Source organism: Canis lupus, chromosome 15, assembly GCF_048164855.1.
Source record: "Canis lupus baileyi chromosome 15, mCanLup2.hap1, whole genome shotgun sequence".
In the NCBI taxonomy this organism is placed as follows: domain Eukaryota; kingdom Metazoa; phylum Chordata; class Mammalia; order Carnivora; family Canidae; genus Canis; species Canis lupus.
The window spans coordinates 32,847,697-32,919,785 of record NC_132852.1 but is presented as its reverse complement, the minus strand read 5'-3'; the positions used below and the strand labels follow the sequence as shown (position 1 = coordinate 32,919,785).

The 72,089-nt window shown below is 38.1% G+C and overlaps 1 long non-coding RNA gene across 1 annotated transcript; it reads left to right on the top strand.

The window, feature by feature from the left end:
* Positions 1 to 35,794: 35,794 nt before the first annotated feature.
* Positions 35,795 to 41,355, top strand: LOC140605520 (uncharacterized). The gene is made up of 3 exons (XR_012008174.1): positions 35,795 to 36,067; positions 39,120 to 39,214; positions 41,133 to 41,355. It is a non-coding gene; the product is annotated as an uncharacterized lncRNA (long non-coding RNA).
* Positions 41,356 to 72,089: the final 30,734 nt, after the last annotated feature.

The following is a 72,089-nucleotide window of genomic DNA, read 5'->3' as shown; positions in this document are numbered from 1 at the left end:
GGAAATTGTTTTTAATGCATATGAATGGGCAGTCCTTGGAGCTACGAATCGGACTGCACATCACTGCCCTCAAATCAAGCCAAAAACGTGCCTTGGTAGAGCTTAACATGGTATGCAGCCTGCCTACCTCAACAATCTCACCTTCAGCCACTTTCCCATACAAATGCTGTTTTCAAATTTACGAGCCTCCATGCTCTTTGCCTTCCTGTGGTTGTTCATGACTCTGTCTTTGTGTTGTTCCCTTTTACAGGGATAAATGCTGCTTCTTCTCTACCCTCTGCAGGACTGACTGCTATTTGTCAGAGTTCAAGAATCGTCCCTCTGGGAAATTTCAATGATACCCCCTTCTGGAATAAGCACTCTGAGAGACATCTTCCCAGATTATTAGGGTGCTAGAGGGTAGAGTAGCTTTTGTAACACTTAATTTATTGGTATTTATCTCCCACTAGGCCATGCGATTCTTGAAGTTTAGACATGCGTGTTATTTTTATTTTCTGTGTTTGTCTATTGGTACTCACCCAGAAATAGTAAGAACATGGCATATTTTGCCCTCCTCTGTTTCTTCATACATTTCAGGCAGCAAAAGCCCACCACCACACAATTTCCTAGTCTGTTTTTTCTCAAAAATATTCTCATCCCAATTCTCCAGGCAGAGCCTGCCAATCACTCTGAGTTGGCACACAAATCCATGCAGTATTCTTGCCTTTACTAGGCTCTAAATCCTCATATGAATAATTAATTCATCAAAGATTGCCTCCTATTTTCATAATATCGTATCTGGAGCTTGAGTAATAGGTGCCTACTTTGTTTAAACCACCCTGCTTGGTTATTTATATACATTACCTGATATAATTCTTATGACAATGTTAATAATTTATTTTCCATATATGAGAAAACAGACACACAGGAGTTGAGACACTAGTCTAAGGCCATGCTAGTAAGCCTAGATTATAAAACACAGCTACAAAGTTTCTGTTTTGCCAGATGAATTGATCCTAGGGAGCTCCTGTACGGCGTAGCACCTATAGCTGATACAACTATCTTGTACACTTAAAATTTGCTAAGCGGGCAGATCTTACATTAAGTGTTCTTCTCACACATACACAAATAATGATAAAAAGAAGAAGAAGTAAAGAGGGCAGAGGAAAACTTTTGAAGGTGAAGAATACATTATGACATAGACTGTGGTGGTGGTTGCAAGGATATACTTAACTCCAAACGCATCAAGCTGCATACATCAAACAGACAGGGCTTCTTCTTGTGTATCAAGAATACCTTAATAAAGTGCATTAAAAAGTAAATAAGCCCAACTGCTATTTGACTTCCAAGTCTAGGCTTTTTCCATTGCCTGCGGTAAACTTGGACTTGTCCTTTTGTTTGGTACAATACCACCGCTTTAGCCACTCATACTCAAAGAACTCTGACTCAGGCAGCTGCAGGTGCTCCCTCCTCTCTTTTAACGGGCTGATCCTCTGTCCCCATTCTACAGTGAAGAGATAAGTAGATGGGCTCAGGGTTGGGGCGGTGAGGAGGACGGCACAGCTGACCACAATGAGAATGCGGGTGCAGGTTGACTGAATACAAACTCTAGGATCTTCATAACACCTTATGGAATCGATGTTTTCCTCACCTTTTTCCCAATCATGTTTTCTGCCCTGTTCCTTATAATTGCCCTGTGGAAGTCTGAAATAGCAGCTGCTTTTCTCACCACATACACTCTCTTCCTCTACACAGACCAATTTATATTTTCTAGTTTGTTCTTGGGTTCTGGACTCTTGTTGATGGCTGATTCTTTTTTTCTATCTTGGAAAAAGGAGCTGCAAGGCATTGCCTTTCAGAGACCAAAAAAGGGGCTAGGGAGAGGGGGAAACCACACACATCTGAAGGATTCCATGGACTTTGTAAATAGATGTTTCCAAAAGCTTTATTTTAATTCAATCAAATTTGGATTCAATTTAAGCCAATCTAATCCAAATTAGTCCAAATCAGCCTGAATGGTACCTCTGCCTATAAAGGAACTCAGCTAAAACCTTCCATCAGAAACACAACATTTTGCAACTTAACATGGACATGTCTTTAGATTTAGTCTCTGGGAGTAGAAAAGTATCATGACAAGTGGAAATGTATCTCTTTCTAGTTGCTCTTTCTTCTTTTATTCTCAGCACATGATCTCCTCTGCAGGGCTTGGGCTTTGAACAGACTTCAGTTCTGAATCATCTTGGTCATTTCTTTCATTTTTTCAAATGTGAGATTATGTGGACGTCCTAACTCCCCCAGTTTAAATCTCTCCCAAAATAACTCTGTAGAATTAACTGTGAAGTGAGGAACCAGAGCTCATAGTGCAGATAGGCGAAAATCTGTTTCCTCCCTCATTCTCCTCCACGAGAAGAGCTGATTGTCATCTGGGAGAGCACACTTCCTTTTAAAGTCAACCCTGATTAAACTGAGTCACTTATGAGGGTGCCTGGGTGACTCAGCCAGTTAGGTGTCTGACTTAAGCTCAGGTCGTGATCCCCAGATCCTGAGATTAAGTCCCCGTGTGGCATTGAGCTCCCTGCTCAGCAGGGAGACTGCTTCCCCTTCATCCCCTGTCTCTCCCCACTGCTGATGCCCGCTCACTCTCTCTCAAATAAATAAATAAAATCTTTTTTTAAAAAAAGTCAGTTACGAACTTATGCCTTGCTGCAGAAAATCAGGAAAACTCATTCTCTTCTCTTCAATTAATCCAGATGACTAAAAACCACTGAAAAAGCCTAACTTGCTTTTTTAAGAAGTATCTTTCATGCCCTGGAGTTCAAGCTGCTCCAGTGTGAAAGTAACATATTACCTTTTATCCTAAATAATGCTGAGTTCCATGCTACTTACCCTCAGGAGTCAATAATTTTTGAATGAATTAATAAGTCTGAACATGTATGGGACTAACTCTGAACATGTCCAAAAGGTTAACTCACTTTTAACTAGAGCATAATGCTAAAAGACAAAGATTTTATGTCAATCCTAGTTTGGACCCTTCTGTTTGTCCCTCCTGGAACCTAGGCCACTTACCGCCTTATGCACTCATGCTTTGGGTGTAGAGAAGCGCAAGGGTGTGTGGAATTAGCAGCGTTAGAACTCTGTCACTTCAGGGAAAGAAGTGGTCATAAAGACTTTTCTGATGGATAGTGTATCTTCTGTGTTATCTGAACATTTATGAAGGAAATAGGAGCAACATGCAAGAGTTTTGTTTTCTTTTCAATTATTCCTCTGGATATATTCAAGGCCATCATAGAAATTTTCATCCTACCATTCTTCAGGAAGTACATACTATAAGGAAATTTTATAGAGTCTTATGCTAGATTTTAGGGGCTGGCACTGGAGTTAAAATAATTTCGCATTTTTTGCCTAAGGGAGAGGATATAAGCAGGTGCAAAATAATTATTCCTTACTTTGCATTATGCTTTGCTGCTGAGCAAAAGCTTGTACATGAATGAATTATTGTATTTATCTTCATAATTCTTGGGGTGAAGGGACAGACATTATTACTCTATTTTAGAGATGAAGACAATATAGCTGGGAGTTTAACAGGAATTACCTGTGGTAAATTACATCATTGACTGAATTCCTCACCCCTCCCTCCATCCATAGCGTTTGCTAAGTGACTTCAACTTCCTCCACTAAAGGAGAGGAGAATATTTGCCACACCTTGATGCTGACTTTGCCTTTATCACTTGCATTGGCTAACAGAACAAGAGAGAAGCCTTGGTGTGTCCATTCTGAGGGTCAGCCTGAGGGATCTTGTGTGTTTACATTTACACTTGGACCCTCCACCAACGACACAAGAAGAACATGCCCAGGACAGCATGTGGATCTCAGAAGAAGAATGAGAGAAATGTGGAGCAGAGCCACCCTGGCTACACCTAGATCAGCTGGCCAACAGACTCCTGCAGAATAATAAACGATTGTTGTTTTAAGCCACTGAGTTTTGGCTGGGGTTAGTAGTAATAGCACACACAGCTGGTTAGGAGAAGACTCAGAGACCAGTCATTACTTTTGACTCCCAAACCACTGATATTTTGTTATGCCAGATGCCTACTGAATATATCATCTGAGGCCAGACAGCCTCAGTTTTGAGACTAAGAAACTTTCTTCTAGTAAACTGTACCTTACAAGTTAGTCTAACATACCCATCATTATCCCCTATCTCTCTGCTATAGATACACGGCTGTCCTTCCACCAGCTATTCAGACCTGTTCTATTTCTTTCTCCCCATACACAGTCCTAGTAGCCACTACCCCTTCTCTGTTCAACCAAATCTTCCAGTTGCGTAACACTTCACTTCCAATCCATCCATTCACGAGCTCTCCCCTATTCACCTGTTCTCTGCTTACCTGGCACTTAGCATTTATGTGTGGTCTCAACCCCGCACAGTTACACCTCTAATCCCTGCTCTCGATGACTATATGTCTTGCCTCCATAGTTCAGTTAAGCTCCCCAGAGGGACCAAGACCTCTGCTTCCCTGGCATACCTATACTACAGAGATGAGTGAATAAATAAATAATAATTAAATTCATAAGGTATAAACTATTCTAGAAGGAGGCTAAATTAGTGTAGCATCTTTTTGTACTGCTTGCATAATTGCTCCACATCTCCAGACTGCTAAAAAGCAAATACAAGGATTCTGTGACATTACCTTGATCTCTTATCATCTGAAATACTATCGGAAAAGAAGAAATAAAAATGCCTTACCAAGAGAGATGAATGCTTCCATTCTCCACCAGGTGTCTCCTCAGGTTCAGCCATTTTTAGCAGCATTCCCGTAAAAGATGAGGATGTGGCTAGGTCTAACAAGCAAGCACAAGCGCAGAGGAAGGCCACCTACTGCAAAGGACTGCAGGGCTGGTTACAGAGCAGAACAAAGCAGGCAGAGATACAACTTCAAAAAGTTGCTTCCCTGTGTGTGTGCGATGCGGGCACAACAGTTATTTCAAAGAACAGACCTTCTGAAAACATAGCTCATGGATCATTACTTATAAAAGATTACCAGCTCTTCTTTTAAAATGTAATTTCCACCTCAGGGAAAAACTTAATTTCCATGCATATCACACTCATTACTTTTGGTACATAGGTGGCTTATTAGCAGACTTTGGTATTCTTAAAGATCTGTCTGTTGGAACTTCTGCATTTGAAAGAAAACCAAATCAGTAATAGTAATGCAACATTTGCTCTGCTGTTCTTCCCAGATCACCGCACCCAGAGTTATAGGCATACATGAGCCTGGCTCCAAACTGTCAACTTAAAGAAGGACTGTCATAGCCACATGTAGGTACTTTGTGGGTCCGACAAACTGAAGGGTGTGCCAAGATGCTTCCAGGGCCAGATCATTAGAGCTATGTAGTCAGTGAAGTAGGAGATGAATCTGCCAGCTTGTATATAAAAAGACACAGGCTTTCAACTACAAAACTTATAGAACAACTAGGCCCTCCTGACAAAAAGCTTTTCTCTTGTATATAGCACGTGTGGCTTGTCACTATTTCTTTTCAGGGTGTGCCCTGGGTATTTATTTTAACAGATTCCTTAGATGTGTGTATATGTGTGTGTGTGTGTGTGTGTTACAGAGGTTATGCATGCCCATGAGTATGAGCTTGATCTATGGAAGAAATCAAGTACTGCTTTGTCCTACATCTTTTATGGATGTTCCTACCTGATGAGAGGGAAGAAGAAAGCATTGTTCACAGACCGATTAGCTGATTCCTGTTCCTACCGAAACCCGCGGGACCAAATCAGTTCACATTAATGTTCTGTCCATGACCTAACATCAGGTAGATCAGATCAGAATGAGGACAGAGACAAAGCGTGGTTGATATGTGGTGTCATGGGCTGACTTTTGCTTCCCACAAAATACATACGTTGGAGTTATAAGCCCAGTATCTCACAACATGACCTTATTTCAACATTACAGGTTTTTACAGAGGCAATGAAGTTAAAATAAGGTCATTAGGGTGGTCCTAACCCAATACAACAGGGTGTCTTTATAAATAGAGGAAATAAGGACATGGACATAGACACAGGGAAAATGCCACATGAAGATGAAGGCAGAGAATATGGCATTGCATTGACAAATGAAGGAATTCCAAAGACTGCCAGTAAAGCATCAGAAGCTAGGGAAGAGGCATGGAACAGATTCTCCCTCACATCCTCCCGAAAGAGCCAACCCTGCTGACACCTTATCTCAGACTTCTGGCTTCCAGAGCTGGTGGGGAGGGACAAAGTTTCTGTTGTTGAAGCCACCCAGTTGTGGTATTTTGTCCTGGTGATCCTAGTGTACCAATACAGATAGAGAAGGAAGAGATCCCATGCTTCTGACCCGATTGATGGAAGTAGCTTAAACCTTGCTGAGAACTTGTATTTAACTTTTGGTGGGGTGGGATGTGGTAAGGGTGCAAGGAAGTGAGCCAGAAAAGGCATTCCTGGTTAAGAGATGTACTTCCTTATTCATGTGGATTAATTAAGTAGGTGTTTGGACTCCACTGAAGTCAGGATAACCTCCATTCTCTCGTAAAGTACGTATAGTATAGTTTTCAGTAACTTACCAGTTATATGTTGAATCAGCTTCCTGAGAGACATTTAGTTCTGAACATAAATGCTTGACATTTCCTAATTGGATTGGATCATAGTCAAATCCATCACGATCCTTGGTACATCCTGTGTTTTAACGATGGGTCACTTGCTGCTCTACCCATCCTCACTTAGTCCCATTGAGTCATTACCTCCCAAGGAAATGTTTTGGTTAGGGTTGTCATTGTTATGTTAAGCAAAAATTCCACAAAAGCTCATGGTGAAATAATAACTTCTAGTGTCAATTTTTGTCCTGCCTTTTGTCTTGTACAATGCTTAGATACGAGGGCAATATTAAGTAGCTGTGGAGAATTATAATCAAATAGATATCATTGCATGGAATTTTCCTCGGCTCTGAAGCAGGCCTGGCATGTGATCCTGTGTTATAATAAGGACCTGGATACCAGTATTCCCATATTTTATTACTGATTTTTAGCTCTAATGTCAATATCTGTCTTGAAGCCACCCACATTTTTATTGTGGTAAGATACAGAGTGACATACAGTGATGGTACAGGCTACTCAAGAATCTGACCTTAAAGCTATATAATCTGGGCAGAGAGATTTAAATGTTGAAGGACATATGAGTGAACAACTCAATATGTTCAAGAACATCTAGAAAGAAATACTTATTATCAATTAGCCAGCTCTCCTTCCTAGGCAGGAATACTTCACAATGCACACAGCACCACTCAGGTCTTCATTCTTAATGAAATTAATTTAATTCAACATCTTTTATGTACCTGCCATGCACAGAATGCTGCACTGGTTTTTATGTAATATTACTCACATTTTCTTTTCTTTTCTTGCTTTCAAGAGAAAGAGTACGGCCAGATTGCCTCACCAGTCAGACTTCTTTCTTGTTTAAAAAAAATGGCTTGAAAAGTAATAGGGGAAACCAAACTCCTCTTTGATGAATGCATTCGTAAATGTCATTTTCCTGAAACCTGGGGCCCAGGAATTTGGAGCTGGTAACTACTGTTAATGCATGAGAATTTTAGGCTCCGGTTGCTGCACCAGAGCCAAGTGACAGACACCCTTGATTATGACAGTCTCTGAAGAAGAGAGTTTTGACTGACTACACAAGAAGGTACACAGCTGGAAACTGAGCTGTGATCAAAATAGAAGGTGGGCTCCCTGAGGGAGCCTCTCTGGTAGCAGGGAGAGTATCTTGGTCACCTTTATTTCCTAGCAACTGAATGATCCCGGGCCTCAAATGAATGTCATCATCATGTCCTGAATGAATAACAATGGAAATGCTTATGGCTGCACATTCCAATATTGGGCTGCATGCTCATATCTGGATATTGAGATTTTCCATCCTTAGGATCTATTGTCTGTGCTACTTTTTTCTACTCAATGCCAGAATGGAGTTGTTAAATCAATAAGCTTCAGATCCTGAATTGCTTTATTCTTGGTTCTATTGGTTTGTCCCAAGCTGGCATGGAGGAGCATGGGTGGTGGTATTATATTGGAGGGTACTAGGGAGTTTTCATGGACAGTAGGGGACCCTTTCTGAAGAAGTCCAACAGAGGCTGGCAGTTCCCCCATTCTTCCACCTCTATTCACACATCTCCCCCAGAGAGAACTGTGAAATAGTTCTCACATCACTGCGGGCAGCTCAGGGGAGGATGGGGTGCCGGGGAGTCATGGGCCAAGCCTTGAGGACTATAGCACCTGCTTGGGTAGAAAAAAGTCATTCCCAGGATAGACTGTGCACATAGGAAAAAACATTCAGACTTGAGCTTTCAGTCCTGTCTGGATCTATGTAATAGCCATTAGAAATGGCAGCAGCTGTACATACAGAAATAGCTGATGTGGTGCAAACTCCAAGCAATTGCAGAGACAGATTCCCTACAAATGGTAGAGAAGCCTCCATACAAGGGAATGATTCTTTCAGGGCAGGCTTGTTTAGGTCACAGAGGAGGATGAGCAGAAAGGCCAAGGCCGCAACTATGAAAACAAAGTAGGGTCAAAATAGTCCCAGGGTGGGAGGCCTGGGTGGCTCAGTGGTTGAGCCTCTGCCTTTGGCTCAGGTCGTGATCCTGGGGTCCTGGGACCAAGTCCTGCATTGGGCTCCCCACGAGGAGCCTGCTTCTCCCTCTGCCTCTGCGCCTCTCATTGAATAAATAAATAAAATCTTAAAAAAAAAAAAAAAAAAGTAACAGAGCATAAGTAACTGCCACTTCTCTGTTAGTGAGGCAGGATTTGACACTAACACTCGGCCCCCAAGCATAACATTTGCAGTTGTAAATATGAATGTATTCTTCAGTGCACTTCATAGTGAACCTATTAGGACCCATTCTCAAGCAATCCTGGGGTGTTGTTATGATCCAGATCCTTCCCAATTCGTTTACATTTTTTTCTTTCTTCTTGGTGGCCTCCAATTGACAACGGCAATCGGGACTCTAGCTCTTAGGTGGCTAAATAGGTAAAAATAAAACAAAACAAAACAAACACAACCCCACTTGGAGAATACTGGCTTACTAAAGGTGTGTACTTCTTGCTATATTGCCTCACAAATTCTAAAGCTGGCTGTGCTTTAATTGCTATTTGGATGGCTGGCAATGCAAAACTCCAAGAAAAACAGCATCTGCTTATGAAAACAAATTCCGGTTTTGAAGCTCTAGGTAACAGAACTAGCCACATAGTTAGTGGTAAAAGCAAGTTTATTTTCTTTTAAGTTGTGACAAATACTAAATGTATACTTTTTAGTCACTCTTCCCTTGGGAGAACCACGGCTGCAGGCTTCTTGCTGACAAAGCTTATCACTAATTCATTTGCCTCCTTTAACAATAAGAAACGTTTTCCATAAACGAAAGTGAATTTGCTACATTATAACTCAATCACCAACGAGGAGCATTTTCCTTCTGCATCGGTTGGAAACCATTTACATTTTTCTCCATTCTTGGTGGTGTAAGGATCTGTGTGTTTTCATGGTCCCATTTTTAACCCAGAAAAACTAGTTCCCTTCTTGAAATCCAGGGTCACCTAAATGCTTCATTCGATCAAAGCTTCACTTATCTTCATAAAGTTGGCCTAAGTTTCTTCTATCTGGAAAGGCATTGATGCTGAAGTTATTAAGTTTGTCCAAGTAAATAAATCAGAGAGAATCAGGAACTAGTTGGTAATCAAACTGAACTTCAGGCTTCTTGGGAAGGCTTCCCTTCAATTCTTTCTTTCTTTTCTTCTCATTTCTAAGTACTCACAACCTAGATTGGATGCATTTGTCTAAGGACATATTAGAAAATAATATGCTTTGTTTTGTAATAGCTAGGACACAAATGGGGCAATGGTTTTTCAAACATGCTGCATTCATGATGATTATTTAATTTAGAGGACAAAAATCGGCTGTTATGTAATTGAATACCAGTTGATTGTTGAAAGGTTATTTTGAGGCTATGGGCAACTAAACCTAGTTGTTATATGACTTTGAATTACACACGTATCAAACGTGTAATTAGGGTGGAAAATTGACGGTCTTTGTGCTGCAGTGATATAAAATGGTGATATGACTCTAATACCAAAGAAAGCTCCACACAAAAGAATGAGAACAAAACCCACCATACAACAAAATGCATTGTGGTGCTATAACACAAGAGCAGTGTCTACGCTATTGAATTGAATTCAAGTGTCATGCAGCACTCCTCATGATGTCCAGGTTCAGCCCCATTGGCATTCACGTCCCCAGAAATAACTCTGTGATAGGTGAAAACAGTCGTCTCCAAACTTTGCTGCACACTAGAATCACCTAAGCAGCTTTTAATGCTGACACCCAGGTCATACTCTAACTGAATTAAATCAGAATGTTCGAAGGTAGGAGTCAGACCAGTATTTTTCAAAGATCTCCATGTGATTCCAATGTACGATAAAGTTTGAGAATCATTAATTTACAGAAAATAAAGGTTAAAAGATCAAAATATCTCAAAAAAGTTGAAGCAAATAGCAGTCACATTTTGATGAGATGAGCTTAAATACAGGCTCTCCATTCCTTATCTGAAATCTTTGGGGATGGAAGTGTTTTATTATTCAGGAAGTTTCATATTTTAGAAGTTAAATAGTAATATACTTACATCATGTAACTCCTTGATCAGACTATGGGGATAGACTTTGTGGCCACCAAACTCATTCACGCTAAGTGAGGAAATCGAAACTATATATAAAATCACATCTGCTGAAGTTGGGTTTTGCCACCAAATGAATTTATCCATACTAATAAATCCAGTTTTGATTTTCAGAGCTTCTGGGGTTTCATAATTGTTGATAAGGCCATGTGGACCAATACTGACTCAGACTTTCAGCAAATCAAATCAAGACCTAAAGCAATAGACTCCACTCATAGTAATCAGTAGCAGTGAGATTGACAGTGATGACAGTGAGTAGACTACCCTGTAATCTCAGCCCCAATCTGGTTCCCTTATGCTGAGAACAATTCTCATACATGAGCTAATAACTTTTCTAAAAGCTGAATTCCTTGTTGTATGTTTCTACATACATCCATACATACATATTTATAAATATATGTATATACATCATGTCTGTCTGCATGTGTATTTGAAATGTCAACCCATTGGAACATATACCTTAAAGAATCAACCAGACACATTCCTAAGAGTAATCAATAACCATAGACTCCTCGGTGTGCACATCTCAAGGCTTTCAAACGCAAACTTCATAACCACTGGCACTACTGTGTCATTTAGTATCTGTAAACCCCAGCTGTGGTTCAACAGCTTATGGAGCCTAGCAGTCAATCTCATCACATCCAGAAGAGAGCATGCTGAGTTATTTATTGGAAACAGTCTATTGGCTTTCTGTCCTAGGGTGGAGTTGCTCACTGATATTAATCAGATGAAGAGGAAACTCATGGATTTTTACTGGGAAAAGATGTGTATGGTCAGTGAGAACAGACCAACCCAAAGATGAAAGCTTTTAGCCTAAAGGCACCTACAGAAAATATAGCTTCACAGAATAGAATAGAAAGTCGAAGGTGGTTATACAGCTCTGATGTTATTTAGCCAGTAGAGGACACCATACAGTTAGGCTCTAGAGGAATCTGGTAGGATAATTAGAGGACATCCAAGAATTACCTGAAGCTAGAAGAATCATCCTCGTGGACTAAGTTCCCAAGACTTCCTTTAGGGACTTGGTGAGAAATAATTAGCTTCACCTGATGCCCTGAGTGTCCTCCCCTCCACATACCCCCATCTTCCTTCTCCCAGGGGCACCAAACCCAAGAATCAGGATGGTAAAGCAGGCCCTCTCGCACTAGCATTGTTTTAATTGTAGTCAAGCACAGGGTTTATCATACAAAGAGAACCACCAAGGATAGGAACTATCAACTCCATTTGAAAACCACAGTTCAGTCTTCAGAAATGCTCAAATGACCTTCCACTTCTTGCTAGTCACCTGCCTCTAATGTCCCATAGCATCCCATAGCATCCGGGACAAATGTCAAAATAAGAGTATTCAGTACAAAAAAATAACTTTTGAAATCCTCTCCACCCACCCCTCTCTCAGGAAATGAACTTAGTTGAGTGAACAAAATGAGCCTATGATACATGAACCCCTCTCAGTTTCCTCCCCATCACCTACAAACCAATGAGCACCTTCTCCCACTTCCCCCGTTTCTCTGTCCTTCTCCAGTTCAGGCACCTCCAACCTGTCTCTTTCGTGTCCCCCTCCCAGATAGAGCTCTCCTCTGTGAACACGCTCACATCTTTCCCACTCAAAAACCCCAGCAAAAAGGGGACGTAACCTTAAGTTTGCCATAGCCTCACTTTCTGAGCTTTTAGAGCGTAGCTTCTGGAAGGGGGTGAATGGGAGGTGAGAAAAGAGAAACATTTACCTTGGCCCCTCCTCCCACTGTACACTGAAATTGTTCTTTCGAGTGTCAATTATCCTAGCAGCTAAATTCAGGAGGCATTTTTCAGAGCTGCCATGTCTCACTTCCTTGTGGCATCTTTCCTGCATCCTGAGTGGAATTGGCCTTTTGTGACACTCACTCCTGAATTTTTCTTGGGCATCTGGTAAGCCCTTCTCTCTCCATTTTCTTAATGATCCCTTCTTTCACCTGCCAATTAAATGACTTTGATCCCCTGGTTCTGTCAGTGATTTCAGCTGCATCCTTTACAACGCCCAAATCTACCCTGCACCACTGTTATTAACTTAATTTAAAACTTCATCTTTTGGATTTCAGCAATAGCCTCTTGTCTCTCCCACCATTCTCCTGGTTTTGCCTCACCTGCCATCAATTTGATGAGAGATATATGGCCCATTGTCTGCATCTCTCCATACTATGCCCTTGACAACCACAGTCATTTTTAGCAATGGAGAAAAATATTACTTTTGGATGCTGAATCTTATGTTGACTTATATTTCCATTAAGTCCGCAACATACCTTACCTTTCCTAGATAGGAGTGGTGAAGTCAGATGAATTTCTTTGGAAGTGATGCAAGTGGACAGGAGCCATGCCTTTTGGCAGTTGTGTTGGAATAGTAGCCATCCTTGAGGACGTAAGTATGGCCTTGTCCCAGGTTAGCCTGAGCATGGGATGCCTCAACATCCTTCTCAACACAGTTCCAATTAATGGGGGTTGAATGATGCTTGAAACTGTCATTCTTGCCTTGACTAGTCCTCACTCTGCTTCAATGTGGTCAGTGTCTTCTAAAACAGACACATGAAAATATGGAATGCTGTCTCCACTCTGCTGAAAATGTTTTAATTGTCCTTTGCCTATAGGATACAGCCTATGGTTTTGTTCTGACACAGAAGTTTTCACAAGGTCTGGTCCTGCCTATTTTATCAATCTTGCCTCCAGCACTCTCTGTCTTTCACAAACTACTTACTATTACCAAGAGCTCTAGTGCTCTTTTGTTTCTATAAGATTTTTAATAGTTGCATCTGGTGACTATGGTTAATGATACTGTATGTGTACTTGAAAAGTTGCTAAGATATTAGATTCGGAATATTCTTACCACAAAACCTCCAACCAAAAAGTGGTAATTATTTGAGGTGATGTATGTGGAAACTAACCTTGTTGTGGCAGTTGATTTGCAATATATTCAAGTATCAAATCATTACCTTGTACACCTTAAACTTATACAATGTTGTTTGTCAATTATATCTCAGTGAAGCTGGGGGGAGAAAGAATAGTCATCTATAGGGACAGATGATATCAACAAAGAAATGAGCATTCAAATAGGAGACAAAAGGCAGAAACCTACATTACAGGAATTAAAGAGAGGAGGAAGGTCGGCAAAAGAACAGGAAAGGAAAAGAGAATTATAAGCAAAATTAGTAGAGAAAAACGTCACAGAAATCAATGGGTGAGCAAAAGAAAAAACTACATGTGTGTGTTTGTTTTGTGTATATTTGCCGTGAAATGGAGGGGAGCAGTGATGAGTGAGGGAGGAAGTAGATCTGGGGCTAGGAAGGTGATCAGTAATTGCAAATATCATGGATGAAGGGAGGTAAATAAGATTCAGCAGAAGCTATTCAATGTGGTGACTACACTGACGTTTGCTTGAAATAGGTGTTTCAGCTGAATAGTGGGGAGAAAATCGATTGCAAAGGACTGTGGACTGAGTACGTAGTGAGGAGGTAAAATAAAGTAAAGGAAACATGGCTTTTTCCCCATTGGCCAATGAGCTTTTGGAAGGCAGACTAGCATCCAGTACAGGTCCTGTGCATAGCATTCTTGGATACATATGATTTTTAAAATACCCAGATCTGTAAAGCCTGCAACCCATAACCTGATCATTGCAATGAAGCTGAAAGCACAAGTGTCTTTGATTGACCTTTATTAAAGCTTGCCATGGGGACCAGGTGGACATCCTTTGCTCCAATGGATGCTCAGATTTCATATTGAAGCAATCAGACTTCAGAATCAATGGTCTTTCACTTGAAAGCAATTTAATACATTTGAATGATCTAAGAACAGACCATATAACCTCTATTGGTGGATTATGTGAATGAAAGAGCATTTAATCTAATTTTCCTCCCCATTTTTCTGGTTTTTTTCCTTTGTGCTACTCAATAAACAATATGGAACTTATCTCTTGACCTTCATCCCTCTAAAAGCTGCTCTATGCTGTCTTCACAATTTCAATTATCCCATGTCTTAATTTGTTCTTTCCTTTTTGTTCCCACTGTGCTACGTCATTCAGAACCTCTTTACTTTTCACCTCAATTGATTTAATAGCCTTTTTGAGGCTAACAGTGTCTTAATTTTTTCCCTATCTTCACATAGATTCTTTTCTTGCTAAAAAGCAAACAAAAGAATTAATTCCACAGGTTCTTTTAAATTATTCTCTATGACCTCCCCAAAAAACTTAGCCTGATTTTTAAGATTTGTGAATTGGGTACTTATTTTGAATTTTATCTCCAACTACTTCTTTTTATACTTTACCCCCACCGAAACAGTCTCTTTCCTACCAGGGTCTTCTGCTGTCTGACTTATTCACATAGTTTTCTCTCCTCTCCCATCTTTTGGCATCTGTCCAAATTCTTTGTGTTTATATTATGGATAAAACAATTCATTCCATGGAGTCATTCTCAGTCTTCCTAGACTGGCACTTTGAAACTTACTTTTTTTTCATATGTGAATGTCCACAGTCCTCTATGCCTTGTCGGAGAGATGTATCATATTTTGCCTGTATTGTAGTTGTTGCAGATGTCTCAGTTTCCTCTCTAGATCTTTACCCAGTTCTTAGCCTAGTGTCACCTGCACTGTAATTAATAAATATCAAATGAATGAAAGAAGAGGTGAAAATAAAGATTCATGAGTAAACTAGAATTAAAAATCAATCTTTGGAGATCTGCAAAGAAGTCCATTTCTTTAAAACCTGTGGACATATAAATTGGCTAAATTAGATAAACAAAATAGCATAGTGTGTCTTAAATTTTACATTCCATATTAGATCCATCTGGATAACCAAATCTCCTCTTCATATTTGACTCAACTAATATAGCAAGCAATTGTACCAAGTAACAAGGAGAGAGAATTGAAACATCTGCTTGAGGCCAAACTAATCTTTACTACACAGATTTATGTTTTAAATGTTTGTTTCTATATAGAGACCAGAGAATTACAACCCTAGGTTAGCAGTGTCTCTACAGACATTGGTAATGCAAATCTTTTTAAAGCAAGTTCTATAAATAGCTGCATTTGTTCTTAAAATATTTTTCCATAAAAGACCTAAATATATCCATCCACCAAGTCCTTAAAAAATACATTAGAAGTAACACTGAGAGTAGAAAGCAGTATGGAGCCAGCCTGGATTATGACCAGGTCAATCAATTAGCTGGAACATGATGTTAATGAGGTTGGGGTTACATATTCAATCCCCACACTGACCAGTTAGCTGGACTCCATTCAGGTTCCAAAGTCTAAACTTCAGTCCCCAATCAAGTGAGAGGAATGAAGCTGAATCAGCACAAATGTATCCTTATTCTTAGAAAACAAAGCAAAACTCTTCCTTTATGTAATGAGGGTCAGAATGGCCATCTGGTTCTAAAAAATACAGCTCATTAAATTGGGGTCAGGTTTGAAGATAGAGGAGTGGAGAAATCTGGGGAAAGGAAAAAGGACTTTGCTGCAGATGAACAGGGAGCTGCATACCTGTATCTCCAAAGGAAGTTTGAAGTTGAAGAACTGGGATGGGATGATTCAAAATAGCTTAGTAGAAGTAGCAGAGTATTTTGAGGCAGATCCATGGAAGACTGAATGGTGTTGGAAACTAGTGGAGAATTTTGTCAATCCTGCTCTGGATCCTTTCTCGCTTTTATATTTCACTGTCTGTTTGTCATAGTGGCTTACTGCATTTTTGAGGAGGAAATAGGAGTGGAAACATTCTCAAAGGGCTTACTCTTAAGATAGTTGTGCTATAGAGCAACAGCTGAGTGCCAAACATCATTACTTGTAGAATGCATTGGAGCACACCTTCCCCTTTTTTTCTTTTCTTTTTTTTTTCTTTTCTTTTCTTTTCTTTTCTTTTCTTTTCTTTTCTTTTCTTTTCTTTTCTTTTCTTTTCTTTTCTTTTCTTTTCTTTTTTCTTTCTTTTCTTTTCTTTTTTCTTTCTTTTCTTTTCTTTTCTTCTTTCCTTTTTTCTTTTCTTTCTTTTCTTTTCCCTTTTTTTTTTTTTTTTTTGAAATTTACCAGGGATTTTTCTCTCCAAGGCAAATGATGTAGGTAGCAGTTAACAATTAGAGATTGGGAGCTGGGCAAGCAGTCAGAAATGGAATTTGAACTGGAATTTGAACTTTCCCCAAGCAAGTAACCATGCCTGTCTATAAAACTGCTTCAAGTGAGAAAAAGAAAGAACATTGATTGAGGCAAAGAAATCCACTGTGAAATGTTCATGTCTCCTTGGTGTGCAGCAGTAGCAAAGTAACTAATGTTTCCAAATTACTTTATCTTGGGTATGTATCTACTTCCCCTCTCTCCCTGCACCATATTTGTTTATAATGACATATTGATTTCAAGTCCAGCTTGAAATGGAATGGAAGCCACCCCTCCACCAGAGAAGGGGGCATTTCTCCTGAGTCAGCTCGCCTTGCTCTCATTCTCAATGTACCATCTGTCTTCTGGGCGATTGGTCCTTGGACCACATGGGGAAATGAGTTTGAGGAAGAGGGACTGGGGGAGGGACAAGAAAGGAAATGGGGGCTTTCTCATTTCAGAGGTGAATTGAGTTCCAGGCTTGGGTTAGGAGTTGTCTGTCAAATTCTGTCCAAAGCCTTCCCAAAGTCAAACACATTAAATCTAACAACCTTGACAACTCAGGACACACATTTTAAACTGCAGAGCTCAGTTCAGCATTCTGTCAGCATTGGCAGCCACTGCCAGGATTATTATCCTGTCACAAGTCACATAGAAGCTCATGAAGGATATACTGACCAAGCAAACAGAAGACCTCAGAGTGTTTCCATTCTAATTTCAGAAAGCCTCCCCAGTTGTGAATAATCAGAAGGAAATGAAGTATACCCCAAATATGATGGCAATGAATCACATGAAATTTCACAGACAGTATCAGATACTTGAAGGCCTGAATAAAATGCATCCAGAAAGCAAGCCAGAATTATGGACGTTTAGAAAGCAAATACAGTCTTACAACTTTCAGCTACATACAGTAACTTTGATAGAAGGGTGTTTCCTGTTAGAGGGATGACTGGATCTGCTGTAATGAACAGATAAGATGAATTTGTCCCAGTAGCTGTCAGTTTTCATAGAAATAGAATGGCAGGTTTTTCAAAATGCATTTTGATTGAAAGTAAGGGAAGGAGTTAATAATCATGGGGTTATCACTAAATGCTGAGGCTTGTGTTGGATAATTTACATATGCTACCTCTTTTAATTGAACTTAATTTCATTTAATTAAATTTAAATTTAATCTAATTCTAAAGAGTATTTAATATCTCTTTTTAACAGATGAGAAAACTGAGGTTAGGGAAGGGTAAGTAAAATACTCAAGTTTGTACAATTAGTAAGCAAGAGAATTCAAATTGAAATTCAGTTTTGAGCTCTGAGTCCCATGGAGCAGATTACATGTGCCAAAGAACACATTTGTTTTGTTAAATAACAAAAATTCAACGGAGCTAATTTTTAAGATCTAATTGACTTTATTGAATCATTCATGAATCCAGCAGTCTCCCATCCAAGTGGAAGGAGCTTTGCTGAGTTGCAGAGAACAAGAGGTTTTTAAAGATGGAAAGGAAGCTGAGAAGGGAAATCATTGGCAAAGAATGCACTATGTCACCCTCCTAAGGGGCATGGAAGTGCCTGTGGGTCAGATTACCTCACTAGTGCTGACAGGTAATTCCAGGTCAATGAGTTAAAGGTTACATTCCCAGGGAGTTGAAAACTTCGATCAGGTTGGGCATTAAGTCTTGAGGTTGGGTTTGGTAAGGTTGGGTTTAGCACAAGAGACTCCACAGAGGGCTCGCTGTTTCCTTTTTAATAGTTTCTGTTACTGGGCAGCCCGGTGGCTCAGCGGTTTAGCGCCACCTTCATCCCAGGGCGTGATTCTGGAGATCTGGGATCGAGTCCCACGTAGGGCTCCTTGCATGGAGCCTGCTTCTCCCTCTGCCTGTGTCTCTGCCTCTCTCTCTCTCTCTGTCTCATAAATAAATACAAATCTCTCTAAAAAATAGTTTCTGTTATTAATATACATCACAGGGGGACGCCTGGGTGGCTCAGTGGTTGAGCCTCTCTGCCTTTGTGTCAGGGTGTGATCCCGGATGGAGTCCCACATCAGGCTTCCTACGAGGAGTCTGCTTCTCCCTCTGCCTGTCTCTGTGTATCTCTCATGAATAAATAAATAAAATCTTAAAAAAATACATCATAGGAGATGTGACTAAAAAATAGAGTTGCTTAGAAGCAGGTAAGTGAAATTAATGGTTCATTGTCCATGGGTACAAATGTTTTCCAGAAGTAAATTTGGGAAGTCTTAAGCTTATTCTATTCATGCCACCAATCCTTAACAATCTTAAGAAATATTTTTAGAATTCCTCTTTGGAATTGAGAATATGAAGCTATATTTAGGACCTATTTATTGAGCACCTTCTAAGTCCTAGTTACTAAGCTGGGAGAAAATAAAAATAGGTGAAAACTCCATAATGCAAGTCCTACTCTCTGGTAATTTGAAATCTGGTTGGAGAAATGAGATATTTACACATCTACCTCAATTCAAGGCAATACAGCAGTGCACAATTTGTGTACAATTTGTGGCAGATTTGTGTACATATTGCATGTGACAGAATTGACAGCTACTCTATAATTAAATTTGGCCAATTTAAGATTTTTGGCTTTAATGTATTCTAAATTTTTTACCTTGAAAATGTATTCCAATAATGTGCAGAATGAATCACTTACCTATATCTGGAAGAACAGGTACCAACCTACAAGTGGAAGAGGTCAAGGAAAGCTGATCTTTTCTTTCAACCCAACAACGAATAGATAGTGTGTGAGAGAGAGAGAGAGAGAGTGTGTGTGTGTGTGTGTGTGTGTGTGTGTGAAGAAAGCAAAAAACAATAAACTCTACATGACTGATCACAATGAGGGTATTTTAGCAGGATTAATGGATCATCTTGTTTTATCTATGCTATCCTGTCTAAAATAATGAGTCTCGGGGTGCCTGGATGGCTCAGTCGGTTCAGTGTCTGCCTTGGGCTCAGGTCATGGTCCCAGGGTCCTGGGATCAGGCTCTCTGCTTGGTGGGGAGCCTGCTCCTCCCTCTCCCTCTGGCCCTCATCCCCACTTGTGCTCTTTCTCTCTATCTCAAATGAATAAATAAAATCATTAAATTAAATTAATTTAATTTAATTTAATTTAATTTAATTTAATTTAAAAAGAGTCTCATTAGGTCATGGTAAATCTGGCCCAAAGTGGATTGAACTCCCACCTTAGTTATAAAATTTAGATTTCATCTTTTGAAGATAAGTTTTTTTTTTCCAGAAATGAGCAAATCATCCAGAGCTACCATAATAGAGAATTTTCAAAATATCCTGTTGGAAGCTCTGATGACAGTTAAAAAAAAAAAGGAATACAAAACATATGCCTATCCAATAACACATTTGGGGTTTATTTTGTGTTATTTTGTTTTGTTTGTTCTTCCATAATACATTTTGAGTGAATGACCAGGTGGCTTCCAAGGTGGTCCTGGGAAAGAAATAACGTGTCTTTGTCAGCATATCAGACACAACATGAAGTCCAGCCCTCACTCTGAAACAGCAAAATCTTCCAGTTGGTGCCGGCCAAACTACAGAGATTTTGTTTCTGCCATCAAGTTAAATCTTTTGTCAGGGTTTTCTCTACTATGCGATCAGCATAAGATTTTCTTTAGTTCAGAGACCTTGTAATTTGGCATTTGTATTATGTACAGTGCCTTTTGAGCAATTGTTTGCTTGGTATTCCCCTTTGCTTTTGTTAATCCAGTTCCATAAATGTATATACATTTATGGCCAAGAAAATAAGGACATTTAGTAATTATCTGGTTGCCGGTGGATGCAGAAATCCATTGAAAATAATTCAATAATTCAGGCACAGAAGTGGAGTTCTGGGCTTGAACTGTTCAATTGGACTATCATAAGCTATGTATAACCATGAGACTTTCTTTTTGCTTAGTGCTGTAAATCAGTCGCAAAATGAAAAGAGTTCCTAGGTATACTGTAGACGAAGGACACAAAAAGCAATTTTGCTGCTGTGTTTTCCCTCTCAAGACTTTAAAAATTCTGATTATTAATCTGCTGTGGGAAGTTTCTATCTGTGCTTCTTTCCAGTTATCTTGCAAGCAGGTATTCCAGGAGACTTGCTCTTTCTAAATCTAACCTTTCAATAGATAAATATTCTAGAGGCTGGGAAATCAACAAAAACCAAACAAAACCAAGCAAAACAAAACAAAACAAAACAAACAAAAAACAACCCCATACCATGTGCTTTCTTCCACTAGTCACCAGAAAACAAATATCGATAGCATATTACAGGAGAGTAATGGTTCAGGCACTGCTCTCCATGTTGTTGAGGCACCCATGCATACAATGCCCAGGGCAAGGAGAAAAAGCAACATTTTATTGCCGATTTCCATGGTGCATCGTAAAGATTTGCAGATATAGGTCAAGAATGCCAAGTTCATTGCTGGGTCCAGAGAGGAAGGAAAGATAACCTGTGGTGGGGTGGGAGGAATATTTGGAAAAATAATGTACTATCAGTGTTTCTACCTTTCAGGCCATTAGCTCAGACAAGATCTAAACCAAATATGAACTAAATCCCTCCTCTGTGTCTTTCGTTACCTTCCATACCCATCCCTCCTTCATCATTAAGCTCCTAGCAGCAGGATACCCCCTGTGCTTTCTCTCCTTTATCCAAATCCTTTATCTTCACAGTCTTCTTATGGATGTTGAGGCCACAGATATGGACACTAAGCAAGCTAGGCTCTCACCTTTCCTTTCTCTGGGCAGCCTGTTGGCAGAAGAAGGTGATGCTACTCATAAATCTAATTGATGAGGAGAAGAGGTATTCCCTGATAGAGGATAGACAATGAGCAATATGCACTTTACTAAGCTCCAAACTAAAACTTATTTTGGATAGCCATGGATTTGCAGTAATTTGACAATTTTTTACACTATTACTATACTTATTTATTTAAATATTTTATTTATTTATTTTAGAGAGAAAGAGTGTGTGCATATCCACACACATGAGAGTGGGGGAGGGCAAGAGAGGAAGGGAGAGAGAGAATCTAGAGCCTACTCCATGTTGAGTATGGGGCCTGACATGGGGCTGGATCCCACAACTCCGAGATCACGACCTGAGCCAAAACCAAGAGTCAGATGCTTAACCAACTGAGCCACCCAGGTGCCCCTACTATTACTATAATTATTTTACTCAAAATTTAAAAAAAAATCAGTCATTATCTCCAACTGATTGATTACCCCTTATGATATGAATTCATTTACAGACACATAAACACACACACACATAGACACACACCCAGAATAAGGCAAAGAATTGAATCTCTTGATTGTGGTTAATAGATATGAATATTGTTCAAGTAGCACCTGCTATTTAGGTGAAGCAAAAACAGTAGGCCATGTTCCTTAGGGTAACATCTTGAAATTTTGATATTTTGGCTTATTGGACTATGGGATGTTCCCATTATCTTCTAGAGACCACAGAGTTGTATAACCAAAGGATAATCTTGACCAACCACTCAACCAATGTGTGAGTTTTCCTTCACAATATCTTCCAGCTTCTGGTTGAAGTATCTAAAGGGATTTGGAACTAACTGCCGTTCATTGCATCTTGGGTGGCTCCAAACACTACAATCTCCTTCCTTCTAGGGACATGGAATTTCTTATTTGCATGTTCCATACTTTGGTCCCGTATTAGTCTTTGCCATCATGTAGTCTGATTCTTCCACAGGGAGAAATTTCGATGAATATTATAGATGGACAAAGTTACAGCTTATTTATATAATTCAGAAGAAGGAGATATTAAAAAGCAACCATTTGCAGCTTTATTTGCGGAGTTTTTTGGTGCTATTATATTCTGAAGTAATTTTCTATTATGGGTACAGCAAGGTGACATACATAGGTAAAGAATAGAGTTTCCCCAGAAGAAAGTGGGTAGTCAGACTGTCAAACATTCTTGAAATGTATCAGCACTTGGAAAAAGGATGTATAACACAGAAGAGAAGGAAAAAACTATTTTCTTTAGCCCCAGCCCCATGGAGACTATTCTAGAAATATAGAGAAGCTTAAGTGTACTTTTAGGTAGCAGGGAGCTCTGCAGCAAAGAACCACTCTAGTTGGGTAAGAGGTTGCTCTGTGGCCATCTAGAGAAGCCCTCTGTTCCAGACTCAGAGGGATGGGCTTCTGAGTCTTGAGAACAGCCCCATCTCATAGATGGTTGAAACCCTTTCCTGCATTAAAATCTTTTTTAATCTTCAAATGTCCTTACTCTCAATAAGTGTACAATCTGGGCTTAGCTGGACTGAAAGCTGGACTCCCAAGGCAGAAACCTTTAAAGCAGTAGTTCTTAGCCAGCACCAACCATTCTCACCCCTCCAGGGAGTGTTTGGTACTGTGTGAAGACATTGCTATTGTATAATCAGGGGTGCTACTACATCCAGTGGGTAAAGGCTGGTGATGATGCTAAACATACTGTGATACACATGGAAGCCCCTCAAAACAACGAATTTGCTGGCCACAAATATCATTAGAGCCGAGGCTCGGATATCCTGCTCTGAGGTATGCCTGCTGCCTCAGACCTGTGGGGGAGGTGCATATTCTGGCCCATGTGTGAAAACCAGGCTGGCCACCTGGAGCCAAGTCAAGCAAGTGGCAGAGACAGTGACAGGGACCATATCGGTGTGTGGCATTCACGGTGGACAGAGTGGGGTCCCCTTGAAGTGGAGGAGACAACTTGAAAGGGAAACTGAGGTATTTCTATCATTCTGGTGATCCCGAGAAACATTAGGTTTCACCAGTTAGCGTCTTCAGACAGTTAGATCCACTCTGATTCCATGAGTCCTTGAGCACTCTGAGGCAGGCAGTCTTGATTTGGATGTGATTGCCTTAGACCTTGATCAGCTGCAGCTTTTAAGGCAAAAAGTCAGTATCTCATCATTCAGAGCCTCACTGTTGTCTTTGGGCTGAGCATGTGAAATACCAAAACTTTTGCCATGCTTTAGCATAGGGCCTTATGGTCTTTAACAGGAGAATGTTTCAGCCTCTCCTTCCCCAGCCTTATCTGGCTATTAGTTTAGCGTTTGTTTGGGGTTTTTAATCCTTTCATCTGAAATATCCCATTCTTAGGCTGATTTTTAACTTCCATTTTGCTGAGTCTGTGATTCCAACTCAGTATATATGTCTATATATTTTCTGTTATCTTGGCACAAGAGATATTTGCTTGGATACACTCACAATGACAATAACTTTCTTTTGCATTCTAAGATTGATTTGAAGTATTACCGCACCATTTAGCACGTTTGCATCATTTCTACATATTGTATTATAGTTGGCGATTTATTTGTTCACAGGGGCTATACCCATTGCAAACCAAAATGCAATAAATATCATTACAACTTATATTGTGTTTAGGCTCTATTTTCGCTATAGCACAAAGTGTCAAAAATCATTTGCTTTTTTTCTAAGATAGATGCCTTTTCTATAACGATATATGTGTTTAATTTCTGAATATGCCATCTTTTGTAATTTTCAGTGTTCTTGAAAAACTACCCCACCTAATTTGAATGGTTGGCCTGTGTTCTTTATAGCAATGATCATGTTTATGTAATCACTGTATTTCTTTTTTGAAATCCTTTCAAGTTGCAGAACTTTATTTATCAGTAACCAGAACTGATGGTCCACTACACACCTGGGGTTTAGAGGAGGGAGGTTTTATTTTTAATTTTTAATTTTTTAATTTTTTAAACATTTTTATTTTTATTTATTTGAGAGAGAGCACAAGAGAACAAGAGCACAAAGGGGTGGGAGAGGGAGAAAGAATCTGAAGCAGACTCCATGCGAGTGCAGAGCCTAGTGTGAGGCACAATCCCATGACCATGAGATCATGACCTGAGCTGAAGCCAAGAGTCGGATATTTAACCCACTGAGCCACCCAGATGCTGAGAAGGGAGGGTTTAGATATAAATGGTGTATACAACCCACAGTTGTTTGAATTTGGGGGAATTATAATCTAAGTTGAAACCAAACCCAGATTCCTCATTTCCTCATATCAATGATTGTTGTTTGATGATCCTTCTGCAGCTTTTGGGAATCAGATCCACCCGTGATTCAGTTTTTCCAATCATGACCTCTGAAAGGCCTTTCTGAAAACCAGGGAGAATGAAATGTTGAGTGTGCGTATCCTTAAGTTTTACAAAGTCATCCTAAGAACTCTTTAATTAAGGGTCAGTAACCCATGAATCCCCCCTCCTTCCAGGCTGGCCTGTTGATCTGGTCAGCTCAGAACTCTATGATGCAATTTGAGACAGAAGAAACAAAGACAATACAGAGTAGTGGTTTATTAGGGATGTATTATATTCCATGCCAATGTCAATATAAATGCAAAATAAAAAGCCTTGGAAAGAGCTCGTTGTTCTTCAGAATTTCATTAATCCAGGCACAAATAACAGAGGGCTGGTCCATCTCCCGGGCCCACCTCCTCCCCACCTTCAGTCATTGTTCAATTTTAAATAGTTTTAATGGCTCTGGAAGTATTCATGAATTCTGCTTGCTTCACTTTCCTAATCATGTTGTCGGCTTAAAATTCACATTTAATTAACCTCTTCACCCAAGGCATAAATCAATAATAAAGCTCCAAATGCTTACCATACAAATAGTGATTTCCATTTGGAGGGAAACTGTTGAAAATTAGACATTAGAACACCTGAAGAAAAGCAGAGAACTAGTGGTGTGGAGCTAAAAAGAGCAAACACATAAACTGGGATAATGAAAGCCCTGGATTTGAGAGGGAATATCCATTTATTCTGATTTCAGGGACAAATAGATGTTTAGGTTGGGTTCCAAAATAATGTTTTCTCTAGAAACATTAGAGGCAATCAAACATACTGATAAAGGAATGAGGTAGCATGCAAATTCTTAGGACGGAAAATGATAAAAGAAGAGGTGTTTCTTAAAGAAAGGAGCAGAAGGTTGACAAACACGATTCAAAATCTGGCACCAACATTTTTGCTATGTGAACTTCATAGTATATTTTCACATCTCTATGTGTCAATTTCCTTGTGAAATGGAAATCTTGACATCTATTTCATAGAATTATCCCAAGAATTAACCCTAAATATGTTAAACAGATGGAGGAGGCATTCAACATGTGTGCATCATGGTGAGCATGCACACATATATACACACACAGAATATGAGAGAGCTTGACCCTCAAATCACTATTGATTATCTATTGACACAAAGGAGTACTGGAACCCAAACCAAGACAACTGATTTTCTTTTCTGTAATTTTTAGCTAAGGGAGTTAGTTTCAGGGTCTCTCCGTTAAGGATGCTATTTAAATGCAAGGCAAGGAGGCATGTCTCCTGACAAGAAAAGAAAGCGGTATCTATTGGAGTTATAGACCAAATACAGGGACATACTACTGTTGCCAAGGGGGACATGGAGAACAGACCATGTGAGGTGGCAAAACCTTGTTTTCTGGATCACTCTGGGGTGACTGGAAAAATACTACATTAGCCTATTATTGTAGACCATGATTTTCCTCATCCAGGAACATTTAATATCAATGACCTACTTAGAGGTGATAGAGCAGATTTATAAAACTGGGTTCTAAGCAGGACAATATAAAATTACATAGTGATAATCATAACTCCTTTGATCTGGACACATATTTCTATGAAGGCCTTTTTTTGAACAGCACATTAAAAAATAATCTCCTTGATAAATCACCCTGCACAGAACTTTTCTAAAATTATAAAAGCTCTGAGATAGTTTTATATAAACTGCTAGATAGTTTTACATAAACTGCTATTAAACCAGAGCTCCCATGTCTCACTTCTTCTTCCATTTGCACTAAACAATTGATTTAATTGAGCCTAAATGTTGGAGTTGATATCAACCAGTAAAATTTTGACTTCTCATTTTTATTATAATAGGATATCCTTGAATACTTATTCTATTGTTCCACTCCTTAGCTATTCCTCTCAAATTTATGTAATTTGCACATTAAATGACCATGATCTTTTGTGTCCTTCACTCTATTTAAAAAGTTATCAAGGGTAAGAATTATTTCAGACTTGAGTAAGTAATAGGGACTAGATTTACCCTCACATCCTCACACCCTAAACAACTAGAAAACTGGGGAAAAATATGTGAAACAATGGTTGTCAGAACTTGAAGAATACTCAGTTAAGAATTGTGGTTTCTGAGAGAAGAGAGACAAATGCGATAAGCTTTAATATCACCCCAAATTACTGCCTAGACTAAGTTTTGAGGTTGCAACATAAGGAGGGGATACCTGGTTGTAGCCCAATGACCCTCTTCAGTTGAAGAGATTGAGATCAGCATTGAAAGATAAAACCCCCCTAGAATGTGTGGAACACATTTTCAGACAGGAGGGACTATACACAGAGAGGTCCAGAGATGTGTGTAGGTAGGAAACTCCCTCCCATCTTAGGCATACACGAGCAGTAATTATGCAAGGTCATGGAAGGAACCATGGAAAGCATTAAGGCAAATTATTCTCAAGCTCACCTAAGACTGGAAATATGTAAACCAGACAGATGGAATGATCTAATACACAGGGCTTCTGTTAATGTCCTGAGAGGATATCACCTTTGGGATTGAACTGAATAAGCCTAAGACTAAAGACTAGACTGGACCCAATCTAACAAGCCTTAAAAACAAAATTTAAGTGATCAAACTGACACCAATACCTTAACTGCATGCCTGGAAAAAAGTACAATATTATTTAAAGGAATAAAACAAAATCCCAAACCCCCAAATATACATCTCAATGACTATTTAGGTTCCACATCCAATTCCACCATGAGGGTGGGGGTGGAAGGGTTGGGACGGGTGGGAGGGGTGGTTCCCACACCAACAAAGAAGTCTCTAGATAGCACCTGGGTGTCCTAGAATTCAGCTCAATTCTGACACCACCTACCCTGACATAGCATCAGATTCCACAGGGTAAGGGCTGTGTCTCAAGAAACTGCCCTCTGCTTCAGATGCTAATCATAAGTCCATGTTGTTACCTATGCTACTGACCAACTGGCTATAAATCAGGGGTCCCAATAACACCCTTGTTGAGCTTAATTAATTTGCTAGAGCAGCTCACAAAATTCAGGAAATCTGTTTACACTCTAGATTATAGGTTTATTACAAAGGGTATTCAAGGACACCACCAATCAATAGCCAGATGAGGAGACACAGAGGGCAAGCTTCTCTCCTTGTGGAACTTGGGGCCCACCTTGGCAGCACATGAAAGTATTCTAGTTCCCCAACCTGGAAGCTCTCTGAATATTCCCCACCACCAACAACTACTTTTTAATTAATGGAGGCTTCATTACATAGGCATGTTTGATTAAATCATTAGCCATTGATGATTGGTTTAACCTCTAGCCCTTTTGCCCTCTCTGAAAATCAGAGTGGAGCTGAACATTTCAACCTTTTATTCATGGTTGACTTCTCTGGCAACCAGCCCCCATCCTTAAGTGATTTCAAAAGTCACCTTATTAACATAAACCCAGTTATGATGGAAAGGGGCTTATCATAAATAACAAGACACCTATTTCAACTTTACAGCTCTGAAATGATTTTAGGAACTGAGGACAAGAGACCAAATTTATAACAAAAAGATGCTCCTGTTGCTTTTATTGCTAGGAAATTCCAAGCATTTAGGAGCTGTGAGCCAGGAACTGTGAGTAAAGACCAAATATATGTGAGAGAGATATATATCTGGTCATCCGAATAATCAAAAACATATCTCTTGTAAATCACAATAATTCATTGATATCCAATAGAAAATTACTAGGTGTTTCAACAAGTAGGAAAATAAGATACAGTAGAAAAATCAATCCATATAAACTGACTCAGAAACAGCAATGATGATAAATTTAGTAGATACTAAATTTAGTAGATATTAAAACACTAATCATAAATATGCTCAATATGCACAAGAATGGAACATGTGGATATGACAAAGAGAGACATAAATGACACAAAAAAAGACCCAAATGAAACTTCTAGAAATGAAAAATACAATATTTGAAATGAAAAGCACACCAGATTAATAGTAGATCATATACTTGATGTATTTAAGACCAGATTAGATAATACAAAAAACAGATGGGTAAACCTGAAGACACAGTAATAAAAATTGAACAAAACAGAGCATCAAGAAAAAAACGAAAAGAATCATAAACAATTAAAGGCATAAGTGACTTGTAGGATAATAGCCTGCAATCTAACGTATGTGTAATATGATCTCCAGAAAGAGGGGAGTAAAAACATTTGCAGATATGAATGTTGAAAATAGTCCAAATTTGAATTAAAAAAAAAAAAAAACCTGTAAATTCATAGATCCAAGAAGCTCCACAAATTCCCTGAGGAATAAACATAAAAACAAAACAAAACAAAAAAACCCCACCATAATCAAGTTGTGGAAAACCAATGACAAAAAGATAAATATTAAAAACAGAAGAGAAAAGATATATGTGAAGTTTAAAAAAGTAAGAATGATGACATACTGCTTATAAGAAACTATGCAAACCAAAGACAATGGAGGAACATTTTTAAATATTTAAAGGAAAAAACAAAACAAACCTGTCAACCTAAAGTTTTTTTTTATCCAGTGAAAATATTTTTCAAAAATGAAAGTGAAATATTCTCAGACAAATAAAAGCTGAGAAAAGGCATTCCCAGCAGACTTGCTCTACATGAAACGTTAAAGTTTTTCAGGCAGAATCACATACACAAAACAATGAATAATGCTGGTAACAGAAATGAGCTGAGTAAATATATATTTTTCTCATTGAAAAATCTCTTTAAAAAATAATTGTCTGCTTAGGGCAAACATAATAAAAAATAGGCTGGGTTTACGACACGTAGAAGTAATATGCTTGGCAATAGGACAACGTATAGAAGAAAAGAATGTACTTTTCAAAGGTTCTTATATTAATTGTGGAGTGCTGCAATATTATTTGAAAGTAGGCTGTGTTTTGAGGAAAGATGTTTCCTTTACCAACTTAGGTCCAGTGAGGCCTGCAGATAAACTGACAGATTTAACAGGAGAAAAGACAAAGTTCACTTACATATACATGTGGGAGCATTAGGATGAAGATGTGGTTTATACACCAATCTCCTAGGCAAAAGGAAAGGGGGAGAAAGGAATTCTATGGGAAAACAAATGGGATTTTTAGGAAAGACAAATAGAAGACAGGACAGTTTGTGATAGCATTTGTTTATGCAACTTTTCCAGTGTAACTGCTGAATCTCTTACCTGGCTGCAGAGCTCCTTTGGAGAAGGGATTTAGAACAACTCAACTATTTGAAGGCTCTGCTTTTATTCAAAGAAGGGAAGTCTGAAAAGAGAACTTTCGAATTTGTTATCTTTCAGATGTGTTAAGTTAAAAATGCAAATTATGAATCATAAGGCAACAGTGAAAAGACAAAATAGTATATCTATTAAGTCAAGAGTTGAAATAAAGTAAAACCACACAAAATACTCAACTGTTCCAATAGAAGGCAGAACTGAGGGAAAAGAAAATGAAGGCCAACTGGACAATTAGAAAACAAGTAGCAATATAGTAGCTATGACAAAGTATCAATCATAGAAAATTATAAATTAGATTCACCAAAATAGTTAACTTGAAGGACATTGCCAAAAGAATTGAAAAGCAAACCACAGACTAGAAGAAAATATTTATATAACATATCTGATAAAGGATTTCTATCCAAAATACACAAAGAACTTTTACAACCCCATAATAAGAACAACAACCCAAATTTTAAAATGGGCTGAAGATTTGAATAGATCTATTACCAATGAAGGTATACAAATGACAAAAAAACACAAGAAAAGTTCACCATCACTTCTCATTAGGAAAATGAAAGTTAACTCCAAAATGTAAAGCAATGAAAGTGAAACCATGATGAGATACTACCACACATCATTTAGAATGGCTAAATACCAAAGAGGTCTGAGGAGCAACTCAAATTCTCATGTTACTGATGGGAATGCAAAATATCAGAGCCATTTTGGAAAACATTTTGGTGGTTCCTTATAAATTTAGGCATACCCTTACCCATTCAACACAACAACCACACTCCTATGAAATTAATCCAGAGAAATAAAGGCATATATCCACATAGACTTGTTTGTTCAAAGTAGATTGAAAACAAACAAAAACAAAACTGGAAACAATCTAAACAATTCAAATCCCCAACAACTGTTGAATGGATAAACTAATCGTGGTTATAACCATACACTGGAATAAGTAAGCAGTAATAAGAAATAATGAACATTCAATGACATGCATGGACTGCAAAAGCATTATTCTAAATGAAAGAAGATAGAAAGGAAGAGAATTTACACGCTTTACATTCCATTTACATGAAATGCTAGAGAAGTTAAATCCTAGTGACAGAAAGTAGCCTGGTGGTTGCCAGAGTGATGACCTAGGAGGAAGCCACTGACTGCAAGGGCCCCTGGGGGATGTTTTTAGACTATAGGAACTTTTCTATATCTTGATGGTGGTGATTCTTTCATGTCTGAAACAGTTCTTAAACTCCTCAATTTTTATGGTATGTAAATGTTGTCTCCATAACGCTATTTTTTTTAATTATCAAAATCAAGCATTTCTTATGTCCCAGGCCTTGTGCTAGAAACAAGAATTAAATCAACCAACCAAACAACTGCAGTCCCTTCTTTTATTATATAGTTGGGGAGCTAGACAACAAATTTAGTAATTGCCAACATAATATGATATGTGATATAAGTGTATCACAGGGTTCTAAGTAATATTGAGGACTTGGGGAAAATTACCAGATGAGTGGCTAAGGATGGCAAAGTGCATGTCCCTATTTTGGCAACCTACTAAATTCACATCTTCCACTAATTCAAACCATAAAAAGGCAAATAAATTTGCATATTAGAATTTTGAAAATTTTGTAAACAAGATGGACATGTTTAAATTGAATTTCTTTTTTTGTGCTTTTTACTGTCTGTTTTAGCTTTTTAATTATTTTTATTTTTTTACTTTATTCTTTTTTTGTATATTTTTTATTGGAGTTCAATTTGCCAACATATAGTGTAACACCCAGTGCTCATCCTGTCAAGTCCCCCCCTCAGTGCCCGTCACCCAGTCACCCCATCCCCCACCCACCTCCCTTCCACTACCCCTTGTTCATTTCCCAGAGTTAGGAGTCTCTCAGGTTCTGTCACCTACTCTGATATTTCCCATTCATTTTCTCTCCTTTCCCCTTTAATCCCTTTCACTATTTCTTATATTCCCCGTATGAAGGAAACCATTTGATGATTGTCCTCTGATAGACTTACTTCACTCAGCATAATACCCTCCAGTTCCATCCACATCGAAGCAAATGGTGAGTATTCATTGTTTGTAATGGCTGAGTAATATTCCAGTGTATACATAGACCACATCTTCTTTATCCATTCATCTTTCAAGGGACACCGAGGCTCCTTCCACAGTTTGGCTATTGTGGACATTGCTGCTATAAACATTGGGGTGCAGGTGTCCTGCCGTTTCACTGCATCTGTATCTTTGGGGTAAATCCCCAGCAGTGCAATTGCTGGGTCACAGGGCAGTTCTATTTTTAACTCTTTGAGGAACCTCCTCACAGTTTTCCAGAGTGGCTGCACCAGTTCACATTCCCACCAACAGTGCAGGAGGCTTCCCCTTTCTCCACATCCTCTCCAACATTTGTTGTTTCCTGTCTTGTTAATTTTCCCCATTCTCACTGGTGTGAGGTGGTATCTCGTTGCGGTTTTGATTTGTATTTCCCCGATGGCAAGTGATGCGGAGCATTTTCTCTTGTGCTTGTTGGCCATGTCTATGTCTTCTTTGGCGAAATTTCTGTTCATATCTTTTACCCATTTCATGATTGAATTGCTTGTTTCTTTGCTGTTGAGTTTAATAAGTTCTTTTTTTTTAAAGATTTTTAATAAGTTCTTTATAGATCTTGGATACTAGCCCTTGATCTGATATGTCATTTGCAAACATCTTCTCCCATTCTGTAGGTTGCCTTTTGGTTTGTTGACTGTTTCTTTTGCTGTGCAGAAGCTTTTTATCTTGATTAAGTCCCAATAATTCATTTTTGCTTTTGTTTCCCTTGCCTTCATAGATGTATCTTGCAAGAAGTTGCTGTGGCCAAGTTCAAAAAAGGTGTTGCCTGGGTTCTCCTCCAGGATTTTGATGGATTCTTATCTCACATTTAGATCCTTCATCCATTTTGAATTTATCTTTGTGTATGGTGTATTAAATTGAATTTCTTAAGAGAATTGTCTCTTTTTTTGTGTGCACCACTTCTCCTCTTATTTTGCCTTCATTTTTGTAAATTATAACATAGATATAGTAGGCCACACAAATCTTAATTGTACCACACAACAGATTTTTGTATACATACATTCCCTCATAACTACCACCTAGATCAAGATTTAGTACATTTTTAGATTTTTTTTTTTTTCTGTTTTTAAGGCCCCTGATTGCTCGTTGATTATTTATTGGCAGTTTGGAATTTGAGAACAGAGGGCAATGCTGTCTCTCTATGGAAAAACTGTAGAGGAAGATCAAAATTGTCATTGCTACTTATAAGAACTGTTCAGCACGATCAATTTTGACTCTGTCAGCTTCATTATGAAGATAGCTAATTTAGGTAACATTTGTAAGCACTCCCAGGGTGAAGCATGTCTTTCTAAGAGAGGTAAATATCAATATTCTGCCCTTGGGAAAGCTATTGGAATTTTAAAATCATTTCACTACAGGTAGAAAATTATAATTTTCAATAGGAACATGTTGAACCCTGAATAAGATGAGGGCCTACTAGCAAATCTCCTCTGTGCTTTTGTGTAAGAAAAAAAATCCCTTTGTGAATTGACCTTAAAATGCACTTTAATCTATGGCAATAATCTATGGTTATCCACTTGAAATAATAATTAATGCTAATGAAATCGATAATTAGGAGCCATTCTCAATTTTAATTAGACATACAAGTATTCTAATTAACCAGTTTTGGACTTTGTCTTGAAGTTGAAGGTCTTCTGTTCTTTGACAGACAATGAGGACAGCTCAGGAAAAAAGAAAACAACCACATCCTCCTTCAATTAGACTCCACATCAGATGGCTCCTACTGTTGTTTTCTGTCCGTGTAGTAGTTGCTGAGAAAAGTCCCTCTCCAGGAAAATGGAATCCATTTCTGGAAAGAGGGATACAATGCACACAGTGTTATTTGGCACCACCAATTTCTCTTAACAGTTCCAAATGCCCCACCTTCAGACTTGTTTCACTACATCTTACCTGGAACTATTTCTGTCCTCAATGCCAAGCTCACAGCAAATGAGAACTGACCATGTACTAAGGTCTGAGAAAGTGATGAAATATGAAACTGGAAAAGCGGATGGGGGGAATGAGTTATAGATTTCCTTAGCTTCAGGTTTTCCCCTTCCCTAACCTCCATGAATCAAAACTAGTTTGAGATGCTCAGTCTTTGCTTAATCTTGCCCTATTAATGGGACATGGTGGTTGGTTTGTGGACCCATTGTATCACTGAAGCAACATTTTATTTTATTTACGTGTTTTAAAGCTTTTTTTCTTAATTTCAGAGAGAGAGCAAGAGAGAGAGAGTAAGAGAGAATGAGAGAGTGAGTGAGCACAAGTGGGGGAGGAGGGAGGAATAGAGGGAGAGGGAGGAGCAGGAACCCCACTGAGCAGGGAGCCAGATTTGGGACTCAATCCCGGGACCCTGAAAATATGACCTGTGCCAAAGGCATTAACTGACTGAGCCACTCAGGTGCTCCTGAAGCTATATTTTAAAAGATATTATCCAGGAATAAGTGATGTTATAAGCTCTTTCCAACATTAGCAGAACAGAGTTTCTGGACCACAAGGCCTTTTGCCTTCCTTCAGATCATCTTTTCTGGGCAATCGTCTGTTCTATCTCCGTACAATACAGAGCTTACTCAGGCAGTTGGGATGTCTCACTACCTGGATGGCAAGCAGATGACATTGAGGAGATCACCTCTGTCACTGGGAGAACTATGCCTGGCAGTTTGTTTAACTCAGCTCATTCCAAAAGCATCTATAGACAACATACTCTGCTCTCTTAAAGACTAGTGAAACTGGGACGCCTGGATGGCTCAGTGGTTGAGCGTCTGCCTTTGGCTCAGGGTGTGATCTCCGGGTCCTGGGATCGAATTCCATATCAGACTCCCCAGAGAGAGCCTGCTTCTCCCTCTGCTGTGTCTCTGCCTTTCTCTCTGTGTCTCTCATGAATAAATAAATAAAATCTTTTTAAAAAGGCTAGTAATACTGAGGCACTGTATAGTCTAGTGTTTCCCCCTAGAATCTCAGTGGCTTTCTCTGAATTCACTTTAACTCTGTCAGGACATGAAGGCTACTCTTCTGAGATTGAAGCAGGCTAGTTTCTACAGTGCCACCATTCCAGCATCTCTGCCTTGTTGACTAGAAGTGTTCAGATCTAAAGACACAAGCCTGCAAACATCCCAGACTCTGATCATCCCCACTGCAGTTGTCACTCTTAGGACACATATCATCAGAATGAGACAGGTTTGTTTGTTTCATTTTCAAACAAAAGAGAATGGCTTGCTGCCCAGTCTACTCGTTTAAGGCCCTAACAGATCACTAAGCATTATTTTTCAAGATAGAATTTTAAAGTGCCCCAGAGTGTCAACACTGTGGGAAATTGGGTAACTGTCTCTGGAAGCTTTTGCTTTTTGTTAAATGGAGTATTTATTTGGAATAATTTGGGATAAACATTTAATTTGTGATAATTTGGGCTAATAGAAAAAATAGCATGACGCCCCTGTATATTCCTCACACAGTGTCAGTTTTCCCCATTTATCTTCCATTACCATGCTACATTTGTCAAAACTAAGGAACCAGCACAGATACATTAAACTCTAGATTTATTTTAATTCTAGCAGTTTTTCCATTAATGTCAATTTTTTTTTTTCTGTTCCAGGATCCAAATGTGGATAGGTCCTCTTTCCATCTAATGTGAAGTCCTTTCTAGAATTTACCTTCAGATAGCAGTATTTTCTTTCCAGTGAATTCTTTCGGTCTGCTTTGGATCTTAATAGGAACAGTACTAAAGCCCTGAGCTCCATGTTACATGTTGTTTTGTTCCTCTCCGTGGTGAACCCACCTCATACTTACTGCTCTGGATCAAACCAAAAGAGAGTCGAAGGGTGATGGGTTTTTAAAAGTGTCCTTCATCGGTTTTAGCAAGGACACAGTAGAGGTAAGCCCAGTCTTCTTTCATTCTCTCTTCCTTTATTTTTTTCTGAGTAAAAACATTTAGGTCAAATGTATCTGAACTAAAAAGCAGCTGAATTTTCCCTAGAATCAATAAAACGCTTCCACAGCATCCACACTGAAACAGACAAAACCTTCGTCAACGCCCCTGACAGGCAACCAGTCTCTCCTTTGTGCACCTGTAGGGTCACTCTTAGGATGCAGTCTTTAATTGAAAAAAAAAAAAAAAAAAGTCCTTCAGACCTCAAAGAGTAGCAGAAAGGGCATTATTCCTCGGTCTGGGCAGTTGTGAAGCATCATAATAGATTCCTTTTGCAAAACCATTCTCGCTAACACCAGCTCACCAAGTCTCTTTAAAGCTTATTAAGCACAGACATTTAGTTGCTCTTTTTTTTTCTTCTAAACCTGAAGTTTTCCTCCTCTAGAACCAATGTCAGTTCACAGTAGCTCAGTTTATCAACGCATCTAAAAAGAAGGAGAAAGCAATTATTTCTGAGAGTAGCCAAGGCTGTGCTTGCGGGGTGGGGAGGAAATTGTGACAAGGATTTTAGTATATTTAATTCACTTATTCCCTGAGTGAAAGGTGAAAATTATAGAGAGTTTTTAAAATTTTTTATTTTTTATATCCACTGCCTAGAGAATTATTACAAGTCTATACTGTTACATGATTACATGGACAAAGCATCCAGCTAAAATTATCACTTTGAATTTGATAATGAACTCTTTCAGTTTGGATTGAGTTTGGGTTTCACATTGCTTCACAGTAAATCTTCATAATTTAGGACCACATTAATAGGAATCTAAAATATGATGGATGGGTTGGTTTGAAGTTTCATTGATACAATTGTGAAAGCATGTTTCTTTGTAAATTAACCTGATAAAGACTGTGGGCAAAGGTTTAATCCTGTCAATAAGAACCACTGCTGTCAAATATTGAGGGTGCTCAACTGATTGGGATAAAATACGAAATTGTTTTGTTTTTCCACTAACTGTTATCAATTCTGCTCTGCTGACTTGCCATCCTCATTTCCTGAAGAATAGAAAATGAAGTCTTATTTCATAATATTCAGTTATGTTTGATTATTAAAAGTTATGTAGTTCTATTCCTTAAAAAAAAAAACCCTATTATCACAACTGATTCAAAAATACAACTTCCTCACCCCTCTAGCAGGAGGATAAACCAGTGGGGCCAGTGACCTCCTGGGAGAATTTTGCACTCTCCCATGCTCTTTCTCTGGTACTTGCACCACACATTCCCACACAACCTTCATCTCTTGGTTCCTTTCTTCCTCAGGCCCCTCTGCCCCTGCCTCCTGATTATCCCATCCCTGGTGTATGATAGCACCATGCTAGCCAGTGGATGCACAGATGTCAAAGCATAAACAAAATGTCAGACTCCCCTTTTGGCAGAGTCTCAGGCTATAAAGAGATTCTCTTGTGGATTCTTTTCTTTGGCTGCTATCCATAAGTGCATTAATCGAAAAGTGCTTATATGTACACTTAGCTTTTAATTCACATGTCAGTTAGAACTTTGAAAACTGGCAAACTGCTTTACAAATGCTTAAATAAAATGAAGGAAAAAAACCTAAGATCATGTCATCAGGTTAGACATTGAAGTTGTGCTTTTTTGCCATTTGTCTTATAAATTTGGGGAGTACATAAACAGTTTTTGAGGAGAAAAGTAGATATATATTTTTAAATTGTCCATGAAATAAGCCAAAAAAGTGATTGTTAATATCCAAATGAGGTATTAACCTAAAACCATTAGCTATATCATTTGCTTTATCTTATCTATTGTATGAATGTAGCAAGTTGAAATGAAGGCCCTTCCACTCATGAAAATACTGTTGACAATGGTAATGACAAACTTTACGTTCTAGGACTGATTTAATCTTGTTCTAAATCCCATCAACCCCGAGAAGCAGGAAGTCAGATCATCCACTGGAACTGTCTCAGCACAGCCTAGATATTCTGTTTCCTTTATTCCAAAGGGATTTTGATCTCAAGGGTGAAAGCAGAGAACCCAAGTCTAACCTCTTGCTCCTTGCTCCTTGTGCTCTTTTCTCATTTTCCCTCTCATACTAGAAGCTCTTTTTCTCCCCTCTTCCAGAGTGACCAGAACTCCAGTTCTATCATATTTTCATCTTCTCTAATTATAGACCTTTCTTTAAAATACTGTTATTCATTTACTTGTGCCCACAATCTTCATATCCTAGATTTAATGGTGGAAACACAACAGTGGAAAGAAAAACATAGATTGGTAATCAAGAAAATATTTCCAAAATGTTGTCCTTACTACAGAAATATTTGGGTGTAAATTTGTGACATAATGATATTCCAGGCTAATTTTTTTTCTTTAATCCTGTGCTATTATCACCCATTTCCATGGCTATGAAATTGATATGACTATCACCCATTTCCAATTTCATGAAATTGGAGCATGTGGCTGCAGTTCATGTTCTGGGTCTTTTCCAACATGACCTATAAACTCAATTTTTATACCAGTGATGATTATGTTTTACTGTTTCTTTATCTGGGAGCTACCCTGCTATGTGAATCAATGTTTTCTAATCTTTATTTCTAATCTTTATTTAAAATATAATAAAGTAGCCCACTCAGGAAACACAAGGCTACAAGCTATACTCTCAGAACTGCTATAAAACACTCTATAGCTAAGTAGTTGGGTATGTAGTTGGTAACCTGGACAATAACTTGCATAATGTTTGAGTAGAATTCACGTGGCCATATTTCAATACTGCCTATGGGAAAGAAAAAAAAAGTCGGTGGATAGTTTAAAGCGTACTATTACAAAATTAGAGAGTATGTTTCTAACAGAATTATTTTCTACCACTTCTCAAAGTTTTAAGTTTACCACAAATAAATGAAAATTAATTATATTCACATAGATCTAAAAAGTTCTCAGCTCTAATTTGTCTACTATGAACTTCAACAAATGGCATTTAGAAGCTGATGTACAGGCTTTAGAAAGGAATTTAAACTGCATTTATATTCCTAATACATATGGTTCTCTGCCATAGGGTCAAGTCTGCCATCTTTGACCAAGTTTTCAGCTTTGGGATGGAACCTCACAGAGAATCAACAGAAGATAGTGGCTTGCTGGGTGAACTGGGCGGTATGACAGCTTGGGAAACAGCCATAACAGAATACTCCTGAATGCATAGATTCCTTATTTTTAAAATCCAGATTTTCATGATCAGCTTAATCTAAATTAGGGAAGTTGGATGATATCTTTTAAAATAGACTTCTCTAGGTGGCGATACTTCTTATAATCTAACCTCAGAGATTCAAAGTTCATCTTTTTAAAGTTAGCTAAAGAGATACCTTCCAGACAACAACAGAGAAGTACCAAAGTGATCTAAACTCTCTGGACCATAGTTTCCTCAGAGTTAAAATGGGGAAGAGAGAAAAGTGAGGTCTCAATCCTTGGCTTGTCTGAAAAAACAAGACAGATTTTAGACTCTGTATTTCTGAACTATTTTCTTCGTGAGCAAAATGAGGACATGACTCAATCGAAAACAATGGTCTGATATGCATGTGTCTTGATGGTTTCTTTCCTGTTTGTGTGAATACTTTGGGACAAAGTGAATTTGAAGCACTAAAAGGGTTGCCTTTTAGGGTATTTTCAAATTGATAACAAATGTATTATGTATCAGTACTCATAACAATTTGGATTATGGGGGCAAAAGGAAAATCTTTAAACAATTCAAAGTAATAAACTGAAATTAAGTTTAGTGATGGAATTTCAAAAGCATTTGATGCTTCTTATATAAAGCTTACCCTTAAATAGTTTGGACCTTTTGGTACAATTTAATAAATATAGGTAAATTGTTTTGAAAGCAAATAAAAAACATGGAGACAACATAAGGGTAAATTAAAGCTAGTCATATGCCATTTGTCATCAATTCTGAGTCAATGTAGCACGATTTAACAGATTTACGCAAGAAAAGTATTAAAACAAAATAAAAAAAAATTTGGTGATAGGAGAGCCCAGGAAGGAAAGAATAAACCAATAATTAAATATGTGCCTCAAATATCTTTTGTCTCTCCAACATAACACATTATGGCTTTCAAACTCAGTTAGGAAGTGCTTTTCTTTTTCATACTTCTTTTCTTGCTATCAACTCTTAGTTAAAGCAAGTGTCCCGGTTCACTGGGCATCACATTTCAATCTCTCTGACATGATTGGCAAATATGGCTGCTGCTCTGAGATTTAGCCCTTCGCCAACCAGGTGGTGATGATTTCAGTAATATTCTCATATTCAAATAGATTGTATCTCACAAGGCCCCTGACAGTTCCTCACTTACTCATCCTTGCAACACTTCAAGAGAGAAGACAGAGTTTGGCTAATCATGCCCTGGAGTAGAGAAATCAGAGATCCATATGGATAAAGAGTTGACAGGGAAAGACAGCACAATGGAATGTCACAAAGCAAATCCACCATAAGGAATCAGAAATGCTGAACGATTTTCAAGGTCAAAAATATGCTTCTAAATATATTCCCTTTAAAATCCTCTTTCTATCCATAATCATTTTAGAATGGAAAAGGAGATACACATTTTACCATTCTTTATTTGGTGGATTGGTTTGTGTGAGGGTATCTGAGAAACCCTTCCCCCTTCTTGGATTTCTGCCTCCAAGGAAGCTGGCAGGTCCATTTCTCCTAAAACAGACCTAGCTTGGTTTAACCCTGAATGAAAGCTGGCATCAGGATTGGCAGAAAGTTTACAGCTCACAAACTGCTACTTCCTGGGGTGAGCTACTACTCAAATGACAAAGGACTATGAACTAATTTGCTTATTCTTTGACACTGCCAGTTAATTGTAGTTATTATGTATAAAGTATTGGTACACAATTATTATAATACAAAGACATTAATAGACTTATAATGTTAGTGCATGTACTACATATATTTAAAAGTTTTGCATTTGCTTGTTTTGGGGGGTTGGTTATTAAGGATTAAAAGACTATACTTGTGGAAAAAATAAGACTTTCATTTCTGAGTGAGGATATGTTTCTACTTATTTATCAGGGAGAAGACAATCATGATCATTTTTCCCCCATGTAATCAACATGTTTTGAGAAATCTGTGTTTGATGTCAGGGAGACTGATGAAGGCAGTGGGGAGCATGAGATTTTTCAGCATCCTCTATCATGAACTATGCTGTAACAAAAAGATTTCTTCTGGCCCAACCTCATAAAGGAATAATACTTCAACACCCAGTCATAGAACAATAAAAAACTAATATGTAGAATCTAGTGCAACTATGTCATTTTTAAAATATTTGAATAAACTTTTTATGTTAGATAGTGTTAAATTTATAGAAAATATATAATGATAGTGCAGAGCATTCCCATATACTCCACACCTAATTTTTCCTATTAACTTCTTCTATTATTGTGGTCCATTTGCAAAATAACAAATATTATTATTTATAATATATTTATTTATTATGTATTTATAATTACTTATTATTTATAATAATATAAAATAACAAGTAATAAACTAATGCTGATACATTATTATTCACTAAATTTAATTCTTTATTTGGATTTCATTAATGTTTCTCTAGCCACCTTTTTCTGTTCCAGGATCCCATCCAATATATCACTTTTCAGTTAGCTGTAAAGTCTCCTTAGGCTTCTCCTTAGTCACTTATCCATTTATTTGTTTATATCACTATGAATTCATGGATAGTATTTTATTTTGTGGATTATACTTTGAGTTATAATCCAATACCGTATTATATATTTTGTTGCTCAAGTTTTTCTAGCTTTACCACTAGGAGCCTGTTCTGCTGGTTCCTGTGTCCTGGCATATTGTTCTGGGAGCTCTTTCCTACTTTCTGACACTACAAGACCTTCCAAGTTCATCTGGCATATTTCCTGCCTGAGTTGTCGTATCAGACATTTTTTCTAAGTAGCCCTGGTTTCTTGTACTGGAGAATGGTATTAGAAATGAAGATCTGAGCACTGGCAAACATGTCCTTCTACAGATTGCACAACTGAGGCTCAGAGAAGTTAAGGGATTTGCTCAAGATCCAAAGGTGACCAGTGGCAAAGCTAACACTGGGACACAAGTTATCTTGATGCTTGGGTCACTGATCTAGCCATTCTATTACTCTGTCTTTCCTGTCACATTCCAGGACACATAGCCTTCATGGGCATATAAATGAAAAACTGGGTCTTTTGCCCCAGTAGTCTAGACATTCTGAGTGTCCTGCAGTTACGTGCATTTTTATTTATGCAGGACTTTGAAGCCTCATCATGAAAGAGAAGATGAAAGCATAAGAAATTCAGCTATCTTAATAATGACAAAGGAAACCATGAAGGGCTGTTTCCCTATGTAGGGTATGGTTTAGGTAATGCAGAGAATATCAGGTGTGTCTTCATATACTTGGACAATGTGCTGTGTAATATATTTGTGTGAATGTTTTATCTTCCAAGATCCTCATCAGTTTGTCAGAACCCTTTCAGACATGTGTCTTTACAGCCTTGTTGACCTAAAGGCATGTCTACTTGCATACACATCTATAAAGAGCAACAATAACTCTTGTAGCTGGAAATTTGATATCTGTTGCAAAATACTAAAGAGTAATGCATATTATCCCTTTTTGGAAGAGACAGGTAGTGCATTTCCCTGCAGTCTTTGTGATGTACAAAATTTAGTGATCAACTAGTACCTAAAGCATATGAAAACCCTTGACAATATTCTTTGGTGCTAGAGGGCAAGCATAGTATACATCTCCTATCATCTTATTATATATATTTATATATGGTCTAATTTCATATTTATTTTAAAGGTCAGAAGATCATTTTAATATTAATGCCTTAGGATTATTTCTTTTTTATCTCTACAAGATGAGTTTCTGGTAGATTCCATGCATTTAATAGTGAGTCATTCTTATCACTCTGGCTGGTTATTACCAAGATTGTTTCAGCTATTATGGGTAATGCAAAGATGAATAAATCCTAGTTTGTGGTGATAAAATGATACCCTAACTTATATTTTACCGATGACCTCCATAGCTTCTAGCACAATATACCATACACAATAAGCATTAAGCAAGCAATCATTATTTAACAAATTAATAGCCAATCCATATAATATTGGGCCTTTACATTTTTCACTAGTAATTGTTTCATTAAAATATTTACAAGGCAATTGGTCAATATTGCAAATTCTTTGTTAGAAAAGTTTAAATGATTATTTCCTCATGTGTATCAATATCTTTGTAGTTTTGGTATTAAGCCCTGTAAAATAATAACTGAGCCCATCACTATATGGGCTTCCTTTCTTATCTATCTCATAAGTGAAGAAGTAGTAAGCAATCTCTGAGGTACCATTGTCCTAAATACCTATACTTAATGGTTGAATTGTTCCTAGTAGTAAAGGGCTTAAGCACCCAGATTTTATTTATTTTTCCTTAAAATGGGACTATATTTTACTTTATTTTGTTTTACTTTTTAAATGGGGACTATACTTTAAATACACATCCTTAGGGGTGACTGGGTGGCTCAGTTAAGTCCAACACTGAGCGTGGAGTCTGCTTAAGATTCTCTCTCTCCCTCTCATTCTGCTGCCTCTCCTTCCCACCCTGCTTACTCTCTTCCTCTATAAATAAGTAAGTAAGTAAGTAAGTAAATAAATAAATAAATAAACAAATGCACATCCTTAGAAGCAATTTCTGTCAATTATTATAATTTTGGCATATAAAAGAAAGAACTTGGTATACTTTTGAAACTTATGTACATTGTTCAAATTCCAAAATGTCAGGGTTTTTTTTTTACCCTTTTATTATCTTAAATTTTATTTTAAATCTACATATTATATGTGATTGCAATTAATGCAAATGTATGACATTTATACCAATTACTCATCCTGCAGCAATCAACCAATTGCTAGTACTAAATGTTTAATGCAGGCAAAGCTTCTCACTCAGTAGTAAGAATAATCACATTTTTACTTACATTTATATTGGCTCATCAATATCTGTCTATGTATGTAATTTATTGGAACACTATCTGATGGAATATGGTCAGAGACAGAGTTAAGACTTTTATTTTTTTTAATTTTTATTTATTTATGATAGTCACACAGAGAGAGAGAAAGAGAGAGGCAGAGACACAGGCAGAGGGAGAAGCAGGCTCCATGCACCGGGAGCCCAACGTGGGATTTGATCCCGGGTCTCCAGGGCCAAAGGCAGGCACAAAACCGCTGCGCCACCCAGGGATCCCAGAGTTAAGACTTTTAAATAATGAGTCATTTTATATGGGTTTGTACTAAATAAAGCTAATTGATGTTAAAGGCAACATCTTCAAAGAGCTTGTTAAGGGGTTTTTAGATGCTCAAATACACATATTTCTTCTTTTTTTCCTGATTCTATAAATTGAATACATTTCTATGCTATCTAAAGCAATTATCCCCCATCCCAAATGGACAAGGATCATTGCTACTTTTATAGCCCTTCTGGTCTGTTCCACAACTTTTGTAATGAGTGGCTGAGTTTGAAAGTAGCAGATCTGTATGAAAACATTGAAGGAATTTTTCCTGCTTGTCTGGATAAAACGTTAAGCATATCATCTACCTGAAAAATTTGGTCAGTGTGTACAGATCGGCTGGTGGTTCTTGTGTAAACGACTTTCCATCTCACCAGAGGTCTCTCAGGTTTCCTGCTTTCTGTTCTCAGAGGAAGAGAAAGTTCCTCGGAACTAATTTCTTGGGACACATAGGTGGCTCAGTGGTTGAGTGTCTGCCTGTGGTTCAGGTTGTGATCCTGGGATGGAGTCCCACATTGGACTCCCCATGGGGATCCTACTTTTCCCTCTGCCCGTGTCTCTGCCTCTCTTCCTGTGTCTCTCATGAATAAACAAAAGCCTTAAAAAAACACTAATTTCTCAATGAAAACGTACACACAAACACACACACTAAAATAAAAAAACAGCAGATACTAAAAGTGGGCCATGTTTAACTTTGTTCTTGAATTTTAGTTAGCAAATTGTAACACTTTTCTTCATTCTTGACTCATAATTTTTAAAATCCAGGGAACCTTCTTTGGTTTTAGTTTAATTTTCTTATGAAAGTTCAAGTTAGTCTCGGTTTCCTATTCCTGTTAAGAATTTCTTTGGTAGAACAAATCCAGAAAAAACATAACAAGATCCCCTAAACTTATCAAATTAAAATGAACCTATGAGGAAAGGTAAAGGCATTTGGGTTAACTTAACTCAAAGTCAATCTCCCATATTCTAAATCCTTGTGAGTGTTCAACACACCCAAGACTAAGCCGTGGTCTTTCATTTGGCATATTATCATTCTCTGAACTGGCATCTGGACTAAGTTCCCTGATCTGTAAAGATTTCATTTTCCTCTTTGAGGATTAAGTGAAATTCTTCCCATCTAACAAAGGAGCAGGTTATTAATATACCCCACAATTGCTTGTTTTCCTTTTATTAAGTGATATAAGTTGAAAACAATAACAATCCAGAGATATTGCTGAGATTGTCATCATAGTCTGAATATCCAAATGCTCAGCCTTACTGAATTTTGAGCATATTGCCATGATACTAAGGAGAAATGTACCAAAATGTTATCTCTTCAGAGCATATAAGACAAAACGGAATTTGTAGAACATAATCATAAAGGAAGATTGGTCAGCCTCACTAAACAGAAGTTTTGGAGAAGCAGTGGGATAAATACATTGCTCAGAGAACATCTGGGGCAGAGAAATGGGTGCAATGCTTTGGGAACTACACAGCTTGATATAGGATTCTGGCCTCTTCCTTCTGGCTCTACAATCCCATCTCATACTTCTATTCCATGGCCTATTTGTTTAGCGGCAAGCATTTAGTAGCATGTCAATGAACACAGGAGTTGCCAAACTATGGTCCATGAGTCAAATCTGGCCCAATGCCTGATTTTGTAAATAAAGTTTTATTGGAACATGGCCATAATCCTTCATTTGTACATTGCCTATGACTATTTTGGGGCTACCACAGCTGGGTTCAGTAGTTAAAACAGATATAGTATGGCTCCTATAGCCTAAAATATTTTCCTATCTGATTCTTTGATAAAAAGTTTGCTAACTCTGAACAGAAAGGATTAGTTGATAACTCTGGATTTGCAAACATTAACATTTACTGGCTCAAAAAAACACTAATCATATATGTCCTATATTTCTTCATTGAATAACTCAGCATTTCAAATCCTAGATCATTTTCTCATTTTCCCTGCAAAGAAAACTGTGTGCAGCATGTTAGGGAAGGAAATAAATAGCCCAGCAGGAAGGAAATTCAGAATCCTTCCTCTGACTCCACTGCTTTTCTCTACAGAGTGACTTGAAAACCCTAAGAATATAATGGACAGTAGCATCTCATGCTTCTTTTCAGCTCATCATTACTGGTTTTGCAAGAAGGCACAGACTTCTTGAGATTTCACTCTAGGGTTGGGTTCTTTTGTAGGCACACACACACGCACACACACACACACACACACACACACACACACAGCTAGCCTGCACACATGCATGCCCAGCACCTTCCCTCATTTTGCATGTCCACTCAGGTGCTGACCGCCAGCTGGCATGAATGACAGATGATGCTAACTTTCAACAGATGTCTTTCTGACCCCAAAGATAATGGAAATGACAAATAATAACTTTGTAATTACCTTAACTCCAACCAAAGCATAAGCTGAAAAATAACCAGATGAGAACTACAGGGAACATGTGGGACTGACTTCCCTATTAAGCATGTTTAAGTGTCCCCCGTGCTGCGCAGCTCAGAGGCTGTGCCAAGAGAGCAGGGAAGGCAGCCGAACATGCACCCAACCATAAATCTTCTTGGCCCCATGATAAACAAACAAGATTTCAGCATCTGCACGCACAGCTGATGAGAAAGGGAGAAATGAAGATTAAATGGAAACTAGGGCACTGGCAGAGCTTGCAGTTTTACAGGGCTTTGGATCAGATAAAAGCTCTCCAATTAAAAATACATTTTAAATGCTCACATTCTCTTCTGTGTGTTGTGTCTGGTCCTCGAGAAGAAACAATAGGAAAGCGTCCCTCCCCCACCCCCCAAAAAAACAAATAGAACTTTGAAATGTTGAGAGGACAGTTTGCCTTTGGTTAATATTCTTAGTCTGGGAAGTGGGTGAGGCAAGATGGTGACATGTAGTGCGCCATTTCTAACTCTGGCCAATAGCATGGCCATCTGGGCTTCATCACACCTTGAGGATGACAGAGAGACCCCTGAGCCTGGTGAAACTTTCTTTTATTTTTAGGAATCTAGAGGCTATTTGAAGTAAGTTTTTGAATAAACACCAGAAAGTGAATTTGTTTAGTTGGTCTAAAAACCCTGACCATCCTGTGTATTCCTAGGTGGAGATCAACTAATCTCCAGGTAGAAACAATTCTTATTTATGATGATTAATTTTATGTGTCAACTTGACAAGGCCACAGGGTATCCAGTTATTTGGTCTATCATTATTCTGGGTATATCTGTTAAGGTTTTTGGATGAGATTAATGTTTAAATAAGTACATTGAGTGAAGCAGATTGCCATTTCCAATGTAGGTGGGCCATATCCAATTAATTGAAGGCCTGAACAGAACAAAAAGGCTGATTCTTCTCTAAATAAGAGAAAAATCCTTCTGTCCGATGGCCTTCAAACGAGAGCATCAGACTTTCTCTTTCCTTTAGACTCAAACTGAAACATCAACTCTTCCTGGATTTTGAGCCTGCTGGCCTTGGATCATAACTACACCAATAGTTCTTTTGGGGCTCCAGCTTACTAACTCACCCTGAGGATCTTGGGACTTGCCAGCCTCCATATAGCATGAGGAAATTCCTTAAATTTACACACACACACACACACACACACACACACATGAGTCCAACTGGTTCTGTTTCTCTGGATAATGCTAACCAGTTCACCACAGACTGAGGCTAAGTATCTTAGGACATGCATGAGATGGCAATGATCTCACTGAAATTTTCTCTGTAACTTCCTCCCATCAATAGCTATAACAGAACCATACAAAGACAATTGCCATGATCACCTTCTGCAGGCTAACCATGTGCATTTGATCTAGCCATTCCTTATTCAACATAATTTGAATTCTTCCAGCTTGCAGTCACTCTTCCTTAAATGTCCTACACATATCACACTTAAAGTGTGTCTTGCAGCCTTCTGTAGGTACTGAACAGCATGATCACTTCCTGAATTCTAGGGCTGTAGATCCACTAATGCAGCATCTATTGGCAGTAGCTTTCTTGAGGATTGTGTTGGGTTCTGACCCAATTAACCTAAAATACCCCAGCTACCCTAGATGTTTCTGCAAAACTGCATCTTTTTCTTTATGTAGTAAAAAAATTTTTTTTTCAGTACAGAAACATATGAAGCCATAATCTCAACTGTTACCTACAAGCTGTTTTCCCTTGGATAACATTTTTAGACCAAGTATTTCTTCTAAGCTCCAACATCAGTTCAATCACCTATTGGGATGTCCATCAGTAATCTCCTAGATGTAAGCTCCACAAAGGAAGGAATTTGTTTGTTTAAATCACTATGTATGTCCAGCACCAAGAGTAGTGTCTGACATCTAGTAGGAATGCTGTCTGCAAACATTGTTAAGTGAATAAATAAATGAATCTTAAAGTTAACATGTTCAAATACAGTCTTACCACCTTATCTCTCTTCTTACATGTCTTCTCAGGAATCTTACCACCATCTCTATGAGCACCAAAGCCAAAAATTCGAGAGTCTACCTATATTACACTCTCTATACCTCATATATCCAATTATATTTTAAGAAACACTTATTTCTCACCTGAGTGACTCTCAGATTGATCCCCATTTCTCTTACCATATTGCTTAAATGTAGGTCCTCGTTCTCCCTACTGATGTTTTACTAGTTACTCCCTAACTAATCACTAAATTCTTGCCCCTACTCTTTTAATCCAAGCATTCTTCATACTTCTGCCAAAGTGGTCTTTCTGAAATGTAAGTCTTATCAAATTTTTGTACGGCTTAAAATCCTTTGGTGGCTTCCAATTAGAATCGGGGTTGATTCCAAATTCCTTAGCAAGGCACTCATTATTCTAAGCTCCTTCATGATCTGATCCATTCCTAACTTTCTAGCTTCATTGTTACTTCCTTGCCCACTAGATGTTCTATTTTCCAGCTGTAATGAACATGCCACACTCTCCCCTCTGACCTGGACATGTGTTATTGTCTTTGTTTCTTCTATTTATTTATAGAGTTAACTACAACTAAACCATTCAAGAAATGGTTACCAATCATCTCTAGCCTGAATAAAACACCTTTGTCCATGCTTACAGGACACCTGTGCATATCTTTATTGTAGACAATCATAACAAAGTGTGATAAGTGCACTCTTTCACACTCGACTCTAAACATGTACAAATTTGTATCCTGAGTGCTCATCCTAGTATTCGGGACATACTAAGTGCTCCAGCGAATGAATTGCCCTCTATTAAGCATGTTGCAAAAAGTGGGAGAAGTATCAAGTGAGTAGGAGACATTCTAGAACAAGTGATCCACAGGAGCAAAAGCACAGAGGCAAGATAACTCTTCTGTGTCTTCAATATTCAAGTACACATAGTTCAAGAAAGGAGGTAGAGAGCCAGAAGGCTAGAAAAAAAAAGTTGTTTTTAATGAAGAGAATTTCTGAAGTCATTGAGTTGCCATCTGGCCATTTCTAGTTGTCCAAGCCAGCAATAAATTATATGCATCATACAGACCTTCCTCTGAGTGTCCCACATCTCCCATTTTGCACTATCTCCCCTTCATCAGCAATAACACATAAAGCTCCTGAGTTCAGCACAAATTATCTTGTTAGCAAGGTTTTCCCTTCAGTGCTGCCTTTTTGCAACTCAATCTCTCTAATGCTGACTGCTAAAATGGCTTGATGTCCAGATGTAGATTCAACATCTGAGTCAGGAGATCTGAAATTTGTTCCAGCATTGTGGAAATGTGCTGGCAGATGTGATAGTGATTTATCTCTAGCACGTTTATTGGAACATTCCAAAGCCCTGAACAAAAATAACTCACATTTATGGAATGCTCGTTTTGTACAGGGTATTGTTCCAATTATCCTACATGCATAATCTCACAATATTCCTATGAGATATATATCATTATTAACCCCATTTTATAGACAAGGTCGTTGAGGTACAGGGTGGTCAGGGAAACTACAAACTCACACAGCTGGCAAGGTTTGGAGTCAGAATTTTTCAGGTGTAGCTTCAAGTTTCAAACTCCATGAACTTAATCATTATTCTATGGTGCTTCTTTAAAATGGGCAAGAAATACAAGGAAAAAGTACAGCTTCTAATATTGACTTTGCTATAAACTATGTGATTTTGGATAAGTCAGAACCCCATAAAACTTAATTTATTTCTCTGTATAATGACAGAATCTGTGTTAAAGATCAGACTTCAAATATTTTTGCTTCCAAAGCCCTTAACAATGTTTTAAAAAAAATTGTATCCCCTTGTACATTTTAAAAGGACATCTAGATTTTAAATATGTTTGAATATTTGCAAAAAAAAAGTACTTTCTAGCATTTTATAAATACAGATTTTTTAAATAAAACTTTTCTATTAGCCTTTTAAGATAAGTACTCCAGCTCTCTTCTGGTTACTATTTGCATGGTATATCTTTTTCAATCCAACTATGTCTTGATATAAACTATTTCTTTGTACAGCACATATGATTAAATCTTGCTTTTTCTTCTCTAGTCTGATGATTTGTGCCTTTTGATTGGAGTCTTTAGTGCATTCATACTTAATATAATTATTGACGTGATTGGATTTATGCTTGCCAATTTTCTATTTGTCTTCTACATATCTTGTGTATTTTTATTGTTGTCATTTTTTTATTGTTGTCATTTTTGACTGTTTCTCCTTTACTGTCTTTTTTTTGTATAACCAGTATATTTTAGTAAATTTTTAGTAATTTTAAATCACTCTGTAAAGATTTTAGCTTTGATGTTTTTTAGTTAACTTTAAAAAAAGGTTTACACTAAGGTTTACAACGTGCATTTTCCTTTGATAAAATTATATATATTTAAGGTGTATACAGTATGATGATTTAATATACATATACACAGTAGATGATTATTATAGCCAAGCTAATTAACATCCTCCATCACCTCACATAGTTGCCATGTTTTTGTTGATGAGAGCATCTAAGATCTACTCTCTTAACAAATTTCCAGTATTCAATACAATATCTTACTGTACTGAATATTCATGTACAATAGATCTCTAGACTTATTCATCCTACCAAACTGCAACTTTGTATCCATTGGCCCTCATCTTCCCATTTTCCCCATATCCCACCTTAATTTATCACAGGTCACTTCAGATTTGACTGACCCATTCTAGTAAAATAAAGCTCCATTCGCCTCTCCTTGGTGCTAAAATTGTCATATATATTGCATCTATATAGGCTGTGAACACAGTTGAAGTGTTGTAGTCACTGCTTTAATCAATCTTATGAGTATGTTTAAGAAATTAAGAGAAACAAAAATATATAGTAAGAGTATTTTGTATTTCTCTGCTCTTTATTCCTTCATGTATATTTGTCTTCATGCCTAATTGTCATTTCCTTTCAGCCTAAAAAAGGACAGATGTGCTAGCAAAAAAATTCTCTTAAGTTTTGGTTACCTTGGAATGCCCTTATTTTGCCTCATTTTTGAAGGATAGTTTTGCTGGATAAAGAATCCTTGATTGACAGATCATGAATGTCTATAACCCAGTAAGTATGAGGCAATTAGGAGTTGGAGAAGCATTCCCCCAAAGAAGTATATCCTTTGGAGATTCAGTTGCTATGGAATATCAATGGTCTATTATAGTTAGAAAACAGTGGTTTCTTTGCAATAGGGATTCTCAGAGTTTTTAAATGCTAATATGTGTCTTGACTCTTAAAGAAGGTAGAGCTTAAAATGTTTCCAGAACTTTTCTGATTTTCTATAGAAAATCTTTTCTACTGAGTGTCCTCACTTAACTAGTGTTCTACAAACATATGTTGAAAAATGTTGATCTGGTTTGGATAAGTAAACTGAGGCATAGAAAGAAAGAGTTTGACCAAATGGATGAATCAATGGCTCAGTGAAAAGAATAACAAGATGATTATATTTCCATTCTATTCACTCCTAGTAGCCTTACAGATGGATCAGGTTATTGGAGAAGTAAAGGTTATGACCTTTATTGACACTCAAGGAAATATATTATGATTTGATTGTCATTGGGCTTTTTGTTGTTAATTAGTGCCCCATGTTTGATCATATAGGTTTATAAGTAGAAGTTCATTTATTATCTTTACCTTCATGTACCTATATGCCTGACTGTTACAGCTCACACTGAGTAGGAAAAAAAATGCACAGTTGAAGCATCCTTACTTTATAATTATATTCTGATTGCTGAGGCATTATCAGGGCATTCTACAAAGCTCAACTAATGCAAACTTAATTCTCCTTTAATACCACTCCCAGAAAGAGTTTAACTTGAAAACAGTAAGATTTCTTTTTGAGTCTGTAGATTATTTTAAATACTGGTTGCTGGGTTTTATATACTGTATACAAGGGAAAAAATAGAAAGTCAGAAGGTTCTATTATTTCTTATCTTCTGAAGGGGACAGGGAAAAGCACAATGCTTACAGTGGTCAGCTTTGTAGTTTGGGTGATGATTGTAGGAAATCTGGAAAATGACTGCAGAGCAAACAGGTAGACCATTACACAAAGCATGTAACGACTCCTCCAGTAAGATATATGAGAATAGGATTATGTCTTTTACAGAAATACAATCATTAATGTGGTTACTATTTATTGAACTCTTGCTATATATCATTTTATCCATACAACTATCCAGTGACATAGCTATTACTAATTCTTTTCATTATAAAAATCAGGAAAATAAGCTAGAAATATTAAGTGAAATGCATAAGATTCACCCCAGGTCTTGTCTATGACTCCACATCTATGCTTTTAATTACTGTTCTACACTGTGGGTAACCATATAACAGTGATTCTCAGTCTGGTTTCCTAACCAAATCAATAAGAACTGGGCACTTGATAGAAATGCAAATGTTTGGATCCCATCCTAGACCTACTGAATCAGAAGCTCTGGGGATAGGGCCCAGCAATCCATTTTAACTAACCCTGCAGGTGATTCTGAGACTCTCTAAAGCTTGAGAAGTACTGTCATTTTAGCATGACATTTGGTAAACGTGTTTCGGGTTCAGGTATATTTTAAGAGACAATTTTAGGGATTTTTTTTTTACTACACATTAGAAATCATCTCGTTTTCAATGTCAATCTACAGGGAACATTAGAGCATATACCTTATATCTTATTTATAAAAGTTCAGGGCAAGAAATGGTTTTTTTCTCTTCATCTTATTTCCTATATCAGTTAAGTGATCCCAAGTGCCACTGCATTGATTGTATAGGCATCTGATCCCACTGCCTTTGGAGAAGCCAATCTTACTTGCATTCTAGTCTTCTGAGATTTAATCTTCTCATGTATATACCCCACCTAAATCCCAGAATTCATCAGTATCCAAGACAGTCTCTGGCACATAACAGAAAATTAATGATCATTAATTAAATGATGTGTTAAACTGCTATAAGCTCTGACACAGATTTTAATGATTCTTCTAGGTACTCTTTTGAAAGTGAATTCTTAATATTTGCTCACTATCTGATTGATTTGGGTATAACAAGAGTCTACCAAAGTCAGGCATCATCATATTTCATTAAAATGTACATGACAAATGTGGTCACTATTCTTCAAATGTGGATTCCCCTAATGTACCATGCTTCCCAGGAATCATGTCCTGTATAGTGACATTGGGTTAATTTCCAGAATAGATCCTAAAAAACAAAACAAAACAAAACAAAAAAACAGGCTGTGTCTGCTCTGGTTTCTTGGAATACATGTTCAAGTAAAAACCAACTACTATGTAAGAAGTCTATACTGAGACCTTCATGCTCTAGGCATCTAGCTAAATAGAGAGACTATATGGATAGAGAGAAATACCCAGTCAACTTCCAACTGTTCTGGGCTTCTCAGGTGAGGCACAAAACTTGTAGGTTACAAAGTTATCAGATATCGAGCCCAGCCAGGCCTTTAGTTAGGTTCCATCTACCAGAGGACTTTAGTTGCCCCATCTACAATGGAAATAAAATGAGCTGAGACACAAATAGCCCAGGTAAGCTCAGTCACTTAGAGAACAGTGAGCAACAATAATAAACTATTGTTTTAAGTCACCATATTTTGGGGGTAGTTTGTATATAGCAATAGAAAATAACAATTGGTCAGGGTTTAAAGGTATCCCGTATGTTGGACATATGTTATGGTGCCTAAATATAATACAATGAGCTAAAAGAGAAGGGAAAGGTCTATGTATAATTCATTTCCTTTTGCTAGATTTAGCAACACATTGGGGTTGCTTAAATGTGAACTGTAAGTGATCTTATTGTAAGTATAAAAACTAAATTTGCATGGCAGGTAGTGTTGCATACTGCGTATTTCAGTTGAGTTAGAAATTTCTATAATAGCAAAGGGAATATTTTTATGAGTGTCCATGAAAGGAAAAACAATGTGTATTCTGTTAAATAGTTTATAACTTGAGTTACACTGTATATTAAGTAAATCAGTTTCTTTTTTCTTTTTTTTTTTTTTTAGTAAATCAGTTTCTAATACCACCCAAGAAAAGTGACTGTTGACTGGCACCACTTCCATAAAGCAGTGAAGACTTACATTAAGCAGCACCTAGTTCTTCATTCAGAGAGCCAGGTGGACATATATTACATGTTTCAGATTGGGGCTTTCCGTGTGATACCTGGTGAACCCTTCTAGTTAGCCTAATACAGCTTAATATCTGTCAAATTCCTGACCTCACAAAAACTTTTATATTAAAATTCTATCTTTTATCCCTCCTCCAAAACATAGAGAACAAAATGCACTTACTATTTATCACATAGTATATATGTTAGCTTTATCCTGTATGCAACTAAATCATAATGTATTTATAGGCAAAAATATTTTTCAAACTTTTGAGATATAACTATCATTGAGTAAGTTAAAGATGTACAATGTGTTGATTTGATGTACTCATATATTGTAAAATGATTCCCACCATAGCATTAACTAACACCTTTATCATATCACATAATTACCATTTTCTTTTTGTGATGAGAACATTTAAGATCCAGTCTTCTAGCAGCTTTTAAGTATATAATAAAGTATTACAATAGATTCCCCAGAACTTGCACATTTTATAACTGGAAGTTTGTATCCTTTGACCAAAATCTTTCCGTTTCCCCTAGCCCAATATAATGTATATCCTGCCTCTGTTGGATGCAATGTTCTGTGTATGTCTTTCAGTTTCACATATTCTAAACTATAGCTGAACTTCAATGTTTCTTTCTTGATTTTCTGTCTGAAAATGGAATATTGAAGTCTCCTACTATTATTATATTTTTGTCTATGTATCCCTTCAGATCTATTAGTTTTTGCCCAATATATTCATGTAATTTAATGTTGGGTGCATATACATTTATGATTATTACATTTCTTTTGGTGAATTAATCTCATCATTATGTAATGACCTACATTTCTCTTGGTAAAGTCTAATTTGTCTGATATAATGATAGCTTCTCCTGCTCTCTTTTGATTTCCACTTGAATGGAATATCTTTTTCTTTAAATCTATATGGATCCTTAAAACTGAAGCGAATCTCTTATAGGCACCATATATTTGGGTCTTGTTTTTGTTTTGTTTTTTTTTAATCCAGCCAGCCATCTATATCTTTTGATTGGGGAATTCAATCCATTTATATTTAGAGTAATTATGAATAGATAAAAATTTACTAATGCCATCTTATCAGTTGTTTTCTGGCTTTTTTCTATTTTTCTTATTCCTTTCTTCCTCTCTTATCCCTTCTTTTGTGAATCGATGACATTACAGTATTATGCTTTGATTCTCTTTTTATATATTTTGTAAATCAACGGTAGGTGTCTGCTTTGTGGTTATCATAAGACTCACATAAAACATTGCAATATATAGTATAAAATAGACATACATACATATATGTGTTACACCTCTTCTTTTATATTTTTGATGTCGCGATTTACACCTTTTTATATGCTGTATCTATGAACAAATTATTGTAGCTGTAGGTATTTTCAGTACTCTGCCTTTAACATTTATACTAGAGTTAAGCAGTTAATACACCACCATATTGCAGTATAGAGTATTCTGAATCTGACTACATGCCTGACTTTGCTATTGCATTATATATTTTCAGATGTTTTCATGCTAACTAACATCCTTTCATTTCAGATTGAAAAATTCCTTTCAGCATTTCTTGTTAAGGCCGGTCGGTGGTGATGAATTCCTCTAGCATTTGTTTATTAGGGAAAGTCTTTATCTCACCTTCATTTCTGAAAGACAACATTGTTGGATAAAGTATTATTGGATGATGTTTTCTCCCTCTCAACACTTTGAATGCATCATCTCATTCTCTCCTGGCTTACAAGGTCTTGAGAAAACCAGTATTGCCTAATGGGAGTTCTTTCATAGGAAATATTTTCCACTCTTGCTTCTTTACAATTCTCTTTGCTTTGGTATTAGAGAAGTTCATTTTAGTAGGTCTTGGAAAAGTTAGTTTTGGATCAAAACTTTGGGGCACCTATTAGCTTCATGAACTTGGATGTATAAATATCTCTACAGGTTTGGAAAGTTTTCAGCCATTATTTTATTTTATTTTTTTATTTATTCATGAGAGACACACACAAAGAGAGAGGCAGAGACACAGGCAGAGGGAGAAAGCAGGCTCCATGCAGGGAGCCCGACGAGGGACTCGATCCTGGATCTCCAGGATCAGGCCCTGGGCAGAAGGCAGAGCTAAACCGCTGAGCCACTGGGGCTGCCCACCATTATTTTTGTAAAAATAAGCTTTTTCTATCCCTTTTTGCACCTTTTCTCCTGGGACTGCAATGATGCATACATTGTTTCTTTCAGTGATGTCCCATAAGTCATGTAGCTTTTCTTCATTCTCTTTCATTCTTTTTGTTCCTCTGATTAGATATTTTCAATTGATCTGTTTTCTCACTCAATTATTCTCTCTTCTTGAACAAGTCTGCTATTGAAGCTCCACTGAATTCTTCAGTTCAACCACTGTATTTTTCAGCCTCAAAATTAGTTTTTTTTTATGTTTTCTATATCTTTGTTGAACTTCTCATTGTGTTCTTATACTTTTTTCCTGATATGGTTTTGTTTTGTTTTGTTTTGTTTTAATCTGTGTTCTCTTGTAGCTCTCTGAGCAATTTTTGGAACAATTATTTTGAATTCTTTGTCAGGAAATTCTTGTATCTCCATTTCTTTGGACCAGTTACTGGAAGCTTATATATATTACCTTGGTGGAGTCATGTTTCCAATTCTTCATGATTCCTGTAGCCTTGCACATTTGAAGAAGCAGTCACCTCTTCTAGACTTTATGGACTAACTTTAGCAAGGGAAGACTTTCACCTATAAATGGAAGCACACTGGAGCTCGCTGTGCCCCTGGATCTAGTGTCAGGGCACTGTCTCAAATTGGGGGTATGATGTCTACTTGGTTCAGTCTGCTTGGGCTCATGGTATCAAGTGTGTGGTCCTAGGCAAGTATCAGTTGTGGGGGGAGGAGAATGTTCTCACAGTGGCTGCAAGGGCTGTTGGGTTCCTCAGTGGCACCTCCATGTTGAGTAGCTAGGGACCAGGACAGCACTCATGGCTGGAGCCAGTGGAGTGAGCACTCAGCAGACATATACACAGGTGGACTGGAGCCAACCATGGGTTTACTAGCAGCTTAGGATTCCTGGAAGCCAGCATGCTGTCCTGTAGCAGCACAATGTCCTCCAAGGAATACAAACTACAGAGGAGGGCCATGATGAGGGTCAGGCTGGTGGTATGCACAAGTGTAGCTAGAGAGGCTAGCTGTATGTGATCATAGTGATGCAAGTCAGCAACAGAAGACAAGGTCTGATCTAGGCCCACAAGCAGCTGCAGAGCCTCCAGCTGTTGGCGTGTCCTCCCATGGCTACGCAGCTCCCCCTGGCAGGTTCACTGTAGGATAGAACAGTTGCGTGCCTATGAACAGCCAGAGGAGCTAGCCCAAGCATGCATGTGGCAGAAAGGGTCAACTGCAGGGGTTTAGGCTGGCATCTTGTACTCCTACAGCTACAGAGCTGGTTGTAGTTTCTAGGCTCTGGCCGGGGCAGGGGTGGGGAGGGAGTGAAGAGAGGCCCCAGCAACTGGCATTAGCAAGCATGAATATGTGTGGAATGGTGAAATTTGCAGGGGTCTGCAGTGGCCATGCTGTCTATTTGGTTCCTTTGGTGGTAAAGCTGCTAGATTTGGCTGAAGAATAGATCACTGTGAACCACAATCATTGCCAATACATCACTGCTAGTGGCGACTCTTGCTTTGCTTCCTGGTTCCTACTCTCTCTATACATCTCAGCTTTGCCAACTTAGTTGAGGTGAAACCAAAGTAGGACCTTAGTCCAGTGCCTTAAAGGACTGGGGAAGCTGGCTGATCTCCTGGCTTTTCCTTTCTGGCAAAAAGGACTTTTTCTAGCTGAGAAGTTCCCTCTTGCACTGTACAATGCTGGCTTGGGGAATGGGATGATGAAGGCAAAATGAAGCTGTCTCATCTCTCTTCTTGTGTGGTTATTCTCAGGTTTTTTTTGTTCTGTTATGTTGTCATAAATTTGTAAGTAGACTCCAGAGTTCTCCCAGAGCTGTTTCTGATCAAGGGTGGCTGTGTAATTGTTGATTTTTGTTGGAATTTCCTATGCTGCCATTTTGGTGACTTCTGGTAAAGGTCATTTCTTAATTCCTTTTTATATCTCCCACAGTGCCTAACTTTTGTATAACTTAAAATCTTTAATAAATATTTATCAGATGAAGAAATGGAATGATTGCATGGTACATTTGAAAGATACTGCATTTTGTTTTACAGAATGAGATACTTAAAGGACTATTGATAAGATCTTATTTTTATGTAATCTCTATATCCAATATGGGCCTTGAACTCAAAACCCCGAGATCAAGAGTGGCATGCTTCACCAATGGAGCCAGCCAAGCACCCCTAGGATTTTTGATATATTTTAATTGTTTTATCCTCAATCTCTGATTTGCCTGCTGAGGTCTACACTTTATTCTCAAATTTCATTCATCTATTCAAAACACAGACTCCTTTGCAGAAAGGCATTGATTTTAATCCTGTAATAGTCCTGTGATCACCACCAGACTCACTACTCTCAGATCACTTCTTGGCTTGACTTAAGTAACAAACACTCCCTAACACCTCTGTGTTTTATCTGTTATAAAGTCCTTCCTTAGGGAAAACTTTTGGAAAATAATTTACAAAGTCATATGCAAGTATTCAACCCTTCATAAAATATTAAATCTGTATAATAGTTGACCAGTGATCTAAGCAATTGGCATTTACATGCTTTATATATACTTTAAAAGAATCTTGGTATGATGTTTAATCTTGAGGTAATGGAGAAAGTGTTTTGCAGCATCCTCCGGATTACCCCTGGCACTTGGTCTCTCGGTTTATAACACAAGAATGTTCATCTGTCCATAATTTGGAGAATTTGGTTCACGTGATACTAAAAAAAGCCCACCTGCCAAGAAAGAATACAGTGTGGCTATGTGCTGCACAGTAGCTTAGGCATCACATAGCCACACTTCCACTAAATACTTCAACAGCTAGTTTTGAAACAGGAAATTCTTTAGGAGGTCTCCAACTACTTGAGCAAATTCTACCAAATTCTACTAAAAGATTTCATATGGTGTATCACACACACACACATACACTCACATGCACACAGCTTTCCAGAGTGGAAAGGAAAGCCCAGCAGGCAGTGAAGTCTCCTTTTTTGCTCCTCTCAAAAGCTTCTTCCATTCCCCTTTCCTTAAGAACCTCATTACTAACTACTCTTTCCTCTCTCCAGCCTATTTTCACTAATATTCTCAAAGATTCAGGGGTGGAAAAAGAGGAAATTAAGAAAAAAAGCACCCTCTTCTTTAAAAGGTTGGGGAACCCTGATAAATGTCTAATTGTGGACCATTTTTCACTGAGCCGATAGATGGGAAGAAAGAGGGAGGCATCAGGGATGCAATAAAATTTAGTACATATGAGGAATTGAAACCTAAGGGGTTGATGGCTCTATTACTCTGCTTGAGCTGCTAGAGCAAAATACCATCAACTGAGGTTTAAATAAAAAAAAACATTTATTTCTCACAGCACTGAAAGCCAAGAAGTCCAAGACCAAGATGCCAGTAGACTTGCTGTCTGGTGCAAATCCTTTTTCTGGTTTGCATTCAGACACCACTCATGTCTCTTCCTATGAGGACACTAATCTCATTTATGAGGGCTCCACCCTCATGACCCAAATACCTCCAAAGAACCCCCTACTTTCTAACGACCTTCCCATTGGGGGTTGGGCTCTACTATATGAATTTGGCAAGGGGACGCAAGTATTCAATCCATAGCAGTGGCTTTAGACAGGGTAGACGCCAAGGAAATCTATGAGGGGAGCAGAGTAGAAGGATAGATGTTGCCATGAGATTTCAAAATCCAGCAACAAAATCCTTGGAACTATGGGATTCATTCGGCTCAACTGATTTCCTCTCTCCATTCCACCCTCCTCTTCAGAACTGTTTGTTTTTTTAAAGATTTTTTATTTATTCATGAGAGACAGAGAGAGAGAGAGAGAGAAAGAAAGAGAGAGAGAGGCAGAGACACAGGCAGAGAGAGAAGCAGGCTCCATGCAGGGAGCCCGATGTGGGTGGGACTCAATCTCGGGACTCCAGGATCATGCCCTGGACTGTAGGCAGGTGCTCAATCACTGAGCCACCCAGGTGTCCCCAGAACTGATTTTTGAAAAATTTTATGTGCAAAATTTTCACATACTTATTGACAGCTCTGGCTAAGACTATAAAAGTTATATAATAATGGTTATAATGCTACTGAAAAAAATGAAGCCAGCCCTTTCTCATTTCCATCAAGTCCCAGGAAAGTGGCATAGCTGTGTGGCTGCTTAAAACATCGTTTTTGTGTTCTTCAAACCAGTATACCTTAATTCTGTCTCAGAAAAATCACTGGTAAGGCTGTTGGAGATTGGATATGGTGAAGAAATACTAACCTTTGGCACCCATACATTTCAAATTTGTTAGCTGTGGAAGTTACTCTCATTTTGTTCATGAATACATGCAGCTTGGGCATCCAGATAGACAAAACATGCTTGAATTCCAGTGATGATGGGCAGCTGACACAGCTCCCTGTGCTCCCCAACTTCAGACCTTCTGATTCAGTAGATCTGGAGTGGGACCTGAGAATTTGCATTTGTAACTACTGCCCAGGTGATACTGATGCTGGTCAACTGTGAACCATACTTTAAAAATCCATCTTTGCTTCAGGTACCACAGTAGTAACTTGCTTCTTAACATATCCCTCATTGGTTGTTTTTTCTTCCCTCCCTCTTTTGCTCCCTTACCAGTATTTCTGAAATCATCTTGCAGGTAAACTATTTATACTCAATCCTTAATTCAGGCCTGCTTCTTTATTTTTAAGACTTATTTATTTATTTTTAAGAATTATTTATTCATGAGAGGCACAGAGAGAGAGGCAGAGATATAGACAGAAGGAGAAGCAGGCTCCTGGGGAGCCTGATGTGGACTTGATCCCAAGACCCCAGGATCATGGACCTGAGCCAAAGGCAGATGCTCAACCATTGAGCCACCCAGGCATCCCTGCAGGCCTGCTTCTAGGGAAACACAAAATAAGACAACCATCTAGACTATTCTTGCCATGATAAACATGGGAGCCTCCTTGCTTAGAGAGATTAGGTTACATGTCCCATGTAACACAAGTGGAAAAGTCTAGCTGTGACATGATGCTGTCTCCTTGACATAATGCTTGCCCCTTATAGAGTGCTCCATGAAGGTTAGAATTAAATTCATTAGTGTTGATCAACTATCTCACAAGTATTAGAATCAGAACTTGCTATTGTTTGAAGTCTCAAAGTTACCACTACAAGTATTTCATGTTTTAGAGCAGACCCATGCATCTGGAGAGGTGACCAAATTTGTTTAAGCAATTCTCCCAGCACCTGAAGACTGGGATGGATTTGGCTCTGCATTGACACTATGGTCCTTTAGTAGAATTGTGGTCTAGGGTTGCACTCTGAAAACTCAAATGGCAGCCTGGACAAGTTTACAGCTGCTTAATAGCCGGAGTCTGAACATCCTAATGCCCTCCTCTGGAGATAATTAGACCCACTGTCTGCTGTCACTGCTGCCCTTTGATTCCTTGTTTTGTATTAGCCAAGAACCCAGCTCCATCTCCCTAAAGTATGTATCATCTTTGCTTCAGCTCACCACTCTTAGACAATTTTGTGGTGATTTTTTTTTCTCCCTTCTTTTTATGGAGGATGGGAATTTTTTCCTCTGCACAGAACAAAGCATATGTTGCAATTTTTGAGTGGTCTTATGATTGAATCACACCACTCTTTAAACAGACTTGTCTAAAATTTAGAGGTGGTTGAATATTCAAAGCTTAAAATCAGACAGGGCTCTGGCTTCATAGATCAGTCAATCACTGAGCACTGGGAGCCCAGAGAGAATTGTACGTAACAGGAAAATAATATGTAATTGCGTGAACGATTCACTTTATTGGTTTCCTTGGGATTAAGCTTGTACCATCTATAGTAGTTTTGACAGCAAAGGAAGAAGAAAAGGGGAAAACTGTGTGCAATTTTCATAACTTATTCTTAATAGAATGAAATTTGAATTGAATTGTGATAAGCTAAAAAAAAAAAAAAAAGAAAGAAATGCTTAAAGTGAATTTAAGTTCAAGCTGATTTACTTTAATTAATTTCAGTGATGGTGAAACAAGCCAGATTTTAGTCTTGGGAGTTAGGACAATACCCAGAACACAGAAAAATAAATAAAGAAGGGATCTTTGCATAGTCCATGTAAAACGTCAATACCACTTGCACCATGAGTAGAAATACTTTAAATCAATGGTTTAGGGTTCTTACAGGGAGTCCGTTGGAACAGCCTCATTTAATACAAGGTACCTCTGAATCAGGCCTGATTTTGTAAATCTATTTGTACAAAATCAGAATAAGAGAGGTATCTTGAAACAACTGAGCTACTAAGTGTCTGGTAGCTACAAAATTCTACTACTATCACTAATAATAATAATAAAAAAATAATAATAGCAAACACTTATCTATTGCTTATTTCTAGGGCCAGCTTCATGGGTATGTGGTCAGCACAGCCACCTAGTGTCTCTTAGTCAGAAGGGAGACCCTCACTAGGGTTTAATATCCTGCAGTTCCTGTCTTAAAATTCTTCATAATCTTGTCTTTGATTCTAAAGACCAATGAGACAATGGAGCATGTGTTGGAGACCTGGAGTCCAGCTCATATGCAGTACCGCCTCCCACTGCCCCTTGTGTCTCTAGGATATGTGCTCAGTTGCCTTCTTTCCCACTCCTTGGCACTTGGGGACCATGCTGACTTCCCTCTCCTACATCTGCCCATTGACCACTGCTGCCCTCTCTCCTCCCCTGGTTGGGGGGCAGGTGTGGGTGCAGGGAAGATTGAGCCCTAATCCCTAAGACTATGAATATAATGAGATATTGCACCCATGATTGTGTTATATTACATGGCAAAAAGGGTTCTGAGACTTAATAAAAATTCCTAATAAGTTCACATTGTGTTAATCGAAAGGGAGATCATTTAAGTGGGCCTAAACTAATCAAATGGGACTTTAAAAAGCAGTGAGTTTTCTCTGGCTGGGAGCAGAAGAAGAAATCAGAGACTTTTTTTTAAAGTGGGAGAAGGACTTGGCATAACACTGCTACATTGCAGATGGTAAAAGACATGCAAAAAGAAATGTCCAGGGCAGGGGAGGTGTCTGGAAGCAAAGAGTAGCCCTTGCCTAACAGCTTGAAAGGAAACCAGGACATCAGACCTCCAGCCACGGCACCTGGATTTTGAAAACAACATGGATCATCTTAGAAAAGGATTCTTCCTCAACAGTCTGCAGTAAAAACTCAGCCGGACTTTGATTTTGACCTTCTGAGAGCTCAGCCAAATCAGCCTGGGCTTCTGACATACAGCACTGTGAACCAATAAATGGGTGTTGCTTTAAGATGTTCAGTTTGTGGTAATTTGTTACACAGCAATAGAAAACTAATACACCTCCATCCTTCCTAAGTGGTCCTTTGGCATTATTTCTTTTTAAGAGGAAGTCAGTTACTACATGAAATTAATGGTTGGTTAAGGCAGACTCTTAAAATACAGCTTTTCTGTGGTTACATACACCTATAAACAGTATTCTTCTATGAGATAATTTATGACAATGCTGAATAGTTTAATGAGCCACAACATTTATAGTCATGTTAAATAAAGACAATCAAATAGGCATTAAAATATAGGAATCCTGGAGGGTTCTAAGACAAATTCTTGGCCTCACTCATGTCATGCACATATTTTGTGCAAGATATTATAAAACTTAAGAGTAATATTGTAATTTCCTACCTCTCTGATGATCATGTTTATTCTAAAAAAGTGTTAGAGAAAGTGAGAACAAGACTGGCCTCAGTGTGTGTGGGGGGGTTATATGATATTCCTTGACCTCTGTTTTTTTTTATCTTAATCAGTCATTCTGTCTTTTTTGATGAAAATGATTCTCTCATGAAGTCAGAGGGGGTCTTCAAAGTTCAGCTCCTATGAGAAACATGTTGGTGAGTAAATGAGGCAAGGAAAAAGGAAGGAGGATTTGTGCTGGACAGAAGGGAGCCCATATGATGTGCTGCCAGGATTGAGGCTTGGGCCAGAGCTGGGCCCAGTCTCCTCGTGCTAGAGCTTGAGCATCATGCCATTGTGATTAAACCTTCAAACTCCTCTCCTGAAGCATCTGAGTCACCCAGAAAAAAAAATAAATCAATGATACACTCTGAATAAATGAAATTTGAGTCAAGACCCGTATTTCACACTTACTCCTCAGTGGAGGGAGTTTTATTTCACGTTATATTTTTAAATTGTGTGTGTGTGTGTGTGTGTGTGTGTGAGAGAGAGAGAGAGAGAGAGAGAGAGAGAGAGAGAGAGACCCAGCCAGGAGACTCTTAAACACAGCTTGCTACCAACCATTATTTATGCTCCGTTTCTGAGCGGCACCTAATAACTGCTAATTAAGTCTTTTGTAGCCTGACTCTGAGCTAATTAGGGTTAATTGAGCCTGCTTGTGCATTAGCTATTCTAGCTCTTGTCCTGATAATCAGGATTTTGGAGCACATTGAATATTTAGTCAGTCTGTTAGCTTAGACTTCTTTCTACCAGGCATTGTGTTACAGGCCTTTGTCATATGTTAATGGGTGACAGTGGGCTACTCTCTGCTTGATTTGCACCTTGCTTTATGGTGTGCATGGGTGTTTGTGTGTGTGTGTGTGTGTATGTGTGTGTGCGTGTATAAACAGCCAAGGAATATGATAGAAGAATGAGTCCCAAAAGAATGGACAAGCAGCAAGATTGGTGTTGTTATTTCAGCTTTGATTTTTAATCATTAAAGAGATTCACTAAGGGATATCTTTTCTCAGTGAAAGAGAATGGAGTTTTCAAGGCTGTATTTGTGGTCTATAAATAAAACATTTTTAGTCTTCTTTCCTAATCCCATTTATTGATTAGATGGCTGTATCTTTGAACTGATTTTGAACTGTGGTATAACAGGGACCAGGATACATATCATGACTGTTGTCATTATGACTATTTTCAGCATGATCAGTTAATTCATATGAATAGCCTCTTTGAGAGCTCCATTTCACAGCATTTCAGATCATTGATAATGCAGTATGTTTTTGAAACTTAAAAGAAAAATCTCTTATCTTGGAATCTCATTTAATTGTTTGGCTGTCTTTACCACAAAACCAATTCTACATAAAACCCAATTGTGAAACATGTCTTCTCTTTAGTTTTTCATGGTTGTACCTTCCAAGGAGATAAAGTTTACCAACAAAAACTGAAATGCTTTTTAACATCATTTCACACCTTTTCTAATATCACCAAACAGTTATTCAACTTATTTATGAGTATTATCTGAGGAGCCAGAATTTAAAACAAATAATGTGGCTATAACAAACATAAACACTGTGTTTCTTTTTTTCTTTCTTTCTCTTTTTTTTTTCTTAAGAGGGAGAGAGAGAGTGGGTGTGCACACTTGAGCAGGACGGAAGGAGAGGGGGAGAGAGAATCTTAAGCATGTTCCACATCCAGCCAGAGCCAGACATGAGGCTAAATCTGACAACCCTGAGATCATGATGAGCTGAAATCAAGAGTCAGATGCTTAACCGACTGAGACACCCAGGTGTCCCAAAAAACAATGTTTCTTTAATGAAACTCTGACAGGGAGATAGAGAGAGGTCATCCTTGGAGCAAGAAGTCCAGCTGGCTTTTCTTTTCTATCTCATATACACTTAGCAAGAGTTTGTTGAATGAGTGACTGAATGAATGAGTTAGTGAATGAATGTGTATGAATAACAGTAATTCATACAGTTACCTTCTCTGTCTCTATACAAACAATCTAGATATTTATGTCATGTGATTCTTTAATTCTATACTTTTGTTAGGTTAGCAGGTGAAAAAAATCATTAATTTTGACCTCTCTCTTTACAGATGATGAAACTATGGATTACAGAGGTCAAGTGATGGACCCAAGTTCACGCATAATTAAATACTGGCAAAGCTGAAATCTAAACCCAGGGGTAAAGTTGATGGGTTTCATTGTGAATGGAAATTCTGAGCACTGAAAAAGTCTGTGTCTGGTCATTGGCTGCAAGCTCCTTTACCTTCAGAAAGAAGACCAAGCCAGTTATAGAGGCCAATGTTCTAAACCTCCATCTTTGCACAAATGCCCATTTGGCAGAGGCTATTGCTGAACATTTACTTTACTTTATGAAATTTGTGTAAATGTGGTCCAAAGAAATCTTCATTACAAAGCTCTTAATTTACAATAGAAAGCTTCTTTTAAACACATGTCCAAATAATATAACTAATTAATTATGTATATATGGATATGCCCATACATCAAAAGCCTCAAAGAAAGTTAAAAATAAATGGGGGTATATAACTTCATAAGCAAAACTATGCATAAGTTTGGTTTCTTTTTAATTAAATCCAAAATTAATCAATAAAATTATTACTTAATATATTACCATTGAGCTCCTAAAAAACCTTGTTTCATGGTTTTAAACCAACGATTCTTTTATATGTATGAAAAAAGTACTGCCAACAATCGGCAGTGCATCGAAATAATATCTAATTACTTCAGTAGGTAGGGGAAATAATAGAATCTAAATTGTGGCCTAAAAAAACTGCAATTTAAAGCCTGCATGCTGCTGTTAAGATTTATGATCATACTAATCAAGTTGATGTCAGGGTTTATTTCATAATAGGGATTTTATGATTCAGGAAAACAACTATGATGGCTGAGAACAAGTTAAATGGATTTTGTCCGAAGTATTGTTCCAGAGAATGATGTGAACATGTACTGCAGTGCTTCCTAGGGAATTCCTCCATTTCTTTTCCTCATAGCTCCCTATATTCTATTGTGATTAATACTACAGGAAATTCTTGATTTTTTTCTTGTATGATTATGATTATAGGCAATTCTTGGGGGAGAGCAGCATGCAGAATACTGATAATTAGAATTAATCAAATTATTCAAGGATTCACTACTAGTTCTTGTTTTATCTACATTGAACCACTGTTGTGATTAGACCTGGAATTTAATTTGTAGACATTGACTTTAATTTATAGAAGTGAGGACACGGAGGGGTCAATGCCATTTAAAGAAGCTTTATTGCTCACAGTTCCCAAGAGAAGGCAATATGCCACACTGTGCAGGCCCATGTGGGAAAGTCTGTAGGTTGGTCAGGAGGCAGAAAAAGCAAAGGAGAAGGTGTAGCCCAGAGCTCTATTGTGGCTTAGGGAAAGAATGAGGTAGGGTAGACAAGCCTGAGCAAGTTTAGGATTGGACAGTTTAAGTAATTTCAGCAGGCTCTGGGCTGTAGATGGTCTCTGATTAGGCAGGACCTGACCTTAGAGCAGGGGAAATATTGAATCCCTGAGTGTTACATAAAGGAGTTATTGGGAAGTGGGCTTTGGATTGGTTGGTTTGCACAGGAAAGCTGTGCTAACAGAAGAGTGATTTTCTATCTTGGAATTAGCTAGCCCTGGGAGGGGCAGTCTCTCCCAACCTGCATGGCACCAAGATGTCCAAGCATCATAAAATACAGAAAATAGAAAACATGAATAATACAACCATCCCTGAAGTACTCTCTCTCTGTTCTCCCTCTCTCTTCTTGTCCTGTCCAACTTCAAAAGCAAAGATTGGTCAAGGGATGAGGAAGAAGAATCTGGAAGTCCTAAAAGTAAATAAGCCCTAGATTTGATAACCAAAAAAGGGCATGAATTAACTAGATAATTTTATTGAGTCCTTGGACTCTGCATTTGAGGGACTGAATTCAAATCTTCACATTTTATCATCTAAATATCTATTCTATGGGATGCCTGGGTGGCTCAATCAGTTAGGCAATCTGTCTTCAGCTCAGGTCATGATCTTGGGGTTCTGGGATGGAGCCTTGGGTAGGGTTCCCTGCTCAGTGGGATGTCTGCTTCTTCCTCTCCCTCTGCTGCTCTCCTTGCTTGTGTGCTCTCTCTCTCTGCCAAACAAATAAATGAATAATCTGAAAAAATACATTTTCTTTTTCTTTCCTAGCTTTCCCCTTAATCTTTCTCCTTTCCTCTTCTCTCTTTCTTCTTTTATTTCCTGTTTTCTTTTAACAACAACAACAGAAATGATTGTGCTCAAATTATACAGTACACTGACTGAGTCCTGGTGATACAAGGATGAAAAGAAATATCAATATCCATATCCTCAAAGAATTGGTAGCAAAACACTGCTGAAATATGACTATTTTTTGGACACTCTGGGAGCTTTTCTAAGAAGAGTGTGTGAAGGAGGACACATGGAGCAGGGAGGTTCTCAGAGGAAGAAACTCAAGATGAAAATGGACAGCACTTGAAAGGTATCAAAGGGAGCAGCCATTCCAGAAAGAGCAAGGACGTGTGCTGCCCAGTGGTGAAGGGAAATGTGTCGTTACTGGACAGAAAGTAGTTGAACTGACTGAAGCATAGTGACTATGGGAAGTGGAAAACATTAGGTGAGAAATAAGGTGGGGGCCAGATCATGAAGGGCCTTTTATGTCATACCATGGAGTTTGGATTCTATTCCCTCCATCCACAAACACTAATTGAGCACTATTTTCAGACACCACTCAAAACACTGGGACTACAGCAGTAAACAAGACCTCAGAAGTCCACTTACATTTCAGCCTAAATACCTCAACATCAACAAACAAATGTATAAAATAGTGGTATAAAACAAATGTATAAAATAGTGGTACCTGTAAGGAGAAGGACCGGGAGGGGGTTGCTATTTTAAATGGGGTGATCAGGGTGCCCAGGAGGCTCAGTTGGTTTAGCATCTGACTCTTGATTTCAGCTCAGGTCATGATCTTAGGGTCATCAGTTCAAGCCCCACGTTGGGTTCTGCACTGCTGTGTGTAGGGAGTCTGCTTGAGATTCTCTCTCTCCCTCTGTCCTGCTCTGCTCTTGTGCTTGCTGTCTCTCTCAAATAAACGAATAAATCTTAAATAAATAAATAAATAAATAAATAAATAAATAAATAAAGTGATCAAGAAAGCTCCCCAAAGCACAAGTCACTTAAACAAGGGTTTATTGAGCTCTAAAGAAGGAGCATTTTAACAGACCCAGGCAGTAAGGGGAAAAGTCCTAAGAATGTCTTAGGCGGAGGCAGGAATGAGCTGAAGCTATAGTTATTTGAGACAACCAGGAGAAACTGGGAGGCAGGAGCTGTGTGAGTGAGGAGTTGGTGGTGGGAGTAAGGTTCAAGACATGGGCAGGGTCCTACCTATCTAATTACATAGGTGAGAGGGGGAATTGCATTTCATTATGTGATGGGAAACTTTTGGGAGTTGTGACAAAGCACATAACATGATTTATATTTTACAAAGATGACTTAGATGTTTTAAATCTTAATTGGATGGTGGCCTCCCAAATATATATACTCACCCAAATTCATCAAAACATATACAGTATCTATGTATTCTATGATACCTAAATTATGCCTCAAAAATATTTTTTTCTCAAAAATACTTTTAAATGATAATTTTTCTGGCTGTATGGAGATGCGTGCAGAGCCAGGTAGTGTAGAAGTAGAAGATGTACTGTCAGATTTTTTTCTTCGCCATCAACTGAGAGTCACTGAAAAACTGCAGAGAGATGGAATCTGATTTATACCTTTGAAAAATAACTTAAACGATGGAGTACAGAATGGATTGGGAGCCTGAGAACAGGAAACCTGATTAGAAGTCCACTATTGCAGTAGTGCAGGTGGGAACTATCAACAGGGTTAGCACAGACAAAGAAAAGAAATAATTAAAGTATTCAGGACATGGAATTGCCATGATTTGGCCATTAGATAAAGGAGTGGGGATTGAGAAGCATCTAAGATGAATGATTCACAGGTTTCTGGCTTTGCAGATTGGAGAGCACAGGATACATTTATTGAGGTAGAAGTCACAGAAAAGAGGAAATTATATGCAATGTGTTTAAATTGGGATGTTAGGTAACACACAAGTGGAAATGACCAATATGTAGCTGTAGATAAAGGGCTAAGAGCTGACAGTGCTAAAGTCCTTAAATAATAATTTTTGAGTTGTTACTAAATGAATATTGCTTAAAACTTTAAGTATGAATATGGATGCCCTGAAAGAGTGCTAAATCATGGCCTACAGTCTTCAGAATTCCTTATTGTGGAAGGATGACTCACATCTCCATAATTCATGTCATTCAAACAAGTCTTTACCAAGCACTTATTAAGTGCTTGGTGGTAAGTGAGGCAGTATGATTGATTTTAAAAAACCCTGTAATTTACATGGAAGTTTTCTCTTAATGGGAGCTGGATGCACAAATTGGCTACCAGATTTATCATACCCTTTAAAATCTATCAACTCTTAGCTCCATTTTATAGAGGAATTATCATTTATTGTATGCCGAGTATTTGCCTGAAGCTGGGTGATTTTCAGATAAAGTAAATCACTTTGTGATAGGTTGAATTCTAAGGTGTCCCCAAGATTTCCTGTCAGTGATGTACATGCTCTACATGACCTTGAGTCTGAACACAACAGGTTTCGCTCCATTGATTAGGTTATGTTTTATGGCACAACTGACCTTAAAATAGGGAGATTATCCAGATAAACGTGAGCTAAACACAAGAACCAATTAAAAGCAGAGACTTTTCTCTGGCTGGTGACAGAAGAGGAAATCAAAGAAATGTGTTCTGTCTGGCCTAGGAGCCACACAGTGTGGAACCACAAGCAGCTTCTAGTTGCTGAGAGCAGTTCCTGACCAAAGCTAACAAGAAAATGAGGATCTCAGTGCTAAAACTGTAAGGAAGTGGATTCTCCTCACAGGCTGTGAGCTTGAAGAAGATCCTAAGTGCCAGATGAAAAACACAGTCCTGAAACCTGTAACCTTGGTTTCAATCCTGAGAAATCCTGAGCAGAGGATTTCCAACCATTCTGGGCCAGACTGCAGGCCTACCGAAGCTGCAAGGTAATAAATAGGTGTTAAATCGGTGACAATTTGTTATGCAGCAATAGGAAACTGGCACATACTTAATACCCAGGAATTCTCCATGTAGAGTCTCAGAAAGGTAAGCAACAGCGCCTTGCTCCAGATGCTGGTAAGTGGAGCAGCACAGATTGCAACCAGGTAAGCTAACTCCTCCCCACTGCTTCCTTCACTCAACTCATCCAGA